The following is a 72,089-nucleotide window of genomic DNA, read 5'->3' on the forward strand; positions in this document are numbered from 1 at the left end:
TGTTTTCACACAAATGGACCCAGAATGATGTGAAATTGTGCTTCGTGCAACATAATTCTGGGTGCCATTTACAAACCATAAGTGCTAATGACTCCATTCCTTTTTGTGGTTGTAGGGGCTGTTGATTGGAGTACACTAAAACAAACCTGATCTCTCTAGGACATTCAGAAGCCAAGTTATAAGCCCACAAATGTGTAACTGGACTACTTCTTTAAATTGACACCAGATCCGGTGACCTTTGGGACATGGTTTGACCCCCTTAGGAAAGTGCGATCATCTTGAAACGTTCTGATCACTTACAACTCAATAGATTCTACCTTCTTGTAACGTTTCAGCCTATTGGACCTTGTTTTCACACAAATGGACCCAGAATGATGTGAAATTGTGCTTCGTGCAACATAATTCTGGGTGCCATTTACAAACTATAAGTGCTAATGACTCCATTCCTTTTTGTGGTTGTAGGGGCTGTTGGTTGGAGTACATTAAAACAAACCTGATCTCTCTAGGACATTCAGAAGCCAAGTTACAAGTGCCACAAATGTGTAACTGGACTACTTATTTAAATTGACACCAGATCCGGTGACCTTTGGGACATGGTTTGACCCCCTTAGAAAAGTGTTATCATCATGAAACGTTCAGATCACTTACAACTCAATAGATTCTACCTTCCTGTAACGTTTCAGCCTGATTGGACCTTGTTTTCACACAAATGGACCCAGAATGATGTGAAATTGTGCTTCGTGCAACATAATTCTGGGTGCCATTTACAAACCATAAGGGCTAATGACTCCATTCCTTTTTGTGGTTGTAGGGGCTGTTGATTGGAGTACACTAAAACAAACCTGACCTCTCTAGGACATTCAGAAGCCAAGTTATAAGCCCAGAAAGGTGTAACTGGACTACTTTAAAGTGACACCAGGCCCAGTGACCTTTTGGACATGGTTTTACCCCCTTAGGAATGTGCGATCATCTTGAAACATTCAGATCACTTACAACTCAATAGATTCTACCTTCTTGTAACGTTTCAGCCTGATTGGACCTTGTTTTCACACAAATGGACCCAGAATGATGTGAAATTGTGCTTCGTGCAACATAATTCTGGGTGCCATTTACAAACCATAAGTGCTAATGACTCCATTCCTTTTTGTGGTTGTAGGGGCTGTTGATTGGAGTACACTAAAACAAACCTGATCTCTCTAGGACATTCAGAAGCCAAGTTATAAGCCCACAAATGTGTAACTGGACTACTTCTTTAAATTGACACCAGATCCGGTGACCTTTGGGACATGGTTTGACCCCCTTAGGAAAGTACGATCATCTTGAAACGTTCTGATCACTTACAACTCAATAGATTCTACCTTCTTGTAACGTTTCAGCCTGATTGGACCTTGTTTTCACACAAATGGACCCAGAATGATGTGAAATTGTGCTTCGTGCAACGTAATTCTGGGTGCCATTTAAAGACCATAAGTGCTAATGACTCCATTCCTTTTTGTGGTTGTAGGGGCTGTTGATTGGAGTACACTAAAACAAACCTGATCTCTCTAGGACATTCAGAAGCCAAGTTATAAGCCCACAAATGTGTAACTGGACTACTTCTTTAAATTTACACCAGATCCGGTGCCGTTTGGGACATGGTTTGACCCCCTTAGGAAAGTGCTATCCTCATGAATCGTTCAGATCACTTACAACTCATTATATTCTACCTTCCTGTAACGTTTCAGCTTGATTGGACCTTGTTTTCACACAAATGAACCCAGAATGATGTGAAATTGTGCTTCGTGCAACATAATTCTGGGTGCCATTTACAAACCATAAGTACTAATGACTCCATTCCTTTTTGTGGTTGTAGGGGCTGTTGATTGGAGTACACTAAAACAAACCTGATCTCTCTAGGACATTCAGAAGCCAAGTTACAAGCCCACAAATGTGTAACTGGACTACTTTAAATTGACACCAGATCCGGTGACCTTTGGGACATGGTTTGACCCCCTTAGGAAAGTGCTATCATCATGAAACGTTCAGATCACTTACAACTCAATAGATTCTACCTTCCTGTAACGTTTCAGCCTGATTGGACCTTGTTTTCACACAAATGAACCCAGAATGATGTGAAATTGTGCTTCGTGCAACATAATTCTGGTTGCCATGTAAAAACCATAAGTGCTAATGACTCCATTCCTTTTTGGGGTAATGGGGGCTGTTAATTGGAGTACTCTAAAACAAACCTGACCTCTTGAGGATATTCAGAAGCCAAGTTATAAGCCCACAAAGGTGTAACTGGACTACTTCTTTAAAGTGACACCAGGCCCGGTGACCTTTGGGACATGGTTTGACCCCCTATAGGAATGTGCAATCATCATGAAACGTTCAGATCACTTACAACTCAAAAGATTCTACCTTCTTGTAACGTTTCAGCCTGATTGGACCTTGTTTTCACACAAATGGACCCAGAATGATGTGAAATTGTGCTTCGTGCAACATAATTCTGGGTGCCATTTACAAACCATAAGTGCTAATGACTCAATTCCTTTTTGTGGTTGTAGGGGCTGTTGATTGGAGTACATTAAAACAAACCTGATCTCTCTAGGACATTCAGAAGCCAAGTTATAAGCCCACAAAGTTGTAACTGGACTACTTCTTTAAAGTGACACCAGGCCCGGTGACCTTTGGGACATGGTTTGACCCCCTTAGGAAAGTGCGATCATCTTGAAACGTTTAGATCACTTACAACTCAATAGTTTCTACCTTCTTGTAACGTTTCAGCCTGATTGGACCTTGTTTTCACACAAATGAACCCAGAATGATGTGAAATTGTGCTTCGTGCAACATAATTCTGGGTGCCATTTAAAAATCATAAGTGCTAATGACTCCATTCCTTTTTGTGGTTGTAGGGGCTGTTGATTGGAGTATACTAAAACAAACCTGATCTCTCTAGGACATTCAGAAGCCAAGTTATAAGCCCACAAATGTGTAACTGGACTACTTCTTTAAATTTACACCAGATCCGGTGACCTTTGGGACAAGGTTTGACCCCCTTAGGAAAGTGCTATCATCATGAAACGTTCAGATCACTTACAACTCAATAGATTCTACCTTCCTGTAACGTTTCAGCCTGATTGGACCTTGTTTTCACACAAATGAACCCAGAATGATGTGAAATTGTGCTTAGTGCAGCATAATTCTGGGTGCCATTTAAAAACCATCAGTGCTAATGACTCCATTCTTTGTTGAGGTTGTAGGGGTTGTTGATTGGAGTACACTAAAACAAACCTGATCTCTCTAGGACATTCAGAAGCCAAGTTATAAGCCCACAAATGTTTAACTGGACTACTTCTTTAAATTTACACCAGATCCGGTGACCTTTGGGACAAGGTTTGACCCCCTTAGGAAAGTGCTATCATCATGAAACGTTCAGATCACTTACAACTCAATAGATTCTACCTTCCTGTAACGTTTCAGCCTGATTGGACCTTGTTTTCACACAAATGAACCCAGAATGATGTGAAATTGTGCTTAGTGCAGCATAATTCTGGGTGCCATTTAAAAACCATCAGTGCTAATGGCTCCATTCTTTGTTGAGGTTGTAGGGGTTGTTGATTGGAGTACATTAAAACAAACCTGATCTCTCTAGGACATTCAGAAGCCAAGTTACAAGCCCACAAATGTGTAACTGGACTACTTCTTTAAATTGACACCAGATCCGGTGACCTTTGGGACATGGTTTGACCCCCTTAGGAAAGTGTTATCATCATGAAACGTTCAGATCACTTACAACTCAATAGATTCTACCTTCCTGTAACGTTTCAGCCTGATTGGACCTTGTTTTCACACAAATGAACCCAGAATGATGTGAAATTGTGCTTAGTGCAGCATAATTCTGGGTGCCATTTAAAAACCATCAGTGCTAATGACTCCATTCTTTGTTGAGGTTGTAGGGGTTGTTGATTGGAGTACACTAAAACAAACCTGATCTCTCTAGGACATTCAGAAGCCAAGTTATAAGCCCACAAATGTGTAACTGGACTACTTCTTTAAATTGACACCAGATCCTGTGACCTTTGGGACATGGTTTTACCCCCTATAGGAACGTGCGATCATCTTGAAACGTTCAGATCACTTACAACTCAATAGATTCTACCTTCTTGTAGCGTTTCAGCCTGATTGGACCTTGTTTTCACACAAATGGACCCAGAATGATGTGAAATTGTGCTTCGTGCAACATAATTCTGGGTGTCATTTACAAACCATAAGTGCTAATGACTCCATTCCTTTTTGTGGTTGTAGGGGCTGTTGGTTGGAGTACATTAAAACAAACCTGATCTCTCTAGGACATTCAGAAGCCAAGTTACAAGCCCACAAATGTGTAACTGGACTACTTCTTTAAATTGACACCAGATCCGGTGACCTTTGGGACATGGTTTGACCCCCTTAGGAAAGTGTTATCATCATGAAACGTTCAGATCACTTACAACTCAATAGATTCTACCTTCCTGTAACGTTTCAGCCTGATTGGACCTTGTTTTCACACAAATGGACCCAGAATGATGTGAAATTGTGCTTCGTGCAACATAATTCTGGGTGCCATTTACAAACCATAAGTGCTAATGACTCCATTCCTTTTTGTTGATGTAGGGGCTGTTGATTGGAGTATACTAAAACAAACCTGATCTCTCTAGGACATTCAGAAGCCAAGTTATAAGCCCACAAATGTGTAACTGGACTACTTCTTTAAATTTACACCAGATCCGGTGACCTTTGGGACATGGTTTGACCCCCTCAGGAATGTGTGATCATCATGAAACGTTCAGATCACTGACAACTCAATAGATTCTACCTTCCTGTAACGTTTCAGCCTGATTGGACCTTGTTTTCACACAAATGAACCCAGAATGATGTGAAATTGTGCTTCGTGCAACATAATTCTGGGTGCCATTTACAAACCATAAGTGCTAATGACTCCATTCCTTTTTGTGGTTGTAGGGGCTGTTGATTGGAGTACACTAAAACAAACCTAACCTCTCTAGGACATTCAGAAGCCAAGTTATAAGCCCATAAAGGTGTGACTGGACTACTTCTTTAAAGTGACACCAGGCCCGGTGACCTTTGGGACATGGTTTTACCCCCTATAGGAATGTGCGATCATCTTGAAACGTTCAGATCACTTACAACTCAATAGATTCTACCTTCTTGTAGCGTTTCAGCCTGATTGGACCTTGTTTTCACACAAATGGACCCAGAATGATGTGAAATTGTGCTTCGTGCAACATAATTCTGGGTGCCATTTACAATCCATAAGTGCTAATCACTCCATTCCTTTTTGTGGTTGTAGGGGCTGTTGGTTGGAGTACATTAAAACAAACCTGATCTCTCTAGGACATTCAGAAGCCAAGTTACAAGCCCACAAATGTGTAACTGGACTACTTCTTTAAATTGACACCAGATCCGGTGACCTTTGGGACATGGTTTGACCCCCTTAGGAAAGTGTTATCATCATGAAACGTTCAGATCACTTACAACTCAATAGATTCTACCTTCCTGTAACGTTTCAGCCTGATTGGACTTTGTTTTCACACAAATGGACCCAGAATGATGTGAAATTGTGCTTCGTGCAACATAATTCTGGGTGCCATTTACAAACCATAAGGGCTAATGACTCCATTCCTTTTTGTGGTTGTAGGGGCTGTTGATTGGAGTACACTAAAACAAACCTGACCTCTCTAGGACATTCAGAAGCCAAGTTATAAGCCCAGAAAGGTGTAACTGGACTACTTTAAAGTGACACCAGGCCCAGTGACCTTTGGGACATGGTTTTACCCCCTTAGGAATGTGCGATCATCTTGAAACGTTCAGATCACTTACAACTCAATAGATTCTACCTTCTTGTAACGTTTCAGCCGGATTGGACCTTGTTTTCACACAAATGGACCCAGAATGATGTGAAATTGTGCATCGTGCAACATAATTCTGGGTGCCATTTACAAACCATAAGTGCTAATGACTCCATTCCTTTTTGTGGTTGTAGGGGCTGTTGATTGGAGTACACTAAAACAAACCTGATCTCTCTAGGACATTCAGAAGCCAAGTTATAAGCCCACAAATGTGTAACTGGACTACTTCTTTAAATTGACACCAGATCCGGTGACCTTTGGGACATGGTTTGACCCCCTTAGGAAAGTGCGATCATCTTGAAACGTTCTGATCACTTACAACTCAATAGATTCTACCTTCTTGTAACGTTTCAGCCTATTGGACCTTGTTTTCACACAAATGGACCCAGAATGATGTGAAATTGTGCTTCGTGCAACATAATTCTGGGTGCCATTTACAAACTATAAGTGCTAATGACTCCATTCCTTTTTGTGGTTGTAGGGGCTGTTGGTTGGAGTACATTAAAACAAACCTGATCTCTCTAGGACATTCAGAAGCCAAGTTACAAGCGCCACAAATGTGTAACTGGACTACTTATTTAAATTGACACCAGATCCGGTGACCTTTGGGACATGGTTTGACCCCCTTAGAAAAGTGTTATCATCATGAAACGTTCAGATCACTTACAACTCAATAGATTCTACCTTCCTGTAACGTTTCAGCCTGATTGGACCTTGTTTTCACACAAATGGACCCAGAATGATGTGAAATTGTGCTTCGTGCAACATAATTCTGGGTGCCATTTACAAACCATAAGGGCTAATGACTCCATTCCTTTTTGTGGTTGTAGGGGCTGTTGATTGGAGTACACTAAAACAAACCTGACCTCTCTAGGACATTCAGAAGCCAAGTTATAAGCCCAGAAAGGTGTAACTGGACTACTTTAAAGTGACACCAGGCCCAGTGACCTTTTGGACATGGTTTTACCCCCTTAGGAATGTGCGATCATCTTGAAACATTCAGATCACTTACAACTCAATAGATTCTACCTTCTTGTAACGTTTCAGCCTGATTGGACCTTGTTTTCACACAAATGGACCCAGAATGATGTGAAATTGTGCTTCGTGCAACATAATTCTGGGTGCCATTTACAAACCATAAGTGCTAATGACTCCATTCCTTTTTGTGGTTGTAGGGGCTGTTGATTGGAGTACACTAAAACAAACCTGATCTCTCTAGGACATTCAGAAGCCAAGTTATAAGCCCACAAATGTGTAACTGGACTACTTCTTTAAATTGACACCAGATCCGGTGACCTTTGGGACATGGTTTGACCCCCTTAGGAAAGTACGATCATCTTGAAACGTTCTGATCACTTACAACTCAATAGATTCTACCTTCTTGTAACGTTTCAGCCTGATTGGACCTTGTTTTCACACAAATGGACCCAGAATGATGTGAAATTGTGCTTCGTGCAACGTAATTCTGGGTGCCATTTAAAGACCATAAGTGCTAATGACTCCATTCCTTTTTGTGGTTGTAGGGGCTGTTGATTGGAGTACACTAAAACAAACCTGATCTCTCTAGGACATTCAGAAGCCAAGTTATAAGCCCACAAATGTGTAACTGGACTACTTCTTTAAATTTACACCAGATCCGGTGCCGTTTGGGACATGGTTTGACCCCCTTAGGAAAGTGCTATCCTCATGAATCGTTCAGATCACTTACAACTCATTATATTCTACCTTCCTGTAACGTTTCAGCCTGATTGGACCTTGTTTTCACACAAATGAACCCAGAATGATGTGAAATTGTGCTTCGTGCAACATAATTCTGGGTGCCATTTACAAACCATAAGTACTAATGACTCCATTCCTTTTTGTGGTTGTAGGGGCTGTTGATTGGAGTACACTAAAACAAACCTGATCTCTCTAGGACATTCAGAAGCCAAGTTACAAGCCCACAAATGTGTAACTGGACTACTTTAAATTGACACCAGATCTGGTGACCTTTGGGACATGGTTTGACCCCCTTAGGAAAGTGCTATCATCATGAAACGTTCAGATCACTTACAACTCAATAGATTCTACCTTCCTGTAACGTTTCAGCCTGATTGGACCTTGTTTTCACACAAATGAACCCAGAATGATGTGAAATTGTGCTTCGTGCAACATAATTCTGGTTGCCATGTAAAAACCATAAGTGCTAATGACTCCATTCCTTTTTGGGGTAATGGGGGCTGTTAATTGGAGTACTCTAAAACAAACCTGACCTCTTGAGGATATTCAGAAGCCAAGTTATAAGCCCACAAAGGTGTAACTGGACTACTTCTTTAAAGTGACACCAGGCCCGGTGACCTTTGGGACATGGTTTGACCCCCTATAGGAATGTGCGATCATCATGAAACGTTCAGATCACTTACAACTCAAAAGATTCTACCTTCTTGTAACGTTTCAGCCTGATTGGACCTTGTTTTCACACAAATGGACCCAGAATGATGTGAAATTGTGCTTCGTGCAACATAATTCTGGGTGCCATTTACAAACCATAAGTGCTAATGACTCCATTCCTTTTTGTGGTTGTAGGGGCTGTTGATTGGAGTACATTAAAACAAACCTGATCTCTCTAGGACATTCAGAAGCCAAGTTATAAGCCCACAAAGTTGTAACTGGACTACTTCTTTAAAGTGACACCAGGCCCGGTGACCTTTGGGACATGGTTTGACCCCCTTAGGAAAGTGCGATCATCTTGAAACGTTTAGATCACTTACAACTCAATAGTTTCTACCTTCTTGTAACGTTTCAGCCTGATTGGACCTTGTTTTCACACAAATGAACCCAGAATGATGTGAAATTGTGCTTCGTGCAACATAATTCTGGGTGCCATTTAAAAATCATAAGTGCTAATGACTCCATTCCTTTTTGTGGTTGTAGGGGCTGTTGATTGGAGTATACTAAAACAAACCTGATCTCTCTAGGACATTCAGAAGCCAAGTTATAAGCCCACAAATGTGTAACTGGACTACTTCTTTAAATTTACACCAGATCCGGTGACCTTTGGGACAAGGTTTGACCCCCTTAGGAAAGTGCTATCATCATGAAACGTTCAGATCACTTACAACTCAATAGATTCTACCTTCCTGTAACGTTTCAGCCTGATTGGACCTTGTTTTCACACAAATGAACCCAGAATGATGTGAAATTGTGCTTAGTGCAGCATAATTCTGGGTGCCATTTAAAAACCATCAGTGCTAATGACTCCATTCTTTGTTGAGGTTGTAGGGGTTGTTGATTGGAGTACACTAAAACAAACCTGATCTCTCTAGGACATTCAGAAGCCAAGTTATAAGCCCACAAATGTTTAACTGGACTACTTCTTTAAATTTACACCAGATCCGGTGACCTTTGGGACAAGGTTTGACCCCCTTAGGAAAGTGCTATCATCATGAAACGTTCAGATCACTTACAACTCAATAGATTCTACCTTCCTGTAACGTTTCAGCCTGATTGGACCTTGTTTTCACACAAATGAACCCAGAATGATGTGAAATTGTGCTTAGTGCAGCATAATTCTGGGTGCCATTTAAAAACCATCAGTGCTAATGGCTCCATTCTTTGTTGAGGTTGTAGGGGTTGTTGATTGGAGTACATTAAAACAAACCTGATCTCTCTAGGACATTCAGAAGCCAAGTTACAAGCCCACAAATGTGTAACTGGACTACTTCTTTAAATTGACACCAGATCCGGTGACCTTTGGGACATGGTTTGACCCCCTTAGGAAAGTGTTATCATCATGAAACGTTCAGATCACTTACAACTCAATAGATTCTACCTTCCTGTAACGTTTCAGCCTGATTGGACCTTGTTTTCACACAAATGAACCCAGAATGATGTGAAATTGTGCTTAGTGCAGCATAATTCTGGGTGCCATTTAAAAACCATCAGTGCTAATGACTCCATTCTTTGTTGAGGTTGTAGGGGTTGTTGATTGGAGTACACTAAAACAAACCTGATCTCTCTAGGACATTCAGAAGCCAAGTTATAAGCCCACAAATGTGTAACTGGACTACTTCTTTAAATTGACACCAGATCCTGTGACCTTTGGGACATGGTTTTACCCCCTATAGGAATGTGCGATCATCTTGAAACGTTCAGATCACTTACAACTCAATAGATTCTACCTTCTTGTAGCGTTTCAGCCTGATTGGACCTTGTTTTCACACAAATGGACCCAGAATGATGTGAAATTGTGCCTCGTGCAACATAATTCTGGGTGTCATTTACAAACCATAAGTGCTAATGACTCCATTCCTTTTTGTGGTTGTAGGGGCTGTTGGTTGGAGTACATTAAAACAAACCTGATCTCTCTAGGACATTCAGAAGCCAAGTTACAAGCCCACAAATGTGTAACTGGACTACTTCTTTAAATTGACACCAGATCCGGTGACCTTTGGGACATGGTTTGACCCCCTTAGGAAAGTGTTATCATCATGAAACGTTCAGATCACTTACAACTCAATAGATTCTACCTTCCTGTAACGTTTCAGCCTGATTGGACCTTGTTTTCACACAAATGGACCCAGAATGATGTGAAATTGTGCTTCGTGCAACATAATTCTGGGTGCCATTTACAAACCATAAGTGCTAATGACTCCATTCCTTTTTGTGGATGTAGGGGCTGTTGATTGGAGTATACTAAAACAAACCTGATCTCTCTAGGACATTCAGAAGCCAAGTTATAAGCCCACAAATGTGTAACTGGACTACTTCTTTAAATTTACACCAGATCCGGTGACCTTTGGGACATGGTTTGACCCCCTTAGGAAAGTGCTATCATCATGAAACGTTCAGATCACTTACAACTCAATAGATTCTACCTTCCTGTAACGTTTCAGCCTGATTGAACCTTGTTTTCACACAAATGAACCCAGAATGATGTGAAATTGTGCTTAGTGCAGCATAATTCTGGGTGCCATTTAAAAACCATCAGTGCTAATGACTCCATTCCTTTTTGAGGTTGTAGGGGTTGTTGATTGGAGTACACTAAAACAAACCTGATCTCTCTAGGACATTCAGAAGCCAAGTTATAAGCCCACAAATGTGTAACTGGACTACTTCTTTAAATTGACACCAGATCCTGTGACCTTTGGGACATGGTTTGACCCCCTCAGGAATGTGTGATCATCATGAAACGTTCAGATCACTGACAACTCAATAGATTCTACCTTCCTGTAACGTTTCAGCCTGATTGGACCTTGTTTTCACACAAATGAACCCAGAATGATGTGAAATTGTGCTTTGTGCAACATAATTCTGGGTGCCATTTACAAACTATAAGTGCTAATGACTCCATTCCTTTTTGTGGTTGTAGGGGCTGTTGATTGGAGTACACTAAAACAAACCTAACCTCTCTAGGACATTCAGAAGCCAAGTTATAAGCCCATAAAGGTGTAACTGGACTACTTCTTTAAAATGACACCAGGCCCGGTGACCTTTGGGACATGGTTTTACCCCCTATAGGAATGTGCGATCATCTTGAAACGTTCAGATCACTTACAACTCAATAGATTCTACCTTCTTGTAGCGTTTCAGCCTGATTGGACCTTGTTTTCACACAAATGGACCCAGAATGATGTGAAATTGTGCTTCGTGCAACATAATTCTGGGTGCCATTTACAAACCATAAGTGCTAATGACTCCATTCCTTTTTGTGGTTGTAGGGGCTGTTGGTTGGAGTACATTAAAACAAACCTGATCTCTCTAGGACATTCAGAAGCCAAGTTACAAGCCCACAAATGTGTAACTGGACTACTTCTTTAAATTGACACCAGATCCGGTGACCTTTGGGACATGGTTTGACCCCCTTAGGAAAGTGTTATCATCATGAAACGTTCAGATCACTTACAACTCAATAGATTCTACCTTCCTGTAACGTTTCAGCCTGATTGGACTTTGTTTTCACACAAATGGACCCAGAATGATGTGAAATTGTGCTTCGTGCAACATAATTCTGGGTGCCATTTACAAACCATAAGGGCTAATGACTCCATTCCTTTTTGTGGTTGTAGGGGCTGTTGATTGGAGTACACTAAAACAAACCTGACCTCTCTAGGACATTCAGAAGCCAAGTTATAAGCCCAGAAAGGTGTAACTGGACTACTTTAAAGTGACACCAGGCCCAGTGACCTTTGGGACATGGTTTTACCCCCTTAGGAATGTGCGATCATCTTGAAACGTTCAGATCACTTACAACTCAATAGATTCTACCTTCTTGTAACGTTTCAGCCGGATTGGACCTTGTTTTCACACAAATGGACCCAGAATGATGTGAAATTGTGCTTCGTGCAACATAATTCTGGGCGCCATTTACAAACCATAAGTGCTAATGACTCCACTCCTTTTTGTGGTTGTAGGGGCTGTTGATTGGAGTACACTAAAACAAACCTGATCTCTCTAGGACATTCAGAAGCCAAGTTATAAGCCCACAAATGTGTAACTGGACTACTTCTTTAAATTGACACCAGATCCGGTGACCTTTGGGACATGGTTTGACCCCCTTAGGAAAGTGCGATCATCTTGAAACGTTCTGATCACTTACAACTCAATAGATTCTACCTTCTTGTCACGTTTCAGCCTATTGGACCTTGTTTTCACACAAATGGACCCAGAATGATGTGAAATTGTGCTTCGTGCAACATAATTCTGGGTGCCAGTTACAAACCATAAGTGCTAATGACTCCATTCCTTTTTGTGGTTGTAGGGGCTGTTGGTTGGAGTACACTAAAACAAACCTGATCTCTCTAGGACATTCAGAAGCCAAGTTACAAGCCCACAAATGTGTAACTGGACTACTTCTTTAAATTGGCACCAGATCCGGTGACATTTGGGACATGGTTTGACCCCCTTAGGAAAGTGTTATCATCATGAAACGTTCAGATCACTTACAACTCAATAGATTCTACCTTCCTGTAACGTTTCAGCCTGATTGGACCTTGTTTTCACACAAATGGACCCAGAATGATGTGAAATTGTGCTTCGTGCAACATAATTCTGGGTGCCATTTACAAACCATAAGGGCTAATGACTCCATTCCTTTTTGTGGTTGTAGGGGCTGTTGATTGGAGTACACTAAAACAAACCTGACCTCTCTAGGACATTCAGAAGCCAAGTTATAAGCCCAGAAAGGTGTAACTGGACTACTTTAAAGTGACACCAGGCCCAGTGACCTTTGGGACATGGTTTTACCCCCTTAGGAATGTGCGATCATCTTGAAACGTTCAGATCACTTACAACTCAATAGATTCTACCTTCTTGTAACGTTTCAGCCGGATTGGACCTTGTTTTCACACAAATGGACCCAGAATGATGTGAAATTGTGCTTCGTGCAACATAATTCTGGGCGCCATTTACAAACCATAAGTGCTAATGACTCCACTCCTTTTTGTGGTTGTAGGGGCTGTTGATTGGAGTACACTAAAACAAACCTGATCTCTCTAGGACATTCAGAAGCCAAGTTATAAGCCCACAAATGTGTAACTGGACTACTTCTTTAAATTGACACCAGATCAGGTGACCTTTGGGACATGGTTTGACCCCCTTAGGAAAGTGCGATCATCTTGAAACGTTCTGATCACTTACAACTCAATAGATTCTACCTTCTTGTAACGTTTCAGCCTATTGGACCTTGTTTTCACACAAATGGACCCAGAATGATGTGAAATTGTGCTTCGTGCAACATAATTCTGGGTGCCATTTACAAACCATAAGTGCTAATGACTCCATTCCTTTTTGTGGTTGTAGGGGCTGTTGGTTGGAGTACATTAAAACAAACCTGATCTCTCTAGGACATTCAGTAGCCAAGTTACAAGCCCACAAATGTGTAACTGGACTACTTCTTTAAATTGGCACCAGATCCGGTGACCTTTGGGACATGGTTTGACCCCCTTAGAAAAGTGTTATCATCATGAAACGTTCAGATCACTTACAACTCAATAGATTCTACCTTCCTGTAACGTTTCAGCCTGATTGGACCTTGTTTTCACACAAATGGACCCAGAATGATGTGAAATTGTGCTTCGTGCAACATAATTCTGGGTGCCATTTACAAACCATAAGGGCTAATGACTCCATTCCTTTTTGTGGTTGTAGGGGCTGTTGATTGGAGTACACTAAAACAAACCTGACCTCTCTAGGACATTCAGAAGCCAAGTTATAAGCCCAGAAAGGTGTAACTGGACTACTTTAAAGTGACACCAGGCCCAGTGACCTTTGGGACATGGTTTTACCCCCTTAGGAATGTGCGATCATCATGAAACGTTCAGATCACTTACAGCTCAATAGATTCTACCTTCTTGTAACGTTTCAGCCTGATTGGACCTTGTTTTCACACAAATGGACCCAGAATGATGTGAAATTGTGCTTCGTGCAACATAATTCTGGGTGCCATTTACAAACCATAAGTGCTAATGACTCCATTCCTTTTTGTGGTTGTAGGGGCTGTTGATTGGAGTACACTAAAACAAACCTGATCTCTCTAGGACATTCAGAAGCCAAGTTATAAGCCCACAAATGTGTAACTGGACTACTTCTTTAAATTGACACCAGATCCGGTGACCTTTGGGACATGGTTTGACCCCCTTAGGAAAGTACAATCATTTTGAAACGTTCTGATCACTTACAACTCAATAGATTCTACCTTCTTGTAACGTTTCAGCCTATTGGACCTTGTTTTCACACAAATGGACCCAGAATGATGTGAAATTGTGCTTCGTGCAACATAATTCTGGGTGCCATTTACAAACTATAAGTGCTAATGACTCCATTCCTTTTTGTGGTTGTAGGGGCTGTTGGTTGGAGTACATTAAAACAAACCTGATCTCTCTAGGACATTCAGAAGCCAAGTTACAAGCGCCACAAATGTGTAACTGGACTACTTCTTTAAATTGACACCAGATCCGGTGACCTTTGGGACATGGTTTGACCCCCTTAGAAAAGTGTTATCATCATGAAACGTTCAGATCACTTACAACTCAATAGATTCTACCTTCCTGTAACGTTTCAGCCTGATTGGACCTTGTTTTCACACAAATGGACCCAGAATGATGTGAAATTGTGCTTCGTGCAACATAATTCTGGGTGCCATTTACAAACCATAAGGGCTAATGACTCCATTCCTTTTTGTGGTTGTAGGGGCTGTTGATTGGAGTACACTAAAACAAACCTGACCTCTCTAGGACATTCAGAAGCCAAGTTATAAGCCCAAAAAGGTGTAACTGGACTACTTTAAAGTGACACCAGGCCCAGTGACCTTTTGGACATGGTTTTACCCCCTTAGGAATGTGCGATCATCTTGAAACGTTCAGATCACTTACAACTCAATAGATTCTACCTTCTTGTAACGTTTCAGCCTGATTGGACCTTGTTTTCACACAAATGGACCCAGAATGATGTGAAATTGTGCTTCGTGCAACATAATTCTGGGTGCCATTTACAAACCATAAGTGCTAATGACTCCATTCCTTTTTGTGGTTGTAGGGGCTGTTGATTGGAGTACACTAAAACAAACCTGATCTCTCTAGGACATTCAGAAGCCTAGTTATAAGCCCACAAATGTGTAACTGGACTACTTCTTTAAATTGACACCAGATCCGGTGACCTTTGGGACATGGTTTGACCCCCTTAGGAAAGTACGATCATCTTGAAACGTTCTGATCACTTACAACTCAATAGATTCTACCTTCTTGTAACGTTTCAGCCTGATTGGACCTTGTTTTCACACAAATGGACCCAGAATGATGTGAAATTGTGCTTCGTGCAACGTAATTCTGGGTGCCATTTAAAGACCATAAGTGCTAATGACTCCATTCCTTTTTGTGGTTGTAGGGGCTGTTGATTGGAGTACACTAAAACAAACCTGATCTCTCTAGGACATTCAGAAGCCAAGTTATAAGCCCACAAATGTGTAACTGGACTACTTCTTTAAATTGACACCAGATCCGGTGACCTTTGGGACATGGTTTGACCCCCTTAGGAAAGTGCGATCATCTTGAAACGTTCTGATCACTTACAACTCAATAGATTCTACCTTCCTGTAACGTTTCAGCCTGATTGGACCTTGTTTTCACACAAATGGACCCAGAATGATGTGAAATTGTGCTTCGTGCAACATAATTCTGGGTGCCATTTACAAACCATAAGGGCTAATGACTCCATTCCTTTTTGTGGTTGTAGGGGCTGTTGATTGGAGTACACTAAAACAAACCTGACCTCTCTAGGACATTCAGAAGCCAAGTTATAAGCCCAGAAAGGTGTAACTGGACTACTTTAAAGTGACACCAGGCCCAGTGACCTTTGGGACATGGTTTTACCCCCTTAGGAATGTGCGATCATCTTGAAACGTTCAGATCACTTACAACTCAATAGATTCTACCTTCTTGTAACGTTTCAGCCGGATTGGACCTTGTTTTCACACAAATGGACCCAGAATGATGTGAAATTGTGCTTCGTGCAACATAATTCTGGGCGCCATTTACAAACCATAAGTGCTAATGACTCCACTCCTTTTTGTGGTTGTAGGGGCTGTTGATTGGAGTACACTAAAACAAACCTGATCTCTCTAGGACATTCAGAAGCCAAGTTATAAGCCCACAAATGTGTAACTGGACTACTTCTTTAAATTGACACCAGATCAGGTGACCTTTGGGACATGGTTTGACCCCCTTAGGAAAGTGCGATCATCTTGAAACGTTCTGATCACTTACAACTCAATAGATTCTACCTTCTTGTAACGTTTCAGCCTATTGGACCTTGTTTTCACACAAATGGACCCAGAATGATGTGAAATTGTGCTTCGTGCAACATAATTCTGGGTGCCATTTACAAACCATAAGTGCTAATGACTCCATTCCTTTTTGTGGTTGTAGGGGCTGTTGGTTGGAGTACATTAAAACAAACCTGATCTCTCTAGGACATTCAGAAGCCAAGTTACAAGCCCACAAATGTGTAACTGGACTACTTCTTTAAATTGGCACCAGATCCGGTGACCTTTGGGACATGGTTTGACCCCCTTAGAAAAGTGTTATCATCCTGAAACGTTCAGATCACTTACAACTCAATAGATTCTACCTTCCTGTAACGTTTCAGCCTGATTGGACCTTGTTTTCACACAAATGGACCCAGAATGATGTGAAATTGTGCTTCGTGCAACATAATTCTGGGTGCCATTTACAAACCATAAGGGCTAATGACTCCATTCCTTTTTGTGGTTGTAGGGGCTGTTGATTGGAGTACACTAAAACAAACCTGACCTCTCTAGGACATTCAGAAGCCAAGTTATAAGCCCAGAAAGGTGTAACTGGACTACTTTAAAGTGACACCAGGCCCAGTGACCTTTGGGACATGGTTTTACCCCCTTAGGAATGTGCGATCATCATGAAACGTTCAGATCACTTACAGCTCAATAGATTCTACCTTCTTGTAACGTTTCAGCCTGATTGGACCTTGTTTTCACACAAATGGACCCAGAATGATGTGAAATTGTGCTTCGTGCAACATAATTCTGGGTGCCATTTACAAACCATAAGTGCTAATGACTCCATTCCTTTTTGTGGTTGTAGGGGCTGTTGATTGGAGTACACTAAAACAAACCTGATCTCTCTAGGACATTCAGAAGCCAAGTTATAAGCCCACAAATGTGTAACTGGACTACTTCTTTAAATTGACACCAGATCCGGTGACCTTTGGGACATGGTTTGACCCCCTTAGGAAAGTACAATCATTTTGAAACGTTCTGATCACTTACAACTCAATAGATTCTACCTTCTTGTAACGTTTCAGCCTGATTGGACCTTGTTTTCACACAAATGGACCCAGAATGATGTGAAATTGTGCTTCGTGCAACGTAATTCTGGGTGCCATTTAAAGACCATAAGTGCTAATGACTCCATTCCTTTTTGTGGTTGTAGGGGCTGTTGATTGGAGTACACTAAAACAAACCTGATCTCTCTAGGACATTCAGAAGCCAAGTTATAAGCCCACAAATGTGTAACTGGACTACTTCTTTAAAGTGACACCAGGCCCGGTGACCTTTGGGACATGGTTTGACCCCCTTAGGAAAGTGCGATCATCTTGAAACGTTCAGATCACTTACAACTCAATAGATTCTACCTTCTTGTAACGTTTCAGCCTGATTGGACCTTGTTTTCACACAAATGGACCCAGAATGATGTGAAATTGTGCTTCGTGCAACATAATTCTGGGTGCCATTTAAAAACCATAAGTGCTAATGACTCCATTCCTTTTTGTGGTTGTAGGGGCTGTTGATTGGAGTATACTAAAACAAACCTGACCTCTCGAGGATATTCAGAAGCCAAGTTATAAGCCCACAAAGGTGTAACTGGACTACTTCTTTAAAGTGACACCAGGCCCGTTGACCTTTGGGACATGGTTTGACCCCCTATAGGAATGTGCGATCATCATGAAACGTTCAGATCACTTACAACTCAAAATATTCTACCTTCTTGTAACGTTTCAGCCTGATTGGACCTTGTTTTCACACAAATGGACCCAGAATGATGTGAAATTGTGCTTCGTGCAACATAATTCTGGGTGCCATTTACAAACCATAAGTGCTAATGACTCCATTCCTTTTTGTGGTTGTAGGGGCTGTTGATTGGAGTACACTAAAACAAACCTGATCTCTCTAGGACATTCAGAAGCCAAGTTATAAGCCCACAAATGTGTAACTGGACTACTTCTTTAAATTGACACCAGATCCGGTGACCTTTGGGACATGGTTTGACCCCCTTAGGAAAGTACAATCATTTTGAAACGTTCTGATCACTTACAACTCAATAGATTCTACCTTCTTGTAACGTTTCAGCCTGATTGGACCTTGTTTTCACACAAATGGACCCAGAATGATGTGAAATTGTGCTTCGTGCAACGTAATTCTGGGTGCCATTTAAAGACCATAAGTGCTAATGACTCCATTCCTTTTTGTGGTTGTAGGGGCTGTTGATTGGAGTACACTAAAACAAACCTGATCTCTCTAGGACATTCAGAAGCCAAGTTATAAGCCCACAAATGTGTAACTGGACTACTTCTTTAAAGTGACACCAGGCCCGGTGACCTTTGGGACATGGTTTGACCCCCTTAGGAAAGTGCGATCATCTTGAAACGTTCAGATCACTTACAACTCAATAGATTCTACCTTCTTGTAACGTTTCAGCCTGATTGGACCTTGTTTTCACACAAATGGACCCAGAATGATGTGAAATTGTGCTTCGTGCAACATAATTCTGGGTGCCATTTAAAAACCATAAGTGCTAATGACTCCATTCCTTTTTGTGGTTGTAGGGGCTGTTGATTGGAGTATACTAAAACAAACCTGACCTCTCGAGGATATTCAGAAGCCAAGTTATAAGCCCACAAAGGTGTAACTGGACTACTTCTTTAAAGTGACACCAGGCCCGTTGACCTTTGGGACATGGTTTGACCCCCTATAGGAATGTGCGATCATCATGAAACGTTCAGATCACTTACAACTCAAAATATTCTACCTTCTTGTAACGTTTCAGCCTGATTGGACCTTGTTTTCACACAAATGGACCCAGAATGATGTGAAATTGTGCTTCGTGCAACATAATTCTGGGTGCCATTTACAAACGATAAGTGCTAATGACTCCATTCCTTTTTGTGGTTGTAGGGGCTGTTGATTGGAGTACACTAAAACAAACCTGATCTCTCTAGGACATTCAGAAGCCAAGTTATAAGCCCACAAATGTGTAACTGGACTACTTCTTTAAATTGACACCAGATCCGGTGACCTTTGGGACATGGTTTGACCCCCTTAGGAAAGTGCGATCATCTTGAAACGTTCTGATCACTTACAACTCAATAGATTCTACCTTCTTGTAACGTTTCAGCCTATTGGACCTTGTTTTCACACAAATGGACCCAGAATGATGTGAAATTGTGCTTCGTGCAACATAATTCTGGGTGCCATTTACAAACTATAAGTGCTAATGACTCCATTCCTTTTTGTGGTTGTAGGGGCTGTTGGTTGGAGTACATTAAAACAAACCTGATCTCTCTAGGACATTCAGAAGCCAAGTTACAAGCGCCACAAATGTGTAACTGGACTACTTCTTTAAATTGACACCAGATCCGGTGACCTTTGGGACATGGTTTGACCCCCTTAGAAAAGTGTTATCATCATGAAACGTTCAGATCACTTACAACTCAATAGATTCTACCTTCCTGTAACGTTTCAGCCTGATTGGACCTTGTTTTCACACAAATGGACCCAGAATGATGTGAAATTGTGCTTCGTGCAACATAATTCTGGGTGCCATTTACAAACCATAAGGGCTAATGACTCCATTCCTTTTTGTGGTTGTAGGGGCTGTTGATTGGAGTACACTAAAACAAACCTGACCTCTCTAGGACATTCAGAAGCCAAGTTATAAGCCCAAAAAGGTGTAACTGGACTACTTTAAAGTGACACCAGGCCCAGTGACCTTTTGGACATGGTTTTACCCCCTTAGGAATGTGCGATCATCTTGAAACGTTCAGATCACTTACAACTCAATAGATTCTACCTTCTTGTAACGTTTCAGCCTGATTGGACCTTGTTTTCACACAAATGGACCCAGAATGATGTGAAATTGTGCTTCGTGCAACATAATTCTGGGTGCCATTTACAAACCATAAGTGCTAATGACTCCATTCCTTTTTGTGGTTGTAGGGGCTGTTGATTGGAGTACACTAAAACAAACCTGATCTCTCTAGGACATTCAGAAGCCTAGTTATAAGCCCACAAATGTGTAACTGGACTACTTCTTTAAATTGACACCAGATCCGGTGACCTTTGGGACATGGTTTGACCCCCTTAGGAAAGTACGATCATCTTGAAACGTTCTGATCACTTACAACTCAATAGATTCTACCTTCTTGTAACGTTTCAGCCTGATTGGACCTTGTTTTCACACAAATGGACCCAGAATGATGTGAAATTGTGCTTCGTGCAACGTAATTCTGGGTGCCATTTAAAGACCATAAGTGCTAATGACTCCATTCCTTTTTGTGGTTGTAGGGGCTGTTGATTGGAGTACACTAAAACAAACCTGATCTCTCTAGGACATTCAGAAGCCAAGTTATAAGCCCACAAATGTGTAACTGGACTACTTCTTTAAATTTACACCAGGCCCGGTGACCTTTGGGACATGGTTTGACCCCCTTAGGAAAGTGCGATCATCTTGAAACGTTCAGATCACTTACAACTCAATAGATTCTACCTTCTTGTAACGTTTCAGCCTGATTGGACCTTGTTTTCACACAAATGAACCCAGAATGATGTGAAATTGTGCTTCGTGCAACATAATTCTGGGTGCCATTTAAAAATCATAAGTGCTAATGACTCCATTCCTTTTTGTGGTTGTAGGGGCTGTTGATTGGAGTATACTAAAACAAACCTGATCTCTCTAGGACATTCAGAAGCCAAGTTATAAGCCCACAAATGTGTAACTGGACTACTTCTTTAAATTTACACCAGATCCGGTGACCTTTGGGACATGGTTTGACCCTCTTAGGAAAGTGCTATCATCATGAAACGTTCAGATCACTTACAACTCAATAGATTCTACCTTCCTGTAACGTTTCAGCCTGATTGGACCTTGTTTTCACACAAATGAACCCAGAATGATGTGAAATTGTGCTTAGTGCAGCATAATTCTGGGTGCCATTTAAAAGCCATCATTGCTAATGACTCCATTCCTTTTTGAGGTTGTAGGGGTTGTTGATTGGAGTACACGAAAACAAACCTGATCTCTCTAGGACATTCAGAAGCCAAGTTATAAGCCCACAAATGTGTAACTGGACTACTTCTTTAAATTGACACCAGATCCGGTGACCTTTGGGACATGGTTTGACCCCCTTAGGAATGTGCGATCATCATGAAACGTTCAGATCACTTACAACTCAATAGATTCTACCTTCCTGTAACGTTTCAGCCTGATTGGACCTTGTTTTCACACAAATAAACCCAGAATGATGTGAAAATGTGCTTCGTGCAACATAATTCTGGGTGCCATTTACAAACCATAAGTGCTAATGACTCCATTCCTTTTTGTGGTTGTAGGGGCTGTTGATTGGAGTACACTAAAACAAACCTAACCTCTCTAGGACATTCAGAAGCCAAGTTATAAGCCCACAAAGGTGTAACTGGACTACTTCTTTAAAGTGACACCAGGCCCGGTGACCTTTGGGACATGGTTTTACCCCCTATAGGAATGTGCGATCATCTTGAAACGTTCAGATCACTTACATCTCAATAGATTCTACCTTCTTGTAGCGTTTCAGCCTGATTGGACCTTGTTTTCACACAAATGGACCCAGAATGATGTGAAATTGTGCTTCGTGCAACATAATTCTGGGTGCCATTTACAAACCATAAGTGCTAATGACGCCATTCCTTGTTGTGGTTGTAGGGGCTGTTGGTTGGAGTACATTAAAACAAACCTGATCTCTCTAGGACATTCAGAAGCCAAGTTACAAGCCCACAAATGTGTAACTGGACTACTTCTTTAAATTGACACCAGATCCGGTGACCTTTGGGACATGGTTTGACCCCCTTAGGAAAGTGTTATCATCATGAAACGTTCAGATCACTTACAACTCAATAGATTCTACCTTCCTGTAACGTTTCAGCCTGATTGGACCTTGTTTTCACACAAATGGACCCAGAATGATGTGAAATTGTGCTTCGTGCAACATAATTCTGGGTGCCATTTACAAACCATAAGTGCTAATGACTCCCTTCCTTTTTGTGGATGTAGGGGCTGTTGATTGGAGTATACTAAAACAAACCTGATCTCTCTAGGACATTCAGAAGCCAAGTTATAAGCCCACAAATGTGTAACTGGACTACTTCTTTAAATTTACACCAGATCCGGTGACCTTTGGGACATGGTTTGACCCCCTTAGGAAAGTGCTATCATCATGAAACGTTCAGATCACTTACAACTCAATAGATTCTACCTTCCTGTAACGTTTCAGCCTGATTGGACCTTGTTTTCACACAAATGAACCCAGAATGATGTGAAATTGTGCTTAGTGCAGCATAATTCTGGGTGCCATTTAAAAACCATCAGTGCTAATGACTCCATTCCTTTTTGAGGTTGTAGGGGTTGTTGATTGGAGTACACTAAAACAAACCTGATCTCTCTAGGACATTCAGAAGCCAAGTTATAAGCCCACAAATGTGTAACTGGACTACTTCTTTAAATTGACACCAGATCCGGTGACCTTTGGGACATGGTTTGACCCCCTCAGGAATGTGTGATCATCATGAAACGTTCAGATCACTGACAACTCAATAGATTCTACCTTCCTGTAACGTTTCAGCCTGATTGGACCTTGTTTTCACACAAATGAAGCCAGAATGATGTGAAATTGTGCTTCGTGCAACATAATTCTGGGTGCCATTTACAAACCATAAGTGCTAATGACTCCATTCCTTTTTGTGGTTGTAGGGGCTGTTGATTGGAGTACACTAAAACAAACCTAACCTCTCTAGGACATTCAGAAGCCAAGTTATAAGCCCATAAAGGTGTGACTGGACTACTTCTTTAAAGTGACACCAGGCCCGGTGACCTTTGGGACATGGTTTTACCCCCTATAGGAATGTGCGATCATCTTGAAACGTTCAGATCACTTACAACTCAATAGATTCTACCTTCTTGTAGCGTTTCAGCCTGATTGGACCTTGTTTTCACACAAATGGACCCAGAATGATGTGAAATTGTGCTTCGTGCAACATAATTCTGGGTGCCATTTACAATCCATAAGTGCTAATGACTCCATTCCTTTTTGTGGTTGTAGGGGCTGTTGGTTGGAGTACATTAAAACAAACCTGATCTCTCTAGGACATTCAGAAGCCAAGTTACAAGCCCACAAATGTGTAACTGGACTACTTTAAATTGACACCAGATCCGGTGACCTTTGGGACATGGTTTGACCCCCTTAGGAAAGTGTTATCATCATGAAACGTTCAGATCACTTACAACTCAATAGATTCTACCTTCCTGTAACGTTTCAGCCTGATTGGACTTTGTTTTCACACAAATGGACCCAGAATGATGTGAAATTGTGCTTCGTGCAACATAATTCTGGGTGCCATTTACAAACCATAAGGGCTAATGACTCCATTCCTTTTTGTGGTTGTAGGGGCTGTTGATTGGAGTACACTAAAACAAACCTGACCTCTCTAGGACATTCAGAAGCCAAGTTATAAGCCCAGAAAGGTGTAACTGGACTACTTTAAAGTGACACCAGGCCCAGTGACCTTTGGGACATGGTTTTACCCCCTTAGGAATGTGCGATCATCTTGAAACGTTCAGATCACTTACAACTCAATAGATTCTACCTTCTTGTAACGTTTCAGCCGGATTGGACCTTGTTTTCACACAAATGGACCCAGAATGATGTGAAATTGTGCTTCGTGCAACATAATTCTCGGTGCCATTTACAAACCATAAGTGCTAATGACTCCATTCCTTTTTGTGGTTGTAGGGGCTGTTGATTGGAGTACACTAAAACAAACCTGACCTCTCTAGGACATTCAGAAGCCAAGTTATAAGCCCAAAAAGGTGTAACTGGACTACTTTAAAGTGACACCAGGCCCAGTGACCTTTTGGACATGGTTTTACCCCCTTAGGAATGTGCGATCATCTTGAAACGTTCAGATCACTTACAACTCAATAGATTCTACCTTCTTGTAACGTTTCAGCCTGATTGGACCTTGTTTTCACACAAATGGACCCAGAATGATGTGAAATTGTGCTTCGTGCAACATAATTCTGGGTGCCATTTACAAACCATAAGTGCTAATGACTCCATTCCTTTTTGTGGTTGTAGGGGCTGTTGATTGGAGTACACTAAAACAAACCTGATCTCTCTAGGACATTCAGAAGCCTAGTTATAAGCCCACAAATGTGTAACTGGACTACTTCTTTAAATTGACACCAGATCCGGTGACCTTTGGGACATGGTTTGACCCCCTTAGGAAAGTACGATCATCTTGAAACGTTCTGATCACTTACAACTCAATAGATTCTACCTTCTTGTAACGTTTCAGCCTGATTGGACCTTGTTTTCACACAAATGGACCCAGAATGATGTGAAATTGTGCTTCGTGCAACGTAATTCTGGGTGCCATTTAAAGACCATAAGTGCTAATGACTCCATTCCTTTTTGTGGTTGTAGGGGCTGTTGATTGGAGTACACTAAAACAAACCTGATCTCTCTAGGACATTCAGAAGCCAAGTTATAAGCCCACAAATGTGTAACTGGACTACTTCTTTAAATTGACACCAGATCCGGTGACCTTTGGGACATGGTTTGACCCCCTTAGGAAAGTGCGATCATCTTGAAACGTTCTGATCACTTACAACTCAATAGATTCTACCTTCTTGTAACGTTTCAGCCTATTGGACCTTGTTTTCACACAAATGGACCCAGAATGATGTGAAATTGTGCTTCGTGCAACATAATTCTGGGTGCCAGTTACAAACCATAAGTGCTAATGACTCCATTCCTTTTTGTGGTTGTAGGGGCTGTTGGTTGGAGTACACTAAAACAAACCTGATCTCTCTAGGACATTCAGAAGCCAAGTTACAAGCCCACAAATGTGTAACTGGACTACTTCTTTAAATTGGCACCAGATCCGGTGACATTTGGGACATGGTTTGACCCCCTTAGAAAAGTGTTATCATCATGAAACGTTCAGATCACTTACAACTCAATAGATTCTACCTTCCTGTAACGTTTCAGCCTGATTGGACCTTGTTTTCACACAAATGGACCCAGAATGATGTGAAATTGTGCTTCGTGCAACATAATTCTGGGTGCCATTTACAAACCATAAGGGCTAATGACTCCATTCCTTTTTGTGGTTGTAGGGGCTGTTGATTGGAGTACACTAAAACAAACCTGACCTCTCTAGGACATTCAGAAGCCAAGTTATAAGCCCAGAAAGGTGTAACTGGACTACTTTAAAGTGACACCAGGCCCAGTGACCTTTGGGACATGGTTTTACCCCCTTAGGAATGTGCGATCATCTTGAAACGTTCAGATCACTTACAACTCAATAGATTCTACCTTCTTGTAACGTTTCAGCCGGATTGGACCTTGTTTTCACACAAATGGACCCAGAATGATGTGAAATTGTGCTTCGTGCAACATAATTCTGGGCGCCATTTACAAACCATAAGTGCTAATGACTCCACTCCTTTTTGTGGTTGTAGGGGCTGTTGATTGGAGTACACTAAAACAAACCTGATCTCTCTAGGACATTCAGAAGCCAAGTTATAAGCCCACAAATGTGTAACTGGACTACTTCTTTAAATTGACACCAGATCAGGTGACCTTTGGGACATGGTTTGACCCCCTTAGGAAAGTGCGATCATCTTGAAACGTTCTGATCACTTACAACTCAATAGATTCTACCTTCTTGTAACGTTTCAGCCTATTGGACATTGTTTTCACACAAATGGACCCAGAATGATGTGAAATTGTGCTTCGTGCAACATAATTCTGGGTGCCATTTACAAACCATAAGTGCTAATGACTCCATTCCTTTTTGTGGTTGTAGGGGCTGTTGGTTGGAGTACATTAAAACAAACCTGATCTCTCTAGGACATTCAGAAGCCAAGTTACAAGCCCACAAATGTGTAACTGGACTACTTCTTTAAATTGGCACCAGATCCGGTGACCTTTGGGACATGGTTTGACCCCCTTAGAAAAGTGTTATCATCCTGAAACGTTCAGATCACTTACAACTCAATAGATTCTACCTTCCTGTAACGTTTCAGCCTGATTGGACTTTGTTTTCACACAAATGGACCCAGAATGATGTGAAATTGTGCTTCGTGCAACATAATTCTGGGTGCCATTTACAAACCATAAGGGCTAATGACTCCATTCCTTTTTGTGGTTGTAGGGGCTGTTGATTGGAGTACACTAAAACAAACCTGACCTCTCTAGGACATTCAGAAGCCAAGTTATAAGCCCAGAAAGGTGTAACTGGACTACTTTAAAGTGACACCAGGCCCAGTGACCTTTGGGACATGGTTTTACCCCCTTAGGAATGTGCGATCATCATGAAACGTTCAGATCACTTACAGCTCAATAGATTCTACCTTCTTGTAACGTTTCAGCCTGATTGGACCTTGTTTTCACACAAATGGACCCAGAATGATGTGAAATTGTGCTTCGTGCAACATAATTCTGGGTGCCATTTACAAACCATAAGTGCTAATGACTCCATTCCTTTTTGTGGTTGTAGGGGCTGTTGATTGGAGTACACTAAAACAAACCTGATCTCTCTAGGACATTCAGAAGCCAAGTTATAAGCCCACAAATGTGTAACTGGACTACTTCTTTAAATTGACACCAGATCCGGTGACCTTTGGGACATGGTTTGACCCCCTTAGGAAAGTACAATCATTTTGAAACGTTCTGATCACTTACAACTCAATAGATTCTACCTTCTTGTAACGTTTCAGCCTGATTGGACCTTGTTTTCACACAAATGGACCCAGAATGATGTGAAATTGTGCTTCGTGCAACGTAATTCTGGGTGCCATTTAAAGACCATAAGTGCTAATGACTCCATTCCTTTTTGTGGTTGTAGGGGCTGTTGATTGGAGTACACTAAAACAAACCTGATCTCTCTAGGACATTCAGAAGCCAAGTTATAAGCCCACAAATGTGTAACTGGACTACTTCTTTAAAGTGACACCAGGCCCGGTGACCTTTGGGACATGGTTTGACCCCCTTAGGAAAGTGCGATCATCTTGAAACGTTCAGATCACTTACAACTCAATAGATTCTACCTTCTTGTAACGTTTCAGCCTGATTGGACCTTGTTTTCACACAAATGGACCCAGAATGATGTGAAATTGTGCTTCGTGCAACATAATTCTGGGTGCCATTTAAAAACCATAAGTGCTAATGACTCCATTCCTTTTTGTGGTTGTAGGGGCTGTTGATTGGAGTATACTAAAACAAACCTGACCTCTCGAGGATATTCAGAAGCCAAGTTATAAGCCCACAAAGGTGTAACTGGACTACTTCTTTAAAGTGACACCAGGCCCGTTGACCTTTGGGACATGGTTTGACCCCCTATAGGAATGTGCGATCATCATGAAACGTTCAGATCACTTACAACTCAAAAGATTCTACCTTCTTGTAACGTTTCAGCCTGATTGGACCTTGTTTTCACACAAATGGACCCAGAATGATGTGAAATTGTGCTTCGTGCAACATAATTCTGGATGCCATTTACAAACCATAAGTGCTAATGACTCCATTCCTTTTTGTGGTTGTAGGGGCTGTTGATTGGAGTACACTAAAACAAACCTGATCTCTCTAGGACATTCAGAAGCCAAGTTATAAGCCCACAAATGTGTAACTGGACTACTTCTTTAAATTGACACCAGATCCGGTGACCTTTGGGACATGGTTTGACCCCCTTAGGAAAGTGCGATCATCTTGAAACGTTCTGATCACTTACAACTCAATAGATTCTACCTTCTTGTAACGTTTCAGCCTATTGGACCTTGTTTTCACACAAATGGACCCAGAATGATGTGAAATTGTGCTTCGTGCAACATAATTCTGGGTGCCATTTACAAACTATAAGTGCTAATGACTCCATTCCTTTTTGTGGTTGTAGGGGCTGTTGGTTGGAGTACATTAAAACAAACCTGATCTCTCTAGGACATTCAGAAGCCAAGTTACAAGCGCCACAAATGTGTAACTGGACTACTTCTTTAAATTGACACCAGATCCGGTGACCTTTGGGACATGGTTTGACCCCCTTAGAAAAGTGTTATCATCATGAAACGTTCAGATCACTTACAACTCAATAGATTCTACCTTCCTGTAACGTTTCAGCCTGATTGGACCTTGTTTTCACACAAATGGACCCAGAATGATGTGAAATTGTGCTTCGTGCAACATAATTCTGGGTGCCATTTACAAACCATAAGGGCTAATGACTCCATTCCTTTTTGTGGTTGTAGGGGCTGTTGATTGGAGTACACTAAAACAAACCTGACCTCTCTAGGACATTCAGAAGCCAAGTTATAAGCCCAAAAAGGTGTAACTGGACTACTTTAAAGTGACACCAGGCCCAGTGACCTTTTGGACATGGTTTTACCCCCTTAGGAATGTGCGATCATCTTGAAACGTTCAGATCACTTACAACTCAATAGATTCTACCTTCTTGTAACGTTTCAGCCTGATTGGACCTTGTTTTCACACAAATGGACCCAGAATGATGTGAAATTGTGCTTCGTGCAACATAATTCTGGGTGCCATTTACAAACCATAAGTGCTAATGACTCCATTCCTTTTTGTGGTTGTAGGGGCTGTTGATTGGAGTACACTAAAACAAACCTGATCTCTCTAGGACATTCAGAAGCCTAGTTATAAGCCCACAAATGTGTAACTGGACTACTTCTTTAAATTTACACCAGGCCCGGTGACCTTTGGGACATGGTTTGACCCCCTTAGGAAAGTGCGATCATCTTGAAACGTTCAGATCACTTACAACTCAATAGATTCTACCTTCTTGTAACGTTTCAGCCTGATTGGACCTTGTTTTCACACAAATGAACCCAGAATGATGTGAAATTGTGCTTCGTGCAACATAATTCTGGGTGCCATTTAAAAATCATAAGTGCTAATGACTCCATTCCTTTTTGTGGTTGTAGGGGCTGTTGATTGGAGTATACTAAAACAAACCTGATCTCTCTAGGACATTCAGAAGCCAAGTTATAAGCCCACAAATGTGTAACTGGACTACTTCTTTAAATTTACACCAGATCCGGTGACCTTTGGGACATGGTTTGACCCTCTTAGGAAAGTGCTATCATCATGAAACGTTCAGATCACTTACAACTCAATAGATTCTACCTTCCTGTAACGTTTCAGCCTGATTGGACCTTGTTTTCACACAAATGAACCCAGAATGATGTGAAATTGTGCTTAGTGCAGCATAATTCTGGGTGCCATTTAAAAGCCATCATTGCTAATGACTCCATTCCTTTTTGAGGTTGTAGGGGTTGTTGATTGGAGTACACGAAAACAAACCTGATCTCTCTAGGACATTCAGAAGCCAAGTTATAAGCCCACAAATGTGTAACTGGACTACTTCTTTAAATTGACACCAGATCCGGTGACCTTTGGGACATGGTTTGACCCCCTTAGGAATGTGCGATCATCATGAAACGTTCAGATCACTTACAACTCAATAGATTCTACCTTCCTGTAACGTTTCAGCCTGATTGGACCTTGTTTTCACACAAATAAACCCAGAATGATGTGAAAATGTGCTTCGTGCAACATAATTCTGGGTGCCATTTACAAACCATAAGTGCTAATGACTCCATTCCTTTTTGTGGTTGTAGGGGCTGTTGATTGGAGTACACTAAAACAAACCTAACCTCTCTAGGACATTCAGAAGCCAAGTTATAAGCCCACAAAGGTGTAACTGGACTACTTCTTTAAAGTGACACCAGGCCCGGTGACCTTTGGGACATGGTTTTACCCCCTATAGGAATGTGCGATCATCTTGAAACGTTCAGATCACTTACATCTCAATAGATTCTACCTTCTTGTAGCGTTTCAGCCTGATTGGACCTTGTTTTCACACAAATGGACCCAGAATGATGTGAAATTGTGCTTCGTGCAACATAATTCTGGGTGCCATTTACAAACCATAAGTGCTAATGACGCCATTCCTTGTTGTGGTTGTAGGGGCTGTTGGTTGGAGTACATTAAAACAAACCTGATCTCTCTAGGACATTCAGAAGCCAAGTTACAAGCCCACAAATGTGTAACTGGACTACTTCTTTAAATTGACACCAGATCCGGTGACCTTTGGGACATGGTTTGACCCCCTTAGGAAAGTGTTATCATCATGAAACGTTCAGATCACTTACAACTCAATAGATTCTACCTTCCTGTAACGTTTCAGCCTGATTGGACCTTGTTTTCACACAAATGGACCCAGAATGATGTGAAATTGTGCTTCGTGCAACATAATTCTGGGTGCCATTTACAAACCATAAGTGCTAATGACTCCCTTCCTTTTTGTGGATGTAGGGGCTGTTGATTGGAGTATACTAAAACAAACCTGATCTCTCTAGGACATTCAGAAGCCAAGTTATAAGCCCACAAATGTGTAACTGGACTACTTCTTTAAATTTACACCAGATCCGGTGACCTTTGGGACATGGTTTGACCCCCTTAGGAAAGTGCTATCATCATGAAACGTTCAGATCACTTACAACTCAATAGATTCTACCTTCCTGTAACGTTTCAGCCTGATTGGACCTTGTTTTCACACAAATGAACCCAGAATGATGTGAAATTGTGCTTAGTGCAGCATAATTCTGGGTGCCATTTAAAAACCATCAGTGCTAATGACTCCATTCCTTTTTGAGGTTGTAGGGGTTGTTGATTGGAGTACACTAAAACAAACCTGATCTCTCTAGGACATTCAGAAGCCAAGTTATAAGCCCACAAATGTGTAACTGGACTACTTCTTTAAATTGACACCAGATCCGGTGACCTTTGGGACATGGTTTGACCCCCTCAGGAATGTGTGATCATCATGAAACGTTCAGATCACTGACAACTCAATAGATTCTACCTTCCTGTAACGTTTCAGCCTGATTGGACCTTGTTTTCACACAAATGAAGCCAGAATGATGTGAAATTGTGCTTCGTGCAACATAATTCTGGGTGCCATTTACAAACCATAAGTGCTAATGACTCCATTCCTTTTTGTGGTTGTAGGGGCTGTTGATTGGAGTACACTAAAACAAACCTAACCTCTCTAGGACATTCAGAAGCCAAGTTATAAGCCCATAAAGGTGTGACTGGACTACTTCTTTAAAGTGACACCAGGCCCGGTGACCTTTGGGACATGGTTTTACCCCCTATAGGAATGTGCGATCATCTTGAAACGTTCAGATCACTTACAACTCAATAGATTCTACCTTCTTGTAGCGTTTCAGCCTGATTGGACCTTGTTTTCACACAAATGGACCCAGAATGATGTGAAATTGTGCTTCGTGCAACATAATTCTGGGTGCCATTTACAATCCATAAGTGCTAATGACTCCATTCCTTTTTGTGGTTGTAGGGGCTGTTGGTTGGAGTACATTAAAACAAACCTGATCTCTCTAGGACATTCAGAAGCCAAGTTACAAGCCCACAAATGTGTAACTGGACTACTTTAAATTGACACCAGATCCGGTGACCTTTGGGACATGGTTTGACCCCCTTAGGAAAGTGTTATCATCATGAAACGTTCAGATCACTTACAACTCAATAGATTCTACCTTCCTGTAACGTTTCAGCCTGATTGGACTTTGTTTTCACACAAATGGACCCAGAATGATGTGAAATTGTGCTTCGTGCAACATAATTCTGGGTGCCATTTACAAACCATAAGGGCTAATGACTCCATTCCTTTTTGTGGTTGTAGGGGCTGTTGATTGGAGTACACTAAAACAAACCTGACCTCTCTAGGACATTCAGAAGCCAAGTTATAAGCCCAGAAAGGTGTAACTGGACTACTTTAAAGTGACACCAGGCCCAGTGACCTTTGGGACATGGTTTTACCCCCTTAGGAATGTGCGATCATCTTGAAACGTTCAGATCACTTACAACTCAATAGATTCTACCTTCTTGTAACGTTTCAGCCGGATTGGACCTTGTTTTCACACAAATGGACCCAGAATGATGTGAAATTGTGCTTCGTGCAACATAATTCTGGGTGCCATTTACAAACCATAAGTGCTAATGACTCCATTCCTTTTTGTGGTTGTAGGGGCTGTTGATTGGAGTACACTAAAACAAACCTGATCTCTCTAGGACATTCACAAGCCAAGTTATAAGCCCACAAATGTGTAACTGGACTACTTCTTTAAATTGACACCAGATCCGGTGACCTTTGGGACATGGTTTGACCCCCTTAGGAAAGTGCGATCATCTTTAAACGTTCTGATCACTTACAACTCAATAGATTCTACCTTCTTGTAACGTTTCAGCCTATTGGACCTTGTTTTCACACAAATGGACCCAGAATGATGTGAAATTGTGCTTCGTGCAACATAATTCTGGGTGCCATTTACAAACTATAAGTGCTAATGACTCCATTCCTTTTTGTGGTTGTAGGGGCTGTTGGTTGGAGTACATTAAAACAAACCTGATCTCTCTAGGACATTCAGAAGCCAAGTTACAAGCGCCACAAATGTGTAACTGGACTACTTCTTTAAATTGACACCAGATCCGGTGACCTTTGGGACATGGTTTGACCCCCTTAGAAAAGTGTTATGATCATGAAACGTTCAGATCACTTACAACTCAATAGATTCTACCTTCCTGTAACGTTTCAGCCTGATTGGACCTTGTTTTCACACAAATGGACCCAGAATGATGTGTAATTGTGCTTCGTGCAACATAATTCTGGGTGCCATTTACAAACCATAAGGGCTAATGACTCCATTCCTTTTTGTGGTTGTAGGGGCTGTTGATTGGAGTACACTAAAACAAACCTGACCTCTCTAGGACATTCAGAAGCCAAGTTATAAGCCCAGAAAGGTGTAACTGGACTACTTTAAAGTGACACCAGGCCCAGTGACCTTTTGGACATGGTTTTACCCCCTTAGGAATGTGCGATCATCTTGAAACGTTCAGATCACTTACAACTCAATAGATTCTACCTTCTTGTAACGTTTCAGCCTGACTGGACCTTTTTTTCACACAAATGGACCCAGAATGATGTGAAATTGTGCTTCGTGCAACATAATTCTGGGTGCCATTTACAAACCATAAGTGCTAATGACTCCATTCCTTTTTGTGGTTGTAGGGGCTGTTGATTGGAGTACACTAAAACAAACCTGATCTCTCTAGGACATTCAGAAGCCAAGTTATAAGCCCACAAATGTGTAACTGGACTACTTCTTTAAATTGACACCAGATCCGGTGACCTTTGGGACATGGTTTGACCCCCTTAGGAAAGTACGATCATCTTGAAACGTTCTGATCACTTACAACTCAATAGATTCTACCTTCTTGTAACGTTTCAGCCTGATTGGACCTTGTTTTCACACAAATGGACCCAGAATGATGTGAAATTGTGCTTCGTGCAACGTAATTCTGGGTGCCATTTAAAGACCATAAGTGCTAATGACTCCATTCCTTTTTGTGGTTGTAGGGGCTGTTGATTGGAGTACACTAAAACAAACCTGATCTCTCTAGGACATTCAGAAGCCAAGTTATAAGCCCACAAATGTGTAACTGGACTACTTCTTTAAATTTACACCAGATCCGGTGCCGTTTGGGACATGGTTTGACCACCTTAGGAAAGTGCTATCCTCATGAATCGTTCAGATCACTTACAACTCATTATATTCTACCTTCCTGTAACGTTTCAGCCTGATTGGACCTTGTTTTCACACAAATGAACCCAGAATGATGTGAAATTGTGCTTCGTGCAACATAATTCTGGGTGCCATTTACAAACCATAAGTACTAATGACTCCATTCCTTTTTGTGGTTGTAGGGGCTGTTGATTGGAGTACACTAAAACAAACCTGATCTCTCTAGGACATTCAGAAGCCAAGTTACAAGCCCACAAATGTGTAACTGGACTACTTTAAATTGACACCAGATCCGGTGACCTTTGGGACATGGTTTGACCCCCTTAGGAAAGTGCTATCATCATGAAACGTTCAGATCACTTACAACTCAATAGATTCTACCTTCCTGTAACGTTTCAGCCTGATTGGACCTTGTTTTCACACAAATGAACCCAGAATGATGTGAAATTGTGCTTCGTGCAACATAATTCTGGGTGCCATGTAAAAACCATAAGTGCTAATGACTCCATTCCTTTTTGGGGTAATGGGGGCTGTTAATTGGAGTACTCTAAAACAAACCTGACCTCTTGAGGATATTCAGAAGCCAAGTTATAAGCCCACAAAGGTGTAACTGGACTACTTCTTTAAAGTGACACCAGGCCCGGTGACCTTTGGGACATGGTTTGACCCCCTATAGGAATGTGCGATCATCATGAAACGTTCAGATCACTTACAACTCAAAAGATTCTACCTTCTTGTAACGTTTCAGCCTGATTGGACCTTGTTTTCACACAAATGGACCCAGAATGATGTGAAATTGTGCTTCGTGCAACATAATTCTGGGTGCCATTTACAAACCATAAGTGCTAATGACTCCATTCCTTTTTGTGGTTGTAGGGGCTGTTGATTGGAGTACATTAAAACAAACCTGATCTCTCTAGGACATTCAGAAGCCAAGTTATAAGCCCACAAAGTTGTAACTGGACTACTTCTTTAAAGTGACACCAGGCCCGGTGACCTTTGGGACATGGTTTGACCCCCTTAGGAAAGTGCGATCATCTTGAAACGTTTAGATCACTTACAACTCAATAGTTTCTACCTTCTTGTAACGTTTCAGCCTGATTGGACATTGTTTTCACACAAATGAACCCAGAATGATGTGAAATTGTGCTTCGTGCAACATAATTCTGGGTGCCATTTAAAAATCATAAGTGCTAATGACTCCATTCCTTTTTGTGGTTGTAGGGGCTGTTGATTGGAGTATACTAAAACAAACCTGATCTCTCTAGGACATTCAGAAGCCAAGTTATAAGCCCACAAATGTGTAACTGGACTACTTCTTTAAATTTACACCAGATCCGGTGACCTTTGGGACAAGGTTTGACCCCCTTAGGAAAGTGCTATCATCATGAAACGTTCAGATCACTTACAACTCAATAGATTCTACCTTCCTGTAACGTTTCAGCCTGATTGGACCTTGTTTTCACACAAATGAACCCAGAATGATGTGAAATTGTGCTTAGTGCAGCATAATTCTGGGTGCCATTTAAAAACCATCAGTGCTAATGACTCCATTCTTTGTTGAGGTTGTAGGGGTTGTTGATTGGAGTACACTAAAACAAACCTGATCTCTCTAGGACATTCAGAAGCCAAGTTATAAGCCCACAAATGTGTAACTGGACTACTTCTTTAAATTTACACCAGATCCGGTGCCGTTTGGGACATGGTTTGACCACCTTAGGAAAGTGCTATCCTCATGAATCGTTCAGATCACTTACAACTCATTATATTCTACCTTCCTGTAACGTTTCAGCCTGATTGGACCTTGTTTTCACACAAATGAACCCAGAATGATGTGAAATTGTGCTTCGTGCAACATAATTCTGGGTGCCATTTACAAACCATAAGTACTAATGACTCCATTCCTTTTTGTGGTTGTAGGGGCTGTTGATTGGAGTACACTAAAACAAACCTGATCTCTCTAGGACATTCAGAAGCCAAGTTACAAGCCCACAAATGTGTAACTGGACTACTTTAAATTGACACCAGATCCGGTGACCTTTGGGACATGGTTTGACCCCCTTAGGAAAGTGCTATCATCATGAAACGTTCAGATCACTTACAACTCAATAGATTCTACCTTCCTGTAACGTTTCAGCCTGATTGGACCTTGTTTTCACACAAATGAACCCAGAATGATGTGAAATTGTGCTTCGTGCAACATAATTCTGGGTGCCATGTAAAAACCATAAGTGCTAATGACTCCATTCCTTTTTGGGGTAATGGGGGCTGTTAATTGGAGTACTCTAAAAAAAACCTGACCTCTTGAGGATATTCAGAAGCCAAGTTATAAGCCCACAAAGGTGTAACTGGACTACTTCTTTAAAGTGACACCAGGCCCGGTGACCTTTGGGACATGGTTTGACCCCCTATAGGAATGTGCGATCATCATGAAACGTTCAGATCACTTACAACTCAAAAGATTCTACCTTCTTGTAACGTTTCAGCCTGATTGGACCTTGTTTTCACACAAATGGACCCAGAATGATGTGAAATTGTGCTTCGTGCAACATAATTCTGGGTGCCATTTACAAACCATAAGTGCTAATGACTCCATTCCTTTTTGTGGTTGTAGGGGCTGTTGATTGGAGTACATTAAAACAAACCTGATCTCTCTAGGACATTCAGAAGCCAAGTTATAAGCCCACAAAGTTGTAACTGGACTACTTCTTTAAAGTGACACCAGGCCCGGTGACCTTTGGGACATGGTTTGACCCCCTTAGGAAAGTGCGATCATCTTGAAACGTTTAGATCACTTACAACTCAATAGTTTCTACCTTCTTGTAACGTTTCAGCCTGATTGGACATTGTTTTCACACAAATGAACCCAGAATGATGTGAAATTGTGCTTCGTGCAACATAATTCTGGGTGCCATTTAAAAATCATAAGTGCTAATGACTCCATTCCTTTTTGTGGTTGTAGGGGCTGTTGATTGGAGTATACTAAAACAAACCTGATCTCTCTAGGACATTCAGAAGCCAAGTTATAAGCCCACAAATGTGTAACTGGACTACTTCTTTAAATTTACACCAGATCCGGTGACCTTTGGGACAAGGTTTGACCCCCTTAGGAAAGTGCTATCATCATGAAACGTTCAGATCACTTACAACTCAATAGATTCTACCTTCCTGTAACGTTTCAGCCTGATTGGACCTTGTTTTCACACAAATGAACCCAGAATGATGTGAAATTGTGCTTAGTGCAGCATAATTCTGGGTGCCATTTAAAAACCATCAGTGCTAATGACTCCATTCTTTGTTGAGGTTGTAGGGGTTGTTGATTGGAGTACACTAAAACAAACCTGATCTCTCTAGGACATTCAGAAGCCAAGTTATAAGCCCACAAATGTTTAACTGGACTACTTCTTTAAATTTACACCAGATCCGGTGACCTTTGGGACAAGGTTTGACCCCCTTAGGAAAGTGCTATCATCATGAAACGTTCAGATCACTTACAACTCAATAGATTCTACCTTCCTGTAACGTTTCAGCCTGATTGGACCTTGTTTTCACACAAATGAACCCAGAATGATGTGAAATTGTGCTTAGTGCAGCATAATTCTGGGTGCCATTTAAAAACCATCAGTGCTAATGACTCCATTCTTTGTTGAGGTTGTAGGGGTTGTTGATTGGAGTACATTAAAACAAACCTGATCTCTCTAGGACATTCAGAAGCCAAGTTACAAGCCCACAAATGTGTAACTGGACTACTTCTTTAAATTGACACCAGATCCGGTGACCTTTGGGACATGGTTTGACCCCCTTAGGAAAGTGTTATCATCATGAAACGTTCAGATCACTTACAACTCAATAGATTCTACCTTCCTGTAACGTTTCAGCCTGATTGGACCTTGTTTTCACACAAATGAACCCAGAATGATGTGAAATTGTGCTTAGTGCAGCATAAATATGGGTGCCATTTAAAAACCATCAGTGCTAATGACTCCATTCTTTGTTGAGGTTGTAGGGGTTGTTGATTGGAGTACACTAAAACAAACCTGATCTCTCTAGGACATTCAGAAGCCAAGTTATAAGCCCACAAATGTGTAACTGGACTACTTCTTTAAATTGACACCAGATCCTGTGACCTTTGGGACATGGTTTTTCGCCCTATAGGAATGTGCGATCATCTGGAAACGTTCAGATCACTTACAACTCAATAGATTCTACCTTCTTGTAGCGTTTCAGCCTGATTGGACCTTGTTTTCACACAAATGGACCCAGAATGATGTGAAATTGTGCTTCGTGCAACATAATTCTGGGTGCCATTTAAAAACCATCAGTGCTAATGACTCCATTCCTTTTTGAGGTTGTAGGGGTTGTTGATTGGAGTACACTAAAACAAACCTGATCTCTCTAGGACATTCAGAAGCCAAGTTATAAGCCCACAAATGTGTAACTGGACTACTTCTTTAAATTGACACCAGATCCGGTGACCTTTGGGACATGGTTTGACCCCCTCAGGAATGTGTGATCATCATGAAACGTTCAGATCACTGACAACTCAATAGATTCTACCTTCCTGTAACGTTTCAGCCTGATTGGACCTTGTTTTCACACAAATGAAGCCAGAATGATGTGAAATTGTGCTTCGTGCAACATAATTCTGGGTGCCATTTACAAACCATAAGTGCTAATGACTCCATTCCTTTTTGTGGTTGTAGGGGCTGTTGATTGGAGTACACTAAAACAAACCTAACCTCTCTAGGACATTCAGAAGCCAAGTTATAAGCCCATAAAGGTGTGACTGGACTACTTCTTTAAAGTGACACCAGGCCCGGTGACCTTTGGGACATGGTTTTACCCCCTATAGGAATGTGCGATCATCTTGAAACGTTCAGATCACTTACAACTCAATAGATTCTACCTTCTTGTAGCGTTTCAGCCTGATTGGACCTTGTTTTCACACAAATGGACCCAGAATGATGTGAAATTGTGCTTCGTGCAACATAATTCTGGGTGCCATTTACAATCCATAAGTGCTAATGACTCCATTCCTTTTTGTGGTTGTAGGGGCTGTTGGTTGGAGTACATTAAAACAAACCTGATCTCTCTAGGACATTCAGAAGCCAAGTTACAAGCCCACAAATGTGTAACTGGACTACTTCTTTAAATTGACACCAGATCCGGTGACCTTTGGGACATGGTTTGACCCCCTTAGGAAAGTGTTATCATCATGAAACGTTCAGATCACTTACAACTCAATAGATTCTACCTTCCTGTAACGTTTCAGCCTGATTGGACTTTGTTTTCACACAAATGAACCCAGAATGATGTGAAATTGTGCTTCGTGCAACATAATTCTGGGTGCCATTTACAAACCATAAGGGCTAATGACTCCATTCCTTTTTGTGGTTGTAGGGGCTGTTGATTGGAGTACACTAAAACAAACCTGACCTCTCTAAGACATTCAGAAGCCAAGTTATAAGCCCAGAAAGGTGTAACTGGACTACTTTAAAGTGACACCAGGCCCAGTGACCTTTGGGACATGGTTTTACCCCCTTAGGAATGTGCGATCATCTTGAAACGTTCAGATCACTTACAACTCAATAGATTCTACCTTCTTGTAACGTTTCAGCCGGATTGGACCTTGTTTTCACACAAATGGACCCAGAATGATGTGAAATTGTGCTTCGTGCAACATAATTCTGGGTGCCATTTACAAACCATAAGTGCTAATGACTCCATTCCTTTTTGTGGTTGTAGGGGCTGTTGATTGGAGTACACTAAAACAAACCTGATCTCTCTAGGACATTCACAAGCCAAGTTATAAGCCCACAAATGTGTAACTGGACTACTTCTTTAAATTGACACCAGATCCGGTGACCTTTGGGACATGGTTTGACCCCCTTAGGAAAGTGCGATCATCTTGAAACGTTCTGATCACTTACAACTCAATAGATTCTACCTTCTTGTAACGTTTCAGCCTATTGGACCTTGTTTTCACACAAATGGACCCAGAATGATGTGAAATTGTGCTTCGTGCAACATAATTCTGGGTGTCATTTACAAACTATAAGTGCTAATGACTCCATTCCTTTTTGTGGTTGTAGGGGCTGTTGGTTGGAGTACATTAAAACAAACCTGATCTCTCTAGGACATTCAGAAGCCAAGTTACAAGCACCACAAATGTGTAACTGGACTACTTCTTTAAATTGACACCAGATCCGGTGACCTTTGGGACATGGTTTGACCCCCTTAGAAAAGTGTTATCATCATGAAACGTTCAGATCACTTACAACTCAATAGATTCTACCTTCCTGTAACGTTTCAGCCTGATTGGACCTTGTTTTCACACAAATGGACCCAGAATGATGTGAAATTGTGCTTCGTGCAACATAATTCTGGGTGCCATTTACAAACCATAAGGGTTAATGACTCCATTCCTTTTTGTGGTTGTAGGGGCTGTTGATTGGAGTACACTAAAACAAACCTGACCTCTCTAGGACATTCAGAAGCCAAGTTATGAGCCCAGAAAGGTGTAACTGGACTACTTTAAAGTGACACCAGGCCCAGTGACCTTTTGGACATGGTTTTACCCCCTTAGGAATGTGCGATCATCTTGAAACGTTCAGATCACTTACAACTCAATAGATTCTACCTTCTTGTAACGTTTCAGCCTGATTGGACCTTGTTTTCACACAAATGGACCCAGAATGATGTGAAATTGTGCTTCGTGCAACATAATTCTGGGTGCCATTTACAAACCATAAGTGCTAATGACTCCATTCCTTTTTGTGGTTGTAGGGGCTGTTGATTGGAGTACACTAAAACAAACCTGATCTCTCTAGGACATTCAGAAGCCAAGTTATAAGCCCACAAATGTGTAACTGGACTACTTCTTTAAATTGACACCAGATCCGGTGACCTTTGGGACATGGTTTGACCCCCTTAGGAAAGTACGATCATCTTGAAACGTTCTGATCACTTACAACTCAATAGATTCTACCTTCTTGTAACGTTTCAGCCTGATTGGACCTTGTTTTCACACAAATGGACCCAGAATGATGTGAAATTGTGCTTCGTGCAACGTAATTCTGGGTGCCATTTAAAGACCATAAGTGCTAATGACTCCATTCCTTTTTGTGGTTGTAGGGGCTGTTGATTGGAGTATACTAAAACAAACCTGATCTCTCTAGGACATTCAGAAGCCAAGTTATAAGCCCACAAATGTGTAACTGGACTACTTCTTTAAATTTACACCAGATCCGGTGCCGTTTGGGACATGGTTTGACCACCTTAGGAAAGTGCTATCCTCATGAATCGTTCAGATCACTTACAACTCATTATATTCTACCTTCCTGTAACGTTTCAGCCTGATTGGACCTTGTTTTCACACAAATGAACCCAGAATGATGTGAAATTGTGCTTCGTGCAACATAATTCTGGGTGCCATTTACAAACCATAAGTACTAATGACTCCATTCCTTTTTGTGGTTGTAGGGGCTGTTGATTGGAGTACACTAAAACAAACCTGATCTCTCTAGGACATTCAGAAGCCAAGTTACAAGCCCACAAATGTGTAACTGGACTACTTTAAATTGACACCAGATCCGGTGACCTTTGGGACATGGTTTGACCCCCTTAGGAAAGTGCTATCATCATGAAACGTTCAGATCACTTACAACTCAATAGATTCTACCTTCCTGTAACGTTTCAGCCTGATTGGACCTTGTTTTCACACAAATGAACCCAGAATGATGTGAAATTGTGCTTCGTGCAACATAATTCTGGGTGCCATGTAAAAACCATAAGTGCTAATGACTCCATTCCTTTTTGGGGTAATGGGGGCTGTTAATTGGAGTACTCTAAAACAAACCTGACCTCTTGAGGATATTCAGAAGCCAAGTTATAAGCCCACAAAGGTGTAACTGGACTACTTCTTTAAAGTGACACCAGGCCCGGTGACCTTTGGGACATGGTTTGACCCCCTATAGGAATGTGCGATCATCATGAAACGTTCAGATCACTTACAACTCAAAAGATTCTACCTTCTTGTAACATTTCAGCCTGATTGGACCTTGTTTTCACACAAATGGACCCAGAATGATGTGAAATTGTGCTTCGTGCAACATAATTCTGGGTGCCATTTACAAACCATAAGTGCTAATGACTACATTCCTTTTTGTGGTTGTAGGGGCTGTTGATTGGAGTACATTAAAACAAACCTGATCTCTCTAGGACATTCAGAAGCCAAGTTATAAGCCCACAAAGTTGTAACTGGACTACTTCTTTAAAGTGACACCAGGCCCGGTGACCTTTGGGACATGGTTTGACCCCCTTAGGAAAGTGCGATCATCTTGAAACGTTTAGATCACTTACAACTCAATAGTTTCTACCTTCTTGTAACGTTTCAGCCTGATTGGACATTGTTTTCACACAAATGAACCCAGAATGATGTGAAATTGTGCTTCGTGCAACATAATTCTGGGTGCCATTTAAAAATCATAAGTGCTAATGACTCCATTCCTTTTTGTGGTTGTAGGGGCTGTTGATTGGAGTATACTAAAACAAACCTGATCTCTCTAGGACATTCAGAAGCCAAGTTATAAGCCCACAAATGTGTAACTGGACTACTTCTTTAAATTTACACCAGATCCGGTGACCTTTGGGACAAGGTTTGACCCCCTTAGGAAAGTGCTATCATCATGAAACGTTCAGATCACTTACAACTCAATAGATTCTACCTTCCTGTAACGTTTCAGCCTGATTGGACCTTGTTTTCACACAAATGGACCCAGAATGATGTGAAATTGTGCTTAGTGCAGCATAATTCTGGGTGCCATTTAAAAACCATCAGTGCTAATGACTCCATTCTTTGTTGAGGTTGTAGGGGTTGTTGATTGGAGTACACTAAAACAAACCTGATCTCTCTAGGACATTCAGAAGCCAAGTTATAAGCCCACAAATGTTTAACTGGACTACTTCTTTAAATTTACACCAGATCCGGTGACCTTTGGGACAAGGTTTGACCCCCTTAGGAAAGTGCTATCATCATGAAACGTTCAGATCACTTACAACTCAATAGATTCTACCTTCCTGTAACGTTTCAGCCTGATTGGACCTTGTTTTCACACAAATGAACCCAGAATGATGTGAAATTGTGCTTAGTGCAGCATAATTCTGGGTGCCATTTAAAAACCATCAGTGCTAATGACTCCATTCTTTGTTGAGGTTGTAGGGGCTGTTGATTGGAGTATACTAAAACAAACCTGATCTCTCTAGGACATTCAGAAGCCAAGTTACAAGCCCACAAATGTGTAACTGGACTACTTCTTTAAATTGACACCAGATCCGGTGACCTTTGGGACATGGTTTGACCCCCTTAGGAAAGTGTTATCATCATGAAACGTTCAGATCACTTACAACTCAATAGATTCTACCTTCCTGTAACGTTTCAGCCTGATTGGACCTTGTTTTCACACAAATGAACCCAGAATGATGTGAAATTGTGCTTAGTGCAGCATAAATATGGGTGCCATTTAAAAACCATCAGTGCTAATGACTCCATTCTTTGTTGAGGTTGTAGGGGTTGTTGATTGGAGTACACTAAAACAAACCTGATCTCTCTAGGACATTCAGAAGCCAAGTTATAAGCCCACAAATGTGTAACTGGACTACTTCTTTAAATTGACACCAGATCCTGTGACCTTTGGGACATGGTTTTTCGCCCTATAGGAATGTGCGATCATCTTGAAACGTTCAGATCACTTACAACTCAATAGATTCTACCTTCTTGTAGCGTTTCAGCCTGATTGGACCTTGTTTTCACACAAATGGACCCAGAATGATGTGAAATTGTGCTTCGTGCAACATAATTCTGGGTGTCATTTACAAACCATAAGTGCTAATGACTCCATTCCTTTTTGTGGTTGTAGGGGCTGTTGGTTGGAGTACATTAAAACAAACCTGATATCTCTAGGACATTCAGAAGCCAAGTTACAAGCCCACAAATGTGTAACTGGACTACTTCTTTAAATTGACACCAGATCCGGTGACCTTTGGGACATGGTTTGACCCCCTTAGGAAAGTGTTATCATCATGAAACGTTCAGATCACTTACAACTCAATAGATTCTACCTTCCTGTAACGTTTCAGCCTGATTGGACCTTGTTTTCACACAAATGGACCCAGAATGATGTGAAATTGTGCTTCGTGCAACATAATTCTGGGTGCCATTTACAAACCATAAGTGCTAATGACTCCATTCCTTTTTGTGGATGTAGGGGCTGTTGATTGGAGTATACTAAAACAAACCTGATCTCTCTAGGACATTCAGAAGCCAAGTTATAAGCCCACAAATGTGTAACTGGACTACTTCTTTAAATTTACACCAGATCCGGTGACCTTTGGGACATGGTTTGACCCCCTTAGGAAAGTGCTATCATCATGAAACGTTCAGATCACTTACAACTCAATAGATTCTACCTTCCTGTAACGTTTCAGCCTGATTGGACCTTGTTTTCACACAAATGAACCCAGAATGATGTGAAATTGTGCTTAGTGCAGCATAATTCTGGGTGCCATTTAAAAACCATCAGTGCTAATGACTCCATTCCTTTTTGAGGTTGTAGGGGTTGTTGATTGGAGTACACTAAAACAAACCTGATCTCTCTAGGACATTCAGAAGCCAAGTTATAAGCCCACAAATGTGTAACTGGACTACTTCTTTAAATTGACACCAGATCCGGTGACCTTTGGGACATGGTTTGACCCCCTCAGGAATGTGTGATCATCATGAAACGTTCAGATCACTGACAACTCAATAGATTCTACCTTCCTGTAACGTTTCAGCCTGATTGGACCTTGTTTTCACACAAATGAACCCAGAATGATGTGAAATTGTGCTTCGTGCAACATAATTCTGGGTGCCATTTACAAACCATAAGTGCTAATGACTCCATTCCTTTTTGTGGTTGTAGGGGCTGTTGATTGGAGTACACTAAAACAAACCTAACCTCTCTAGGACATTCAGAAGCCAAGTTATAAGCCCATAAAGGTGTAACTGGACTACTTCTTTAAAGTGACACCAGGCCCGGTGACCTTTGGGACATGGTTTTACCCCCTATAGGAATGTGCGATCATCTTGAAACGTTCAGATCACTTACAACTCAATAGATTCTACCTTCTTGTAGCGTTTCAGCCTGATTGGACCTTGTTTTCACACAAATGGACCCAGAATGATGTGAAATTGTGCTTCGTGCAACATAATTCTGGGTGCCATTTACAAACCATAAGTGCTAATGACTCCATTCCTTTTTGTGGTTGTAGGGGCTGTTGGTTGGAGTACATTAAAACAAACCTGATCTCTCCAGGACATTCAGAAGCCAAGTTACAAGCCCACAAATGTGTAACTGGACTACTTCTTTAAATTGACACCAGATCCGGTGACCTTTGGGACATGGTTTGACCCCCTTAGGAAAGTGTTATCATCATGAAACGTTCAGATCACTTACAACTCAATAGATTCTACCTTCCTGTAACGTTTCAGCCTGATTGGACTTTGTTTTCACACAAATGGACCCAGAATGATGTGAAATTGTGCTTCGTGCAACATAATTCTGGGTGCCATTTACAAACCATAAGGGCTAATGACTCCATTCCTTTTTGTGGTTGTAGGGGCTGTTGATTGGAGTAAACTAAAACAAACCTGACCTCTCTAGGACATTCAGAAGCCAAGTTATAAGCCCAGAAAGGTGTGTAACTGGACTACTTTAAAGTGACACCAGGCCCAGTGACCTTTGGGACATGGTTTTACCCCCTTAGGAATGTGCGATCATCTTGAAACGTTCAGATCACTTACAACTCAATAGATTCTACCTTCTTGTAACGTTTCAGCCGGATTGGACCTTGTTTTCACACAAATGGACCCAGAATGATGTGAAATTGTGCTTCGTGCAACATAATTCTGGGCGCCATTTACAAACCATAAGTGCTAATGACTCCATTCCTTTTTGTGGTTGTAGGGGCTGTTGATTGGAGTACACTAAAACAAACCTGATCTCTCTAGGACATTCAGAAGCCAAGTTATAAGCCCACAAATGTGTAACTGGACTACTTCTTTAAATTGACACCAGATCCGGTGACCTTTGGGACATGGTTTGACCCCCTTAGAAAAGTGTTATCATCATGAAACGTTCAGATCACTTACAACTCAATAGATTCTACCTTCCTGTAACGTTTCAGCCTGATTGGACCTTGTTTTCACACAAATGGACCCAGAATGATGTGAAATTGTGCTTCGTGCAACATAATTCTGGGTGCCATTTACAAACCACAAGGGCTAATGACTCCATTCCTTTTTGTGGTTGTAGGGGCTGTTGATTGGAGTACACTAAAACAAACCTGACCTCTCTAGGACATTCAGAAGCCAAGTTATAAGCCCAGAAAGGTGTAACTGGACTACTTTAAAGTGACACCAGGCCCAGTGACCTTTGGGACATGGTTTTACCCCCTTAGGAATGTGCGATCATCATGAAACGTTCAGATCACTTACAACTCAATAGATTCTACCTTCTTGTAACGTTTCAGCCTGATTGGACCTTGTTTTCACACAAATGGACCCAGAATGATGTGAAATTGTGCTTCGTGCAACATAATTCTGGGTGCCATTTACAAACCATAGGTGCTAATGACTCCATTCCTTTTTGTGGCTGTAGGGGCTGTTGATTGGAGTACACTAAAACAAACCTGATCTCTCTAGGACATTCAGAAGCCAAGTTATAAGCCCACAAATGTGTAACTGGACTACTTCTTTAAATTGACACCAGATCCGGTGACCTTTGGGACATGGTTTGACCCCCTTAGGAAAGTACGATCATTTTGAAACGTTCTGATCACTTACAACTCAATAGATTCTACCTTCTTGTAACGTTTCAGCCTGATTGGACCTTGTTTTCACACAAATGGACCCAGAATGATGTGAAATTGTGCTTCGTGCAACATAATTCTGGGTGCCATTTACAAACCATAAGTGCTAATGACTCCATTCCTTTTTGTGGTTGTAGGGGCTGTTGATTGGAGTACACTAAAACAAACCTAACCTCTCTAGGACATTCAGAAGCCAAGTTATAAGCCCATAAAGGTGTAACTGGACTACTTCTTTAAAGTGACACCAGGCCCGGTGACCTTTGGGACATGGTTTTACCCCCTATAGGAATGTGCGATCATCTTGAAACGTTCAGATCACTTACAACTCAATAGATTCTACCTTCTTGTAGCGTTTCAGCCTGATTGGACCTTGTTTTCACACAAATGGACCCAGAATGATGTGAAATTGTGCTTCGTGCAACATAATTCTGGGTGCCATTTACAAACCATAAGTGCTAATGACTCCATTCCTTTTTGTGGTTGTAGGGGCTGTTGGTTGGAGTACATTAAAACAAACCTGATCTCTCCAGGACATTCAGAAGCCAAGTTACAAGCCCACAAATGTGTAACTGGACTACTTCTTTAAATTGACACCAGATCCGGTGACCTTTGGGACATGGTTTGACCCCCTTAGGAAAGTGTTATCATCATGAAACGTTCAGATCACTTACAACTCAATAGATTCTACATTCCTGTAACGTTTCAGCCTGATTGGACTTTGTTTTCACACAAATGGACCCAGAATGATGTGAAATTGTGCTTCGTGCAACATAATTCTGGGTGCCATTTACAAACCATAAGGGCTAATGACTCCATTCCTTTTTGTGGTTGTAGGGGCTGTTGATTGGAGTACACTAAAACAAACCTGACCTCTCTAGGACATTCAGAAGCCAAGTTATAAGCCCAGAAAGGTGTGTAACTGGACTACTTTAAAGTGACACCAGGCCCAGTGACCTTTGGGACATGGTTTTACCCCCTTAGGAATGTGCGATCATCTTGAAACGTTCAGATCACTTACAACTCAATAGATTCTACCTTCTTGTAACGTTTCAGCCGGATTGGACCTTGTTTTCACACAAATGGACCCAGAATGATGTGAAATTGTGCTTCGTGCAACATTATTCTGGGCGCCATTTACAAACCATAAGTGCTAATGACTCCATTCCTTTTTGTGGTTGTAGGGGCTGTTGATTGGAGTACACTAAAACAAACCTGATCTCTCTAGGACATTCAGAAGCCAAGTTATAAGCCCACAAATGTGTAACTGGACTACTTCTTTAAATTGACACCAGATCCGGTGACCTTTGGGACATGGTTTGACCCCCTTAGGAAAGTGCGATCATCTTGAAACGTTCTGATCACTTACAACTCAATAGATTCTACCTTCTTGTAACGTTTCAGCCTATTGGACCTTGTTTTCACACAAATGGACCCAGAATGATGTGAAATTGTGCTTCGTGCAACATAATTCTGGGTGCCATTTACAAACCATAAGTGCTAATGACTCCATTCCTTTTTGTGGTTGTAGGGGCTGTTGGTTGGAGTACATTAAAACAAACCTGATCTCTCTAGGACATTCAGAAGCCAAGTTACAAGCCCACAAATGTGTAACTGGACTACTTCTTTAAATTGACACCAGATCCGGTGACCTTTGGGACATGGTTTGACCCCCTTAGAAAAGTGTTATCATCATGAAACGTTCAGATCACTTACAACTCAATAGATTCTACCTTCCTGTAACGTTTCAGCCTGATTGGACCTTGTTTTCACACAAATGGACCCAGAATGATGTGAAATTGTGCTTCGTGCAACATAATTCTGGGTGCCATTTACAAACCACAAGGGCTAATGACTCCATTCCTTTTTGTGGTTGTAGGGGCTGTTGATTGGAGTACACTAAAACAAACCTGACCTCTCTAGGACATTCAGAAGCCAAGTTATAAGCCCAGAAAGGTGTAACTGGACTACTTTAAAGTGACACCAGGCCCAGTGACCTTTGGGACATGGTTTTACCCCCTTAGGAATGTGCGATCATCATGAAAAATTCAGATCACTTACAACTCAATAGATTCTACCTTCTTGTAACGTTTCAGCCTGATTGGACCTTGTTTTCACACAAATGGACCCAGAATGATGTGAAATTGTGCTTCGTGCAACATAATTCTGGGTGCCATTTACAAACCATAGGTGCTAATGACTCCATTCCTTTTTGTGGCTGTAGGGGCTGTTGATTGGAGTACACTAAAACAAACCTGATCTCTCTAGGACATTCAGAAGCCAAGTTATAAGCCCACAAATGTGTAACTGGACTACTTCTTTAAATTGACACCAGATCCGGTGACCTTTGGGACATGGTTTGACCCCCTTAGGAAAGTACGATCATTTTGAAATGTTCTGATCACTTACAACTCAATAGATTCTACCTTCTTGTAACGTTTCAGCCTGATTGGACCTTGTTTTCACACAAATGGACCCAGAATGATGTGAAATTGTGCTTCGTGCAACGTAATTCTGGGTGCCATTTAAAGACCATAAGTGCTAATGACTCCATTCCTTTTTGTGGTTGTAGGGGCTGTTGATTGGAGTACACTAAAACAAACCTGATCTCTCTAGGACATTCAGAAGCCAAGTTATAAGCCCACAAATGTGTAACTGGACTACTTCTTTAAATTTACACCAGATCCGGTGACGTTTGGGACATGGTTTGACCCCCTTAGGAAAGTGCTATCCTCATGAATCGTTCAGATCACTTACAACTCATTATATTCTACCTTCCTGTAACGTTTCAGCCTGATTGGACCTTGTTTTCACACAAATGAACCCAGAATGATGTGAAATTGTGCTTCGTGCAACATAATTCTGGGTGCCATTTACAAACCATAAGTACTAATGACTCCATTCCTTTTTGTGGTTGTAGGGGCTGTTGATTGGAGTACACTAAAACAAACCTGATATCTCTAGGACATTCAGAAGCCAAGTTACAAGCCCACAAATGTGTAACTGGACTACTTTAAATTGACACCAGATCCGGTGACCTTTGGGACATGGTTTGACCCCCTTAGGAAAGTGCTATCATCATGAAACGTTCAGATCACTTACAACTCAATAGATTCTACCTTCCTGTAACATTTCAGCCTGATTGGACCTTGTTTTAACACAAATGAACCCAGAATGATGTGAAATTGTGCTTCGTGCAACATAATTCTGGGTGCCATGTAAAAACCATAAGTGCTAATGACTCCATTCCTTTTTGGGGTAATGGGGGCTGTTAATTGGAGTACTCTAAAACAAACCTGACCTCTTGAGGATATTCAGAAGCCAAGTTATAAGCCCACAAAGGTGTAACTGGACTACTTCTTTAAAGTGACACCAGGCCCGGTGACCTTTGGGACATGGTTTGACCCCCTATAGGAATGTGCGATCATCATGAAACGTTCAGATCACTTACAACTCAAAAGATTCTACCTTCTTGTAACGTTTCAGCCTGATTGGACCTTGTTTTCACACAAATGGACCCAGAATGATGTGAAATTGTGCTTCGTGCAACATAATTCTGGGTGCCATTTACAAACCATAAGTGCTAATGACTCCATTCCTTTTTGTGGTTGTAGGGGCTGTTTATTGGAGTACATTAAAACAAACCTGATCTCTCTAGGACATTCAGAAACCAAGTTATAAGCCCACAAATGTGTAACTGGACTACTTCTTTAAATTTACACCAGATCCGGTGACCTTTGGGACATGGTTTGACCCCATTAGGAAAGTGCTATCATCATGAAACGTTCAGATCACTTACAACTCAATAGATTCTACCTTCCTGTAACGTTTCAGTCTGATTGGACCTTGTTTTCACACAAATGGACCCAGAAAGATGTGAAATTGTGCTTCGTGCAACATAATTCTGGGTGTCATTTACAAACCATAAGTGCTAATGACTCCATTCCTTTTTGTGGTTGTAGGGGCTTTTGGTTGGAGTACATTAAAACAAACCTGATCTCTCTAGGACATTCAGAAGCCAAGTTACAAGCCCACAAATGTGTAACTGGACTACTTCTTTAAATTGACACCAGATCCGGTGACCTTTGGGACATGGTTTGACCCCCTTAGGAAAGTGTTATCATCATGAAACGTTCAGATCACTTACAACTCAATAGATTCTACCTTCCTGTAACGTTTCAGCCTGATTGGACCTTGTTTTCACACAAATGGACCCAGAATGATGTGAAATTGTGCTTCGTGCAACATAATTCTGGGTGCCATTTACAAACCATACGGGCTAATGACTCCATTCCTTTTTGTGGTTGTAGGGGCTGTTGATTGTAGTACATTAAAACAAACCTGATCTCTCTAGGACATTCAGAAGCCAAGTTATAAGCCCACAAAGTTGTAACTGGACTACTTCTTTAAAGTGACACCAGGCCCGGTGACCTTTGGGACATGGTTTGACCCCCTTAGGAAAGTGCGATCATCTTGAAACGTTTAGATCACTTACAACTCAATAGTTTCTACCTTCTTGTAACGTTTCAGCCTGATTGGACCTTGTTTTCACACAAATGAACCCAGAATGATGTGAAATTGTGCTTCGTGCAACATAATTCTGGGTGCCATTTAAAAATCAAAAGTGCTAATGACTCCATTCCTTTTTGTGGTTGTAGGGGCTGTTGATTGGAGTATACTAAAACAAACCTGATATCTCTAGGACATTCAGAAGCCAAGTTATAAGCCCACAAATGTGTAACTGGACTACTTTTTTAAATTTACACCAGATCCGGTGACCTTTGGGACATGGTCTGACCCCCTTAGGAAAGTGCTATCATCATGAAACGTTCAGATCACTTACAACTCAATAGATTCTACCTTCCTGTAACGTTTCAGTCTGATTGGACCTTGTTTTCACACAAATGGACCCAGAAAGATGTGAAATTGTGCTTCGTGCAACATAATTCTGGGTGTCATTTACAAACCATAAGTGCTAATGACTCCATTCCTTTTTGTGGTTGTAGGGGCTGTTGGTTGGAGTACATTAAAACAAACCTGATCTCTCTAGGACATTCAGAAGCCAAGTTACAAGCCCACAAATGTGTAACTGGACTACTTCTTTAAATTGACACCAGATCCGGTGACCTTTGGGACATGGTTTGACCCCCTTAGGAAAGTGTTATCATCATGAAACGTTCAGATCACTTACAACTCAATAGATTCTACCTTCCTGTAACGTTTCAGCCTGATTGGACCTTGTTTTCACACAAATGGACCCAGAATGATGTGAAATTGTGCTTCGTGCAACATAATTCTGGGTGCCATTTACAAACCATACGGGCTAATCACTCCATTCCTTTTTGTGGTTGTAGGGGCTGTTGATTGGAGTACACTAAAACAAACCTGACCTCTCTAGAACATTCAGAAGCCAAGTTATAAGCCCAGAAAGGTGTAACTGGACTACTTTAAAGTGACACCAGGCCCAGTGACCTTTGGGACATGGTTTTACCCCCTTAGGAATGTGCGATCATCTTGAAACGTTCAGATCACTTACAACTCAATAGATTCTACCTTCTTGTAACGTTTCAGCCTGATTGGACCTTGTTTTCACACAAATGGACCCAGAATGATGTGAAATTGTGCTTCGTGCAACATAATTCTGGGTGCCATTTACAAACCATAAGTGCTAATGACTCATTCCTTTTTGTGGTTGTAGGGGCTGTTGATTGGAGTACACTAAAACAAACCTGATCTCTCTAGGACATTCAGAAGCCAAGTTATAAGCCCACAAAGGTGTAACTGGACTACTTCTTTAAATTGCCACCAGATCCGGTGACCTTTGGGACATGGTTTGACCCCCTTAGGAAAGTGCGATCATCTTGAAACGTTCTGATCACTTACAACTCAATAGATTCTACCTTCTTGTAACGTTTCAGCCTATTGGACCTTGTTTTCACACAAATGGACCCAGAATGATGTGAAATTGTGCTTCGTGCAACATAATTCTGGGTGCCATTTACAAACCATAAGTGCTAATGACTCCATTCCTTTTTGTGGTTGTAGGGGCTGTTGGTTGGAGTACATTAAAACAAACCTGATCTCTCTAGGACATTCAGAAGCCAAGTTACAAGCCCACAAATGTGTAACTGGACTACTTCTTTAAATTGACACCAGATCCGGTGACCTTTGGGACATGGTTTGACCCCCTTAGAAAAGTGTTATCATCATGAAACGTTCAGATCACTTACAACTCAATAGATTCTACCTTCCTGTAACGTTTCAGCCTGATTGGACCTTGTTTTCACACAAATGGACCCAGAATGATGTGAAATTGTGCTTCGTGCAACATAATTCTGGGTGCCATTTACAAACCACAAGGGCTAATGACTCCATTCCTTTTTGTGGTTGTAGGGGCTGTTGATTGGAGTACACTAAAACAAACCTGACCTCTCTAGGACATTCAGAAGCCAAGTTATAAGCCCAGAAAGGTGTAACTGGACTACTTTAAAGTGACACCAGGCCCAGTGACCTTTGGGACATGGTTTTACCCCCTTAGGAATGTGCGATCATCATGAAACGTTCAGATCACTTACAACTCAATAGATTCTACCTTCTTGTAACGTTTCAGCCTGATTGGACCTTGTTTTCACACAAATGGACCCAGAATGATGTGAAATTGTGCTTCGTGCAACATAATTCTGGGTGCCATTTACAAACCATAGGTGCTAATGACTCCATTCCTTTTTGTGGCTGTAGGGGCTGTTGATTGGAGTACACTAAAACAAACCTGATCTCTCTAGGACATTCAGAAGCCAAGTTATAAGCCCACAAATGTGTAACTGGACTACTTCTTTAAATTGACACCAGATCCGGTGACCTTTGGGACATGGTTTGACCCCCTTAGGAAAGTACGATCATTTTGAAACGTTCTGATCACTTACAACTCAATAGATTCTACCTTCTTGTAACGTTTCAGCCTGATTGGACCTTGTTTTCACACAAATGGACCCAGAATGATGTGAAATTGTGCTTCGTGCAACGTAATTCTGGGTGCCATTTAAAGACCATAAGTGCTAATGACTCCATTCCTTTTTGTGGTTGTAGGGGCTGTTGATTGGAGTACACTAAAACAAACCTGATCTCTCTAGGACATTCAGAAGCCAAGTTATAAGCCCACAAATGTGTAACTGGACTACTTCTTTAAATTTACACCAGATCCGGTGACGTTTGGGACATGGTTTGACCCCCTTAGGAAAGTGCTATCCTCATGAATCGTTCAGATCACTTACAACTCATTATATTCTACCTTCCTGTAACGTTTCAGCCTGATTGGACCTTGTTTTCACACAAATGAACCCAGAATGATGTGAAATTGTGCTTCGTGCAACATAATTCTGGGTGCCATTTACAAACCATAAGTACTAATGACTCCATTCCTTTTTGTGGTTGTAGGGGCTGTTGATTGGAGTACACTAAAACAAACCTGATATCTCTAGGACATTCAGAAGCCAAGTTACAAGCCCACAAATGTGTAACTGGACTACTTTAAATTGACACCAGATCCGGTGACCTTTGGGACATGGTTTGACCCCCTTAGGAAAGTGCTATCATCATGAAACGTTCAGATCACTTACAACTCAATAGATTCTACCTTCCTGTAACATTTCAGCCTGATTGGACCTTGTTTTAACACAAATGAACCCAGAATGATGTGAAATTGTGCTTCGTGCAACATAATTCTGGGTGCCATGTAAAAACCATAAGTGCTAATGACTCCATTCCATTTTGGGGTAATGGGGGCTGTTAATTGGAGTACTCTAAAACAAACCTGACCTCTTGAGGATATTCAGAAGCCAAGTTATAAGCCCACAAAGGTGTAACTGGACTACTTCTTTAAAGTGACACCAGGCCCGGTGACCTTTGGGACATGGTTTGACCCCCTATAGGAATGTGCGATCATCATGAAACGTTCAGATCACTTACAACTCAAAAGATTCTACCTTCTTGTAACGTTTCAGCCTGATTGGACCTTGTTTTCACACAAATGGACCCAGAATGATGTGAAATTGTGCTTCGTGCAACATAATTCTGGGTGCCATTTACAAACCATAAGTGCTAATGACTCCATTCCTTTTTGTGGTTGTAGGGGCTGTTGATTGGAGTACATTAAAACAAACCTGATCTCTCTAGGACATTCAGAAGCCAAGTTATAAGCCCACAAAGTTGTAACTGGACTACTTCTTTAAAGTGACACCAGGCCCGGTGACCTTTGGGACATGGTTTGACCCCCTTAGGAAAGTGTGATCATCTTGAAACGTTTAGATCACTTACAACTCAATAGTTTCTACCTTCTTGTAACGTTTCAGCCTGATTGGACCTTGTTTTCACACAAATGAACCCAGAATGATGTGAAATTGTGCTTCGTGCAACATAATTCTGGGTGCCATTTAAAAATCGAAAGTGCTAATGACTCCATTCCTTTTTGTGGTTGTAGGGGCTGTTGATTGGAGTATACTAAAACAAACCTGATCTCTCTAGGACATTCAGAAGCCAAGTTATAAGCCCACAAATGTGTAACTGGACTACTTCTTTAAATTTACACCAGATCCGGTGACCTTTGGGACATGGTTTGACCCCATTAGGAAAGTGCTATCATCATGAAACGTTCAGATCACTTACAACTCAATAGATTATACCTTCCTGTAACGTTTCAGTCTGATTGGACCTTGTTTTCACACAACTGGACCCAGAAAGATGTGAAATTGTGCTTCGTGCAACATAATTCTGGGTGTCATTTACAAACCATAAGTGCTAATGACTCCATTCCTTTTTGTGGTTGTAGGGGCTGTTGGTTGGAGTACATTAAAACAAACCTGATCTCTCTAGGACATTCAGAAGCCAAGTTACAAGCCCACAAATGTGTAACTGGACTACTTCTTTAAATTGACACCAGATCCGGTGACCTTTGGGACATGGTTTGACCCCCTTAGGAAAGTGTTATCATCATGAAACGTTCAGATCACTTACAACTCAATAGATTCTACCTTCCTGTAACGTTTCAGCCTGATTGGACCTTGTTTTCACACAAATGGACCCAGAATGATGTGAAATTGTGCTTCGTGCAACATAATTCTGGGTGCCATTTACAAACCATACGGGCTAATGACTCCATTCCTTTTTGTGGTTGTAGGGGCTGTTGATTGGAGTACATTAAAACAAACCTGATCTCTCTAGGACATTCAGAAGCCAAGTTATAAGCCCACAAAGTTGTAACTGGACTACTTCTTTAAAGTGACACCAGGCCCGGTGACCTTTGGGACATGGTTTGACCCCCTTAGGAAAGTGCGATCATCTTGAAACGTTTAGATCACTTACAACTCAATAGTTTCTACCTTCTTGTAACGTTTCAGCCTGATTGGACCTTGTTTTCACACAAATGAACCCAGAATGATGTGAAATTGTGCTTTGTGCAACATAATTCTGGGTGCCATTTAAAAATCAAAAGTGCTAATGACTCCATTCCTTTTTGTGGTTGTAGGGGCTGTTGATTGGAGTATACTAAAACAAACCTGATCTCTCTAGGACATTCAGAAGCCAAGTTATAAGCCCACAAATGTGTAACTGGACTACTTTTTTAAATTTACACCAGATCCGGTGACCTTTGGGACATGGTTTGACCCCCTTAGGAAAGTGCTATCATCATGAAACGTTCAGATCACTTACAACTCAATAGATTCTACCTTCCTGTAACGTTTCAGTCTGATTGGACCTTGTTTTCACACAAATGGACCCAGAAAGATGTGAAATTGTGCTTCGTGCAACATAATTCTGGGTGTCATTTACAAACCATAAGTGCTAATGACTCCATTCCTTTTTGTGGTTGTAGGGGCTGTTGGTTGGAGTACATTAAAACAAACCTGATCTCTCTAGGACATTCAGAAGCCAAGTTACAAGCCCACAAATGTGTAACTGGACTACTTCTTTAAATTGACACCAGATCCGGTGACCTTTGGGACATGGTTTGACCCCCTTAGGAAAGTGTTATCATCATGAAACGTTCAGATCACTTACAACTCAATAGATTCTACCTTCCTGTAACGTTTCAGCCTGATTGGACCTTGTTTTCACACAAATGGACCCAGAATGATGTGAAATTGTGCTTCGTGCAACATAATTCTGGGTGCCATTTACAAACCATACGGGCTAATGACTCCATTCCTTTTTGTGGTTGTAGGGGCTGTTGATTGGAGTACACTAAAACAAACCTGACCTCTCTAGAACATTCAGAAGCCAAGTTATAAGCCCAGAAAGGTGTAACTGGACTACTTTAAAGTGACACCAGGCCCAGTGACCTTTGGGACATGGTTTTACCCCCTTAGGAATGTGCGATCATCTTGAAACGTTCAGATCACTTACAACTCAATAGATTCTACCTTCTTGTAACGTTTCAGCCTGATTGGACCTTGTTTTCACACAAATGGACCCAGAATGATGTGAAATTGTGCTTCGTGCAACATAATTCTGGGTGCCATTTACAAACCATAAGTGCTAATGACTCATTCCTTTTTGTGGTTGTAGGGGCTGTTGATTGGAGTACACTAAAACAAACCTGATCTCTCTAGGACATTCAGAAGCCAAGTTATAAGCCCACAAAGGTGTAACTGGACTACTTCTTTAAAGTGACACCAGGCCCCGTGACCTTTGGGAAATGGTTTTACCCCCTTAGGAATGTGCGATCATCTTGAAACGTTCAGATCACTTACAACTCAATAGATTCTACCTTTTTGTAACGTTTCAGTCTGATTGGACCTTGTTTTCACACAAATGGACCCAGAATGATGTGAAATTGTGCTTCGTGCAACATAATTCTGGGTGCCATTTACAAACCATAGGTGCTAATGACTCCATTCATTTTTGTGGTTCTAGGGGCTGTTGGTTGGAGTACATTAAAACAAACCTGATCTCTCTAGGACATTCAGAAGCCAAGTTATAAGCCCACAAATGTGTAACTGGACTACTTCTTTAAATTGACACCAGATCCGGTGACCTTTGGGACATGGTTTGACCCCCTTAGGAAAGTGCGATCATCTTGAAACGTTCAGATCACTTACAACTCAATAGATTCTACCTTCTTGTAATGTTTCAGCCTGATTGGACCTTGTTTTCACACAAATGGACCCAGAATGATGTGAAATTGTGCTTCGTGCAACATAATTCTGGGTGCCATTTACAAACCATAAGTGCTAATGACTCCATTCCTTTTTGTGGTTGTAGGGGCTGTTGATTGGAGTACTAAAACAAACCTGATCTCTCTAGGACATTCAGAAGCCAAGTTATAAGCCCACAAATGTGTACCTGGACAACTTCTTTAAATTTACACCAGATCGGGTGACATTTGGGACATGGTTTGACCCCTATAGGACAGTGCTATCATCATGAAACGTTCAGATCACTTACAACTCAATAGATTCTACCTTCCTGTAACGTTTCAGCCTGACTGGACCTTGTTTTCACACAAATGAACCCAGAATGATGTGAAATTGTGCTTAGTGCAGCATAATTCTGGGTGCCATTTACAAACCATAAGTGCTAATGACTCCATTCCTTTTTGTGGTTGTAGGGGCTGTTGATTGGAGTACACTAAAACAAACCTAACCTCTCTAGGACATTCAGAAGCCAAGTTATAAGCCCACAAAGGTGTAACTGGACTACTTCTTTAAAGTGACACCAGGCCCGGTGACCTTTGGGACATGGTTTACCCCCTATAGGAATGTGCGATCTTTTTGAAACATTCAGATCACTTACAACTCAATAGATTCTACCTTCTTGTAGCGTTTCAGCCTGATTGGACCTTGTTTTCACACAAATGGACCCAGAATGATGTGAAATTGTGCTTCGTGCAACATAATTCTGGGTGCCATTTACAAACCATAAGTGCTAATGACTTCATTCCTTTTTGTGGTTGTAGGGGCTGTTGATTGGAGTACATTAAAACAAACCTGACCTCTCTAGGACATTCAGAAGCCAAGTTATAAGCCCACAAATGTGTAACTGGACTACTTCTTTAAATTGACAACAGATCCGGTGACCTTTGGGACATGGTTTGACCCCCTTAGGAATGTGCAATCATCATGAAACATTCAGATCACTTACAACTCAATAGATTCTACCTTCCTGTAACGTTTCAGCCTGATTGGACCTTGTTTTCACACAAATGAACCCAGAATGATGTGAAATTGTGCTTCGTGCAACATTATTCTGCGTGCCATTTACAAACCATAAGTGCTAATGACTCCATTCCTTTTTGGGGTAATGGGGGCTGTTAATTGGAGTACTCTAAAACAAACCTGACCTCTCTAGGATATTCAGAAGCCAAGTTATAAGCCCACAAATGTGTAACTGGACTACTTCTTTAAAGTTACACCAGGCCCGGTGACCTTTGGGACATGGTTTGACCCCCTATAGGAATGTGCGATCATCATGAAACGTTCAGATCACTTACAACTCAATAGATTCTACCTTCTTGTAACGTTTCAGCCTGATTGGACCTTGTTTTCACACAAATGGACCCAGAATGATGTGAAATTGTGCTTCGTGCAACATGATTCTGGGTGCCATTTACAAACCATAATTGCTAATGACTCCATTCCTTTTTGTGGTTGTAGGGGCTGTTGATTGGAGTACACTAAAACAAACCTGATCTCTCTAGGACATTCAGAAGCCAAGTTATAAGCCCACAAATGTGTAACTGGACTACTTCTTTAAATTGACACCAGATCCGGTGACCTTTGGGACATGGTTTGACCCCCTTAGGAAAGTGCTATCATCATGAAACGTTCAGATCACTTACAACTCAATAGATTCTACCTTCCTGTAACGTTTCAGCCTGATTGGACCTTGTTTTTACACAAATGGACCCAGAATTATGTGAAATTGTGCTTCGTGCAACATAATTCTGGGTGCCATTTAAAAACCATAAGTGCTAATGACTCCATTCCTTTTTGGGGTAATGGGGGCTGTTAATTGGAGTACTTTAAAACAAACCTGACCTCTCTAGGATATTCAGAAGCCAAGTTATAAGCCCACAAATGTGTAACTGGACTACTTCAAAGTGACACCAGGCCCGGTGACCTTTGGGACATGGTTTGACCCCCTATAGGAATGTGCGATCATCATGAAACGTTCAGATCACTTACAACTCAATAGATTCTACCTTCTTGTAACGTTTCAGCCTGATTGGACCTTGTTTTCACACAAATGGACCCAGAATGATGTGAAATTGTGCTTCGTGCAACATAATTCTGGTTGCCATTTACAAACCATAAGTGCTAATGACTCCATTCCTTTTTGTGGTTGTAGGGGCTGTTGATTGGAGTACACTAAAACAAACCTGATCTCTCTAGGACATTCAGAAGCCAAGTTACAAGCCCACAAATGTGTAACTGGACTACTTCTTTAAATTGACACCAGATCCGGTGACATTTAGGACATGGTTTTACCCCCTTAGGAATGTGCGATCATCTTGAAACATTCAGATCACTTACAACTCAATAGATTCTACCTTCTTGTAACGTTTCAGCCTGATTGGACCGTGTTTTCACACAAATGGACCCAGAATGAAGTGAAATTGTGCTTCGTGCAACATAATTCTGGGTGCCATTTACAAACCATAAGTGCTAATGACTCCATTCCTTTTTGTGGTTGTAGGGGCTGTTGGTTGGAGTACATTAAAACAAACCTGATCTCTCTAGGACATTCAGAAGCCAAGTTATCAGCCCACAAAGGAGTAACTGGACTACTTCTTTAAAGTGACACCAGGCCCGGTGACCTTTGGGACATGGTTTGACCCCCTTAGGAAAGTGTGATCATCTTGAAACGTTCAGATCACTTACAACTCAATAGATTCTATCTTCTTGTAACGTTTCAGCCTGATTGGACCTTGTTTTCACACAAATGGACCCAGAATGATGTGAAATTGTGCTTCGTGCAACATAATTCTGGGTGCCATTTACAAACCATAAGTGCCAATGACTCCATTCCTTTTTGTGGTTGTAGGGGCTGTTGCTTGGAGTACACTAAAACAAACCTGATCTCTCTAGGACATTCAGAAGCCAAGTTATAAGCCCACAAATGTGTAACTGGACTACTTCTTTAAATTGACACCAGATCCGGTGACCTTTGGGACATGGTTTGACCCCCTTAGGAAAGTGCTATCATCATGAAACGTTCAGATCACTTACAACTCAATAGATTCTACCTTCTTGTAACGTTTCAGCCTGATTGGACCTTGTTTTCACACAAATGAACCCAGAATGATGTGAAATTGTGCTTAGTGCAGCATAATTCTGGGTGCCATTTAAAAACCATAAGTGCTAATGACTCCATTCCTTTTAGAGGTTGTAGGGACTGTTGATTGGAGTTCACTAAAACAAACCTAACCTGTCTAGGACATTCAGAAGCTAAGCTATAAGCCCACAAAAGTGTAACTGGACTACTTCTTTAAATTTACACCAGATCCAGTGACCTTTGGGACATGGTTTGACCCCCTTAGGAAAGTGCTATCATCATGAAACGTTCAGATCACTTACAACGCAATAGATTCTACCTTCTTGTAGCGTTTCAGCCTGATTGGACCTTGTTTTCACACAAATGGACCCAGAATGATGTGAAATTGTGCTTCGTGCAACATAATTCTGGTTGCCATTTAAAAACCATAAGTGCTAATGACTCCATTCCTTTTTGTGGTTGTAGGGGCTGTTCATTGGAGTACACTAAAACAAACCTGATCTCTCTAGGACATTCAGAAGCCAAGTTATAAGCCCACAAATGTGTAACTGGACTACTTCTTTAAATTGACACCAGATCCGGTGACCTTTGGGACATGGTTTGACCCCCTTAGGAAAGTGCTATCATCATGAAACGTTCAGATCACTTACAACTCAATAGATTCTACCTTCTTGTAGCGTTTCAGCCTGATTGGACCTTGTTTTCACACAAATGGACCCAGAATGATGTGAAATTGTGCTTCGTGCAACATAATTCTGGGTGCCATTTACAAACCATAAGTGCTAATGACTCCATTCCTTTTTGTGGTTGTAGGGGCTGTTGGTTGGAGTACATTAAAACAAACCTGATCTCTCTAGGACATTAAGAAGCCAAGTTATAAGCCCACAAATGTGTAACTGGACTACTTCTTTAAAGTGACACCAGATCCGGTGACATTTGGGACATGGTTTGACCCCTTTAGGAAAGTGCTATCATCATGAAACGTTCAGATCACTTACAACTCAATAGATTCTACCTTCCTGTAACGTTTCAGCCTGATTGGACCTTGTTTTCACACAAATGGACCCAGAATGATGTGAAATTGTGCTTCGTGCAACATAATTCTGGGTGCCATTTACAAACCATAAGGGCTAATGACTCCATTCCTTTTTGTGGTTGTAGGGGCTGTTGATTGGAGTACACTAAAACAAACCTGACCTCTCTAGGACATTCAGAAGCCAAGTTATAAGCCCAGAAAGGTGTAACTGGACAACTTTAAAGTGACACCAGGCCCAGTGACCTTTGGGACATAGTTTTACCCCCTTAGGAATGTGCGATCATCTTGAAACGTTCAGATCACTTACAACTCAATAGATTCTACCTTCTTGTAACATTTCAGCCTGATTGAACCTTGTTTTCACACAAATGGACCCAGAATGATGTGAAATTGTGCTTCGTGCAACATAATTCTGGGTGCCATTTACAAACCATAAGTGCCAATGACTCCATTCCTTTTTGTGGTTGTAGGGGCTGTTGCTTGGAGTACACTAAAACAAACCTGATCTCTCTAGGACATTCAGAAGCCAAGTTATAAGCCCACAAATGTGTAACTGGACTACTTCTTTAAATTGACACCAGATCCGGTGACCTTTGGGACATGGTTTGACCCCCTTAGGAAAGTGCTATCATCATGAAACGTTCAGATCACTTACAACTCAATAGATTCTACCTTCTTGTAACGTTTCAGCCTGATTGGACCTTGTTTTCACACAAATGAACCCAGAATGATGTGAAATTGTGCTTAGTGTAGCATAATTCTGGGTGCCATTTAAAAACCATAAGTGCTAATGACTCCATTCCTTTTAGAGGTTGTAGGGACTGTTGATTGGAGTACACTAAAACAAACCTAACCTGTCTAGGACATTCAGAAGCTAAGCTATAAGCCCACAAAAGTGTAACTGGACTACTTCTTTAAATTTACACCAGATCCAGTGACCTTTGGGACATGGTTTGACCCCCTTAGGAAAGTGCTATCATCATGAAACGTTCAGATCACTTACAACGCAATAGATTCTACCTTCTTGTAGCGTTTCAGCCTGATTGGACCTTGTTTTCACACAAATGGACCCAGAATGATGTGAAATTGTGCTTCGTGCAACATAATTCTGGGTGCCATTTACAAACCATAAGTGCTAATGACTCCATTCCTTTTTGTGGTTGTAGGGGCTGTTGCTTGGAGTACATTAAAACAAACCTGATCTCTCTAGGACATTCAGAAGCCAAGTTATAAGCCCACAAATGTGTAACTGGACTACTTTAAATTGACACCAGATCCGGTGACCTTTGGGACATGGTTTGACCCCCTTAGGAAAGTGCGATCATCTTGAAACGTTCAGATCACTTACAACTCAATAGATTCTACCTTCTTGTAACGTGTCAGCCTGATTGGACCTTGTTTTCACACAAATGGACCCAGAATGATGTGAAATTGTGCATCGTGCAACATAATTCTGGTTGCCATTTACAAACCATAAGTGCTAATGACTCCATTCCTTTTTGTGGTTGTAGGGGCTGTTGATTGGAGTACACTAAAACAAACCTGATCTCTCTAGGACATTCAGAAGCCAAGTTATAAGCCCACAAAGGTGTAACTGGACTACTTCTTTAAAGTGACACCAGGCCCGGTGACCTTTGGGACATGGTTTTACCGCCTTAGGAATGTGCGATCATCTTGAAACGTTCAGATCACTTACAACTCAATAGATTCTACATTCTTGTAACGTTTCAGCCTGATTGGACCTTGTTTTCACACAAATGGACCCAGAATGATGTGAAATTGTGCTTCGTGCAACATAATTCTGGGTGCCATTTACAAACCATAGGTGCTAATGACTCCAATCCTTTTTGTGGTTGTAGGGGCTGTTGGTTGGAGTACATTAAAACAAACCTGATCTCTCTAGGACATTCAGAAGCCAAGTTATAAGCCCACAAATGTGTAACTGGACTACTTCTTTAAATTGACACCAGATCCGCCGACATTTGGGACATGGTTTGACCCCCTTAGGAAAGTGCGATCATCTTGAAACGTTCAGATCACTTACAACTCAATAGATTCTACCTTCTTGTAACGTTTCAGCCTGATTGGACCTTGTTTTCACACAAATGGACCCAGAATGATGTGAAATTGTGCTTCGTGCAACATAATTCTGGTTGCCATTTAAAGACCATAAGTGCTAATGACTCCCTTCCTTTTTGTGGTTGTAGGGGCTGTTGATTGGAGTATACTAAAACAAACCTGATCTCTCTAGGACATTCAGAAGCCAAGTTATAAGCCCACAAAGGTGTAACTGGACTACTTCTTTAAATTTACACCAGATCCGGTGACCTTTGGGACATGGTTTGACCCCCATAGGACAGTGCTATCATCATGAAACGTTCAGATCACTTACAACTCAATAGATTCTACCTTCCTGTAACGTTTCAGCCTGATTGGACCTTGTTTTCACACAAATGAACCCAGAATGATGTGAAATTGTGCTTAGTGCAGCATAATTCTGGGTGCCATTTACAAACCATAAGTGCTACTGACTCCATTCCTTTTTGTGGTTGTAGGGGCTGTTGATTGGAGTACACTAAAACAAAACTAACCTCTCTAGGACATTCAGAAGCCAAGTTATAAGCCCACAAATGTGTAACTGGACAACTTCTTTAAAGTGACACCAGGCCCGTTGACCTTTGGGACATGGTTTACCCCCTTAGGAATGTGCGATCATCTTGAAACGTTCAGATCACTTACAACTCAATAGATTCTACCTTCGTGTAACGTTTCAGCCTGATTGAACCTTGTTTTCACACAAATGGACCCAGAATGATGTGAAATTGTGCTTCGTGCAACATAATTCTGGGTGCCATTTACAAACCATAAGTGCTAATGACTCCATTCCTTTTTGTGGTTGTAGGGGCTGTTGCTTGGAATACATTAAAACAAACCTGATCTCTCTAGGACATTCAGAAGCCAAGTTATAAGCCCACAAATGTGTAACTGGACTACTTTAAATTGACACCAGATCCGGTGACCTTTGGGACATGGTTTGACCCCCTTAGGAAAGTGCGATCATCTTGAAACGTTCAGATCACTTACAACTCAATAGATTCTACCTTCTTGTAACGTGTCAGCCTGATTGGACCTTGTTTTCACACAAATGGACACAGAATGATGTGAAATTGTGCATCGTGCAACATAATTCTGGTTGCCATTTACAAACCATAAGTGATAATGACTCCATTCCTTTTTGTGGTTGTAGGGGCTGTTGATTGGAGTACACTAAAACAAACCTGATCTCTCTAGGACATTCAGAAGCCAAGTTATAAGCCCACAAAGGTGTAACTGGACTACTTCTTTAAAGTGACACCAGGCCCGGTGACCTTTGGGACATGGTTTTACCGCCTTAGGAATGTGCGATCATCTTGAAACGTTCAGATCACTTACAACTCAATAGATTCTACCTTCTTGTAACGTTTCAGCCTGATTGGACCTTGTTTTCACACAATGGACCCAGAATGATGTGAAATTGTGCTTCGTGCAACATAATTCTGGGTGCCATTTACAAACCATAGGTGCTAATGACTCCATTCCTTTTTGTGGTTGTAGGGGCTGTTGGTTGGAGTACATTAAAACAAACCTGATCTCTCTAGGACATTCAGAAGCCAAGTTATAAGCCCACAAATGTGTAACTGGACTACTTCTTTAAATTGACACCAGATCCGCCGACATTTGGGACATGGTTTGACCCCCTTAGGAAAGTGTGATCATCTTGAAACGTTCAGATCACTTACAACTCAATAGATTCTACCTTCTTGTAACGTTTCAGCCTGATTGGACCTTGTTTTCACACAAATGGACCCAGAATGATGTGAAATTGTGCTTCGTGCAACATAATTCTGGGTGCCATTTAAAGACCATAAGTGCTAATGACTCCCTTCCTTTTTGTGGTTGTAGGGGCTGTTGATTGGAGTATACTAAAACAAACCTGATCTCTCTAGGACATTCAGAAGCCAAGTTATAAGCCCACAAAGGTGTAACTGGACTACTTCTTTAAATTTACACCAGATCCGGTGACCTTTGGGACATGGTTTGACCCCCATAGGACAGTGCTATCATCATGAAACGTTCAGATCACTTACAACTCAATAGATTCTACCTTCCTGTAACGTTTCAGCCTGATTGGACCTTGTTTTCACACAAATGAACCCAGAATGATGTGAAATTGTGCTTAGTGCAGCATAATTCTGGGTGCCATTTACAAACCATAAGTGCTACTGACTCCATTCCTTTTTGTGGTTGTAGGGGCTGTTGATTGGAGTACACTAAAACAAACCTAACCTCTCTAGGACATTCAGAAGCCAAGTTATAAGCCCACAAAGGTGTAACTGGACTACTTCTTTAAAGTGACACCAGGCCCGGTGACCTTTGGGACATGGTTTGACCCCCTTAGGAAAGTGCTATCATCATGAAACGTTCAGATCACTTACAACTCAATAGATTCTACCTTCCTGTAACGTTTCAGCCTGATTGGACCTTGTTTTCACACAAATGAACCCAGAATGATGTGAAATTGTGCTTCGTGCAACATAATTCTGCGTGCCATTTACAAACCACAAGTGCTAATGACTCCATTCCTTTTTGGGGTAATGGGGGCTGTTAATTGGAGTACTTTAAAACAAACCTGACCTCACTAGGATATTCAGAAGCCAAGTTATAAGCCCACAAATGTGTAACTGGACTACTTCTTTAAAGTGACACCAGGCCCGGTGACCTTTGGGACATGGTTTGACCCCCTATAGGAATGTGCGATCATCATGAAACGTTCAGATCACTTACAACTCAATAGATTCTACCTTCTTGTAACGTTTCAGCCTGATTGGACCTTGTTTTCACACAAATGGTCCCAGAATGATGTGAAATTGTGCTTCGTGCAACATAATTCTGGGTGCCATTTACAAACCATAAGTGCTATTGACTCCATTCCTTTTTGTGGTTGTAGGGGCTGTTGATTGGAGTACACTAAAACAAACCTGATCTCTCTAGGACATTCAGAAGCCACGTTATAAGCCCACAAATGTGTAACGGGACTACTTCTTCAAATTGTCACCAGATCCGGTGACCTTTGGGACATGGTTTGACCCCCTTAGGAAAGTGCTATCATCATGAAACGTTCAGCTCACTTACAACTCAATAGATTCTACCTTCCTGTAACGTTTCAGCCTGATTGGACCTTGTTTTCACACAAATGGACCCAGAATGATGTGAAATTGTGCTTCGTGCAAAATAATTCTGGGTGCCATTTACAAACCATAAGTGCTAATGACTCCATTCCTTTTTGGGGTAATGGGGGCTGTTTATTGGAGTACTTTAAAACAAACCTGACCTCTCTAGGATATTCAGAAGCCAAGTTATAAGCCCACAAATGTGTAACTGGACTGCTTCTTTAAAGTGACACCAGGCCCGGTGACCTTTGGGACATGGTTTGACCCCCTCTAGGAATGTGCGATCATCATGAAACGTTCAGATCACTTACAACTCAATAGATTCTACCTTCTTGTAACGTTTCAGCCTGATTGGACCTTGTTTTCCACAAATGGACCCAGAATGATGTGAAATTGTGCTTCGTGCAACATAATTCTGGTTGCCATTTACAAACCATAAGTGCTAATGACTCCATTCCTTTTTGTGGTTGTAGGGGCTGTTGATTGGAGTACACTAAAACAAACCTGATCTCTCTAGGACATTCAAAAGCCAAGTTACAAGCCCACAAATGTGTAACTGGACTACTTCTTTAAATTGACACCAGATCCGGTGACCTTTGGGACGTGGTTTTACCCCCTTAGGAATGTGCGATCATCTTGAAACGTTCAGATCACTTACAACTAAATAGATTCTACCTTCTTGTAACGTTTCAGCCTGATTGGACCTTGTTTTCACACAAATGGACCCAGAATGATGTGAAATTGTGCTTCGTGCAACATAATTCTGGGTGCCATTTACAAACCATAAGTGCTAATGACTCCATTCATTTTTGTGGTTGTAGGGGCTGTTGGTTGGAGTACATTAAAACAAACCTGATCTCTCTAGGACATTCAGAAGCCAAGTTATAAGCCCACAAAGGTGTAACTGGACTACTTCTTTAAAGTGACACCAGGCCCGGTTACCTTTGGGACATGGTTTGACCCCCTTAGGAAAGTGTGATCATCTTGAAACGTTCAGATCACTTACAACTCAATAGATTCTACCTTCTTGTAACGTTTCAGCCTGATTGGACCTTGTTTTCACACAAATGGACCCAGAATGATGTGAAATTGTGCTTCGTGCAACATAATTCTGGGTGCCATTTAAAAACCATAAGTGCTAATGACTCCATTTCTTTTTGTGGTTGTAGGGGCTGTTGATTGGAGTATACTAAAACAAACCTGATCTCTCTAGGACATTCAGAAGCCAAGTTATAAGCCCACAAATGTGTATGTAACTGGACTACTTCTTTAAATTGACACCAGATCCGGTGACCTTTGGGACATGGTTTGACCCCCTTAGGAAAGTGCTATCATCATGAAATGTTCAGATCACTTACAACTCAATAGATTCTACCTTCCTGTAACGTTTCAGCCTGATTGGACCCTGTTTTCACACAAATGGACCCAGAATGATGTGAAATTGTGCTTCGTGCAACATAATTCTGGGTGCCATTTAAAAACCATAAGTGCTAATGACTCCATTCCTTTTTTGGGGTAATGGGGGCTGTTAATTGGAGTACTTTAAAACAAACCTGACCTCTCTAGGATATTGAGAAGCCAAGTTATAAGCCCACAAATGTGTAACTGGACTACTACTTTAAAGTGACACCAGGCCCGGTGACCTTTGGGACATGGTTTGACCCCCTATAGGAATGTGCGATCATCATGAAACGTTCAGATCACTTACAACTCAATAGATTCTACCTTCTTGTAACGTTTCAGCCTGATTGGACCTTGTTTTCACACAAATGGACCCAGAATGATGTGAAATTGTGCTTCGTGCAACATAATTCTGGTTGCCATTTACAAACCATAAGTGCTAATGACTCCATTCCTTTTTGTGGTTGTAGGTGCTGTTGATTGGAGTACACTAAAACAAACCTGATCTCTCTAGGACATTCAGAAGCCAAGTTACAAGCCCACAAATGTGTAACTGGACTACTTCTTTAAATTGACACCAGATCCGTGACCTTTGGGACATGGTTTTACCCCCTTAGGAATGTGCGATCATCTTGAAACGTTCAGATCACTTACAACTCAATAGATTCTACCTTCTTGTAACGTTTCAGCCTGATTGGACCTTGTTTTCACACAAATGGACCCAGAATGATGTGAAATTGTGCTTCGTGCAACATAATTCTGGGTGCCATTTACAAACCATAAGTGCTAATGACTCCAATCCTTTTTGTGCTTGTAGGGGCTGTTGGTTGGAGTACATTAATACAAACCTGATCTCTCTAGGACATTCAGAAGCCAAGTTTTAAGCCCACAAAGGTGTAACTGGACTACTTCTTTAAAGTGACACCAGGCCCGGTGACCTTTGGGACATGGTTTGACCCCCTTAGGAAAGTGCGATCATCTTGAAACGTTCAGATCACTTACAACTCAATATATTCTACCTTCTTGTAACGTTTCAGCCTGATTGGACCTTGTTTTCACACAAATGGACCCAGAATGATGTGAAATTGTGCTTCGTGCAACATAATTCTGGGTGCCATTTAAAAACCATAAGTGCTAATGACTCCATTCCTTTTTGTGGTTGTAGGGGCTGTTGATTGGAGTATACTAAAACAAACCTGATCTCTCTAGGACATTCAGAAGCCAAGTTATAAGCCCACAAATGTGTAACTGGACTACTTCTTTAAATTGACACCAGATCCGGTGACCTTTGGGACATGGTTTGACCCCCTTAGGAAAGTGCTATCCTCATGAAACGTTCAGATCACTTACAACTCAATAGATTCTACCTTCCTGTAACGTTTCAGCCTGATTGGACCTTGTTTTCACACAAATGAACCCAGAATGATGTGAAATTGTGCTTCGTGCAACATAATTCTGGGTGCCATTTAAAAACCATAAGTGCTAATGACTCCATTTCTTTTTTGGGTAATGAGGGCTGTTAATTGGAGTACTTTAAAACAAACCTGACCTCTCTAGGATATTCAGAAGCCAAGTTATAAGCCCACAAATGTGTAACTGGACTACTTCTTTAAAGTGACACCAGGCCCGGTGACCTTTGGGACATGGTTTGACCCCGTATAGGAATGTGAGATCATCATGAAACGTTCAGATCACTTACAACTCAATAGATTCTACCTTCTTGTAACGTTTCAGCCATATTGGACCTTGTTTTCACACAAATGGACCCAGAATGATGTGAAATTGTGCTTCGTGCAACATAATTCTGGGTGCCATTTAAAAACCATAAGTGCTAATGACTCCATTTCTTTTTGGGGTAATGAGGGCTGTTAATTGGAGTACTTTAAAACAAACCTGACCTCTCTAGGATATTCAGAAGCCAAGTTATAAGCCCACAAATGTGTAACTGGACTACTTCTTTAAATTGACACCAGATCCGCCGACATTTGGGACATGGTTTGACCCCCTTAGGAAAGTGCGATCATCTTGAAACGTTCAGATCACTTACAACTCAATAGATTCTACCTTCTTGTAACGTTTCAGCCTGATTGGACCTTGTTTTCACACAAATGGACCCAGAATGATGTGAAATTGTGCTTCGTGCAACATAATTCTGGGTGCCATTTAAAGACCATAAGTGCTAATGACTCCCTTCCTTTTTGTGGTTGTAGGGGCTGTTGATTGGAGTATACTAAAACAAACCTGATCTCTCTAGGACATTCAGAAGCCAAGTTATAAGCCCACAAAGGTGTAACTGGACTACTTCTTTAAATTTACACCAGATCCGGTGACCTTTGGGACATGGTTTGACCCCCATAGGACAGTGCTATCATCATGAAACGTTCAGATCACTTACAACTCAATAGACTCTACCTTCCTGTAACGTTTCAGCCTGATTGGACCTTGTTTTCACACAAATGAACCCAGAATGATGTGAAATTGTGCTTAGTGCAGCATAATTCTGGGTGCCATTTACAAACCATAAGTGCTACTGACTCCATTCCTTTTTGTGGTTGTAGGGGCTGTTGAATGGAGTACACTAAAACAAACCTAACCTCTCTAGGACATTCAGAAGCCAAGTTATAAGCCCACAAAGGTGTAACTGGACTACTTCTTTAAAGTGACACCAGGCCCGGTGACCTTTGGGACATGGTTTGACCCCCTTAGGAATGTGCTATCATCATGAAACGTTCAGATCACTTACAACTCAATAGATTCTACCTTCCTGTAACGTTTCAGCCTGATTGGACCTTGTTTTCACACAAATGAACCCAGAATGATGTGAAATTGTGCTTCGTGCAACATAATTCTGCGTGCCATTTAGAAACCATAAGTGCTAATGACTCCATTCCTTTTTGGGGTAATGGGGGCTGTTAATTGGAGTACTTTAAAACAAACC

The sequence above is a fragment of the Nothobranchius furzeri genome, chromosome 16 (genome assembly GCF_043380555.1).
Source record: "Nothobranchius furzeri strain GRZ-AD chromosome 16, NfurGRZ-RIMD1, whole genome shotgun sequence".
Taxonomy (NCBI): domain Eukaryota; kingdom Metazoa; phylum Chordata; class Actinopteri; order Cyprinodontiformes; family Nothobranchiidae; genus Nothobranchius; species Nothobranchius furzeri.